Source organism: Callospermophilus lateralis, chromosome X, assembly GCF_048772815.1.
Source record: "Callospermophilus lateralis isolate mCalLat2 chromosome X, mCalLat2.hap1, whole genome shotgun sequence".
Taxonomy (NCBI): Eukaryota; Metazoa; Chordata; class Mammalia; order Rodentia; family Sciuridae; genus Callospermophilus; species Callospermophilus lateralis.
Window position 1 is genome coordinate 102795360 of NC_135325.1, and position 72089 is coordinate 102867448.

Below are 72089 nucleotides of genomic sequence, written 5' to 3' on the forward strand. Positions count from 1 at the left end.
TCTGTAGTCCTAGTTAAGAGAAGAAGGAAAAACCTTTTCCATGATCCTTCTTTGACAAACTCAGAATGCCAGGATTTGTCAGAATTGGTTTTTTGAGTTGTGACTTTTGTGAATTTGGTCTTAGTATTCATTGGTAATTGATTCACAGCTTCCTGGGAATACTTCTTGTTTTCTTTGTCTCTCTTTGTGTGGTTTGTTCTAAGAAGAAAAATCATAATAAGATTCTCCCTTGCCTTGTTTTCAGCTCTTGGCTTTGTGTCCAGCTCTTGGCTCTGTGTTCAGTGAAGATATTAATTCTACTCTATACTAACCTGGAGTCACAATTTGTTGGGCTTAAATCAAGCAGCTAGCCAGCTGACTAGGATTCCAAAATAGAAAGTTTCTCTTTGTCTAATTATGGCTTCTCTCAGGGGAGTATATCTTAATTGTTTCAACTTTAGTCACTTTGTTAACAGCCTTTTTTTTTCTTGGCTATGCCTGTAAGAAACTTTGGATCTTGAGAGGGGACTACAACTTGGGCAGCCTCCTTAGAATGCACTTCTTGTGTCTAGGGTTTAGGCACAAAAAGATTATTGGTTTAAGCCATAAAAAGTTAATTTTGAGTCATAATTGAAATAGTGGACATAGATATGGATATGATATGAACATCTGTATCTACAAGAATTTTTTTTTTCTTTTTAAAGCACTCTCATGATAAAAATTGTCCTGTTGGTACTTATGAGAGCAATAGGTTTAAGGAAATAACATAAGGGCTTAGACTGGGGCTGTAGCTCAATGGTAGAGCACTTGCTTTACAGGTACGAGGCCCTGGGTTCAATCCTCAGCACCACATAAAAATAAATAAACAAATATTGTGTCCATCTACAACTAACAAAATATGTAAAAAAAAGAAAGAAGGGTTTATACAACATGCTTATTTTCTCTGAGAAAGTTATACTAACTTAAAGTGTTTTTCAAGTTCATGTGATTCAGAATAATCTTTAATAAAGAAAAGCATATTCAAGTCTGTTGATTAATTAAAGCAGGTATACCTTTAGAATCACCAGTATTAACTATAATATAGACATGATTCTTTTATTTGATAACTAAAAGACTTACATATGTTTCAAATTGTAAAAGTATAAATTCAACCAAAGAATAAACTGTGTAACAACAACAAAAAATACATTGCTTGATTTTTATTAAACATGACAATGAAAATGATGAGGGTTATTTGTACACAGTCTACACAATATTCTTTCAGTTTCAACTTTACATTCTAGAGGACAAAGAAATTATTTCACAGAGGATGTGTGTGACTTACACATGGGTATTTTACCTCTGCTTTTAGAAAGCAGCATGAAGATTAAAGTGATCTTTGTTCACCTGCTGTTTTTCAAGTGTCTTTAAATTATATAGTTAATACACCAGAATGGTATATTTCTAATTTATTGGTTATATGTTTTTTTATATAAGTACTCTATCAGGCATGTTTTTTAAATATATTATTGCTATCCTCATAGACTGAATTAGAAAATATCCCCTGTTTCTATTTTCTGTAATATATTGGGAAATTTTGATTATATTTCTTCCACAATGTTTGATAAAATTTCCAAGTAAAACCATTTAACTGGAGTATTATTTTTCAGAAATTTATTAAAAATATGTTCAACTTTTTAAAAAATGCTTATGCCTGTTAGAATATCTATTTCCTCTTTGAAAGAATAAGTTAGATTGGTCAAATTATAAAATTTTTAAACATATGGTTATTCAAAGCACTTTTGGTCATTATTTTAAAAAATGATACTAGTGCTTTCTGATATTAGTGCTTTTGACTCTCCCTTTTTCTTGGTTAGATAGGCTATTATATTGATTGTTTTAAAAGATCAGCATTTGGTTTAATGGATTTCTTATACCATTTTTCTGTTTTCAATTTCACATTTTTCTGCTCTAGTTTTATTATGTCTTCTGATTTATCTTAAATTAATCTTATTTCTCCTGTTTGCTCAGGAGGAAGCTGAGATTATTGATGTTTCTTCTGTTCTAATGCATGTATTCAATGCTATAAATTTATAAATAAAAACTGCTTTCACTATATCCCACAAGCTTTAAGAAGTGTTTTCATTTAATTCAAATATTTTTATTTGTCCTTCAGATTTTTTGACTTGTCATATAATCAATTAATATGATTAAAATATTTAACTAATATATGTAATTTATAAATATTTGTTAAGGGCTGGGGTTGTGGCTCAGTGGTAGAATTTTGTGTGAGTCCCTGAGTTCAATCCTCAGCACCACATAAAAATAAATAAATAAAATAAAGCTATTGTGTCTCTCTACAACTAAAAAATAAACATTAAAAAAGATAAAATATTTTATAATAAATAAATAGAGAAATAAGTAAATAAATATTTGTTGATAGCCCTTTTAGTTTTCTAGTATTGATTTCTAGTTTAATCATATTGTGTACTTTATGTTATTTATTTTCCTTTAGATTTGTTAAAATGACTCTAGTTAATATGGCAGAATAGAGGTCACTTTCCTCACTGCTTCATGGCATGAAACAAAGAGTACAGCTAGGCTGCTTCTCAGTAAGCGGGAGTGGGGGGTGTTAAAAAAAGGAAGAAACTTTACTGGAAATTAATACTGAACATTCAAAGTGGATTGAGGTTTCAGGAGGTTGGATTCAATAAAATAAAGAAGAAATCCTCAGTGCTGCGAGTACCACCAGTGCCAGCCAGAGTGGTTCTGCATACGGGCTGGGGGTGGGGAGAGTGTGTGTGCAGCAGGGTGTAAAGGGATAAGGAAATTAAAGGAATCCACATTTTTAGGAGGACTGTGGTGTGTCTGGGTACACAGATATCTGAGATCAAAGACACTGCCGGACTAAACTGTAAGAAGTGCTGCCCGATATCCTGGATGCCTGAGGAGGACAGAGGGAGAAGCCATTCTGTAACTTCCATGTGGACCATCAGATGTGGGAGCCAATTCCTTGCAAACCTAAGCTGGGCCAGAAATAGAGGTCTGGCAAACACACAACACACAACATAGAGTGCCGAAGTGATCAGGAGAAAATTAGATACAAAGTGCGATTTAGGCAGGACAATATGGGTCATAGAAACCCACCTGGCTCTCCCCATCCCCCTTGAGTCTGCCAACTCACAGGACTGAATGGGAGAGAGGTGCCCAACTGGGAATTTAAAAACGTGGGAGAGGGAGTGACTGAACCTGAAACAGGAAATAAATGTGGGGTCCATATGTGATGGAGGAAACAAAGGATTGACTCCTCCATGACAAAAGTAGAACCCAGGACAGATTCCTGGGGTTTAGTCTCCCAGCATAGACCAGCATCTACTGGGCCCTGGAAGTGCACTGATTTAAAATCTTCAGAACAATTGACATTCCACAAAGACCCTAGAGCCTACCTAAACCTAATCCCAGCCTCCAGGAGTTCTGCCTATGGAATCTCCTCTTACACAACACTTCAGTGACCCCACCCTGAAGGTGGAGCAGGCATCACACTCTATCCCATCCAACCTAACACTCCTGAGTAGGGAAGTTGAGAACATTTGGAATTCCAGAGGAAACAATTCTTTGACTTTTCATCAAAACCTTTTTTTTTACTATGTTTAATTGTGAGGCAAAAGGTTCATGAATGCTTATACATATACAGATTTGTCTCTTTTTTCTCATTTCTAGCATCTTTTAACTTTTTTTTTTTTTTTTTTTTTTTTGCTCAGAGGGATTGAACTGAAGGGTGCTTAACAACCAAGCCACATCCCCAGCACTTTTATATTTTATTTAGAGACAGGGTCTCACTGAGTTGCTTAGAACCTCCCTAAATTGCTAAAGCTGACCTTGAACTTTCAATCCTCCTGCCTCAACCTCCCAAGCTGTTGGGATTACAGGCATGTGCCACCATGCCTAGCCTTTTCTGGCATTTTTGAAGGGAGTTATTTTTCATGGCTCAGTCTTTTAAGGATTAGGATGTTTACTTAGGATATTTCAGTTTTGTTTTGGATTTTTTATTTTTTAGTTTCTTAGTGTTTTAATTTTAATTTTCTATATTTTTCTCTCACTTTTCTGTTTCCCTTGATTCTCTTTCTCTTCAGCTAACAGGCAAACTCTACTATTCTATCTTTCCTCTTTCTTTAATTTTTAACTCATTTTCTCTCCTCCTTCCTCATAATCATAAAATCCTACATCTCATCTCTCCCTGTCCACCATTAAAAATTCTAAACCTTTTTGTAAACTAACTGTTTTTAATGTGGGCAAATACTGATCACATCATTCCTGTTTATTGTGACAACTAACATTGTAGATGTTTGCTCTAATACTGTATTTTGTTTGCATTGATTGTTGTTATTATTTGTCTCCCCCTAAACTGTGATGTATCAGAAACGTTCAGGGACAATATAAGTCCTCAGGATAGAAAATTTACTGCCTGCATCCATACTGTTAGATGGGTACACACACAAACAACATAAAAAAGCAAGGGAATAAACCACCCCAAACAAATAAAAATGCTTCAATAAAAAGAATCCATTTATACCACAATGGAAGAAATGTCAGAGAAGGAGTTTAGAATGTTTGTAGTTAAATTGAGGATGTGAGGTAAAGGATGATGTAAGAGTAAAAATCAGAAAATACAGAAGTGAAAGTCATTTCAATAACCAGATAGATATTCTGAAAAAAATGTCAAGCAGACATCCTTGAAAAGATGGAATCAATAAACCAAATTAAAACATCAAAAGAAAATATCACCAGCAGACAAGACCACTGAGAAGATAGAGTTTCACAATATCAGAAAATTTCCCAAGCTTAAGAATGATATGAAACACCAAACAGAGGAGGCTTAAAGGACTCCAAATATACAAAATTACAACAGACCTACAAAAAGGCACAATATTATGAAAATGCCAAACACAGAATAATGATAGAATTTTAAAGGCTGCTAGAGAAAAGCAACTGTCACATTTGGAGGGAAACAACTCTAGATCTCAGCTGATTTTTCAACCCAGACATGGGAAGATAAAAGGTCTTGGAAAAATATATAGCAAGCTCTGAAAGAAAAATGATGCCAGTCAAGAACATTATGCCCAGCAAAATTAAACTTCAGAATTGAGGAGGAAATAAAAAATTTCCATAGTAAACAAAAGTTAAAAGAATTCACAAATAGAAAGCTGGCATTAGAAAATATAATCAATAGAATATTCATGAAGGAAGAAATGAAAATTAAAATTGAAAGCAAACAAAGGGAGAAACTACAGCAGAAGAGTAGTCAATCAAAAGAGAAACTAGTTCAAATTAAAAAAAAACAGAAATAAATCAAATGACAGAGAATAAAAATCATTTCTCAGATTGGGGTTGTGGCTCAGTGGTAGCATGCTTGCCTAGCATGTGTGAGGCACTGGATTTGATTCTCAGAACTGCACGTAAATAAATAAAATAAAGGTCCATTGACAAATAAAAAATATTTTAAAAAATCATTTCTCAATTATAACGTCGAATGTAAATGATCTCATATCAGTCATTGAAAGAGATAGCCTGAAAGGTTGATTTAAAAAAAAAAAAAGATACAAGGGGCTGGGGTTATAGCTCAGTAGTAGAAGCACTTGCTTAGCACATGTGAGGCATGGGGTTCTTCAATCAATTGTAAATGTTTATGCCCCCCAAAATAGAGCATCTATATATATATCAGACAGACTCTTCTCAATTTCAAGAATCAAATAGATCACAGTACAATAATACTGGGTGCCTTTATTATGCCTTTCTCATCACTGGATTGATCTTCCAAACAAAAACTAAATAAAGAAGCTATAGAACTAAGAATTACAATTAGTAATTTAGAATATATATGGAATATTCCATCCATCAATTACTGAATACACTTTATTCTCAGCAGCACATGGAACAGTTTGTAAAACAGAACATATCATGGGCCACAGAACAACTCTTAGCAAATATAAGACAATAGAGATAATACCTTTCATTCTATCAGATCACAATGGACTGAAATTAGAAATGCACAATAAATAGAAGCTACTCTAACACCTGGAGACTAATAATATGCTGTTGAATAACCAAAAGATAGCAGAAAAAATCAGAGGTGAAATAAAATATGCTTAGATGTAAATGAGAATAGTGACAGAGCATATGAAGATCTCTGGTACATTATGAAGATGGTTATAAGAGGAAAGTTCAGGGGCTGGGGATGTGGCTCAAGCGGTAGTGCACTTGCCTGGCATGTGTGCGGCCCGGGTTCGATCCTTAGCACCACATACAAAACAAAGATGTTGTGTCTGCCGATAACTAAAAAATAAATATTAAAACTCTCTCTCTCTCTCTCTCTCTCTCTCTCTCTCTCTCTCTCTCTCTCTCTCTCCCTCCCTCTCTCTCTCTCCCCCCTAGTCTCTCACTCTCTCTTTAAAAAAAATAAGAGGAAAGTTCATTGTATTGAGCTCCTTCATTAAAAGAATAAAGTCACCGAATAGATAACCTAACATAACATCTCAAACCCCTGGATAAAGAAAAACAAATCAACACCAAAACAGTGGAAAACAGGAAAGAATTAAAATCAGAGTCAAAATCAATGAAATGGAAACAAACAAAAAACAATTAAAAAATAAGTGAAACAAAAATTTGGTTTTTGAAAAAATAAATTAAATTAATAAACTTTGAGAAAAAGAGAAAACTCAAATTACTAAAATCTATGATAAAAAAGGAATATCACTATGGAACTACCAAAATACACATGATGATCAGAAACTATTTTGAAAACTTTTACTTCAATAAAATAGAAAATCTTGAAGACACTGACAAATTTTTAGAGAAATATGACCTACCAAAATTTAATTAGGAGGACACATAAAATTTAAACCCATCAATTTCAAGCAGTGAAATAGAAGATGCCATCAAAACCCTACCATCAATGAAAACCCCAGGACTGGATGTATTCTCAGCCAAGTTCTATAAGATCTTCAAAGAAGAACTAACATCTAATCCTCAAATTTTTCCATGAAGTAGAAAATGACGAAACCCTTCCAAACTCATTCTATAAGGCTGCTATCACCCTAAACCAAAGCCAGACAAAGACACATCAAGTAAAGAAAACCTCAGAACAATATCCCAGATGAACATGTACAACCACAAGAATGGGATCCTAATTTGAATAAGATATAGTCCATGTATGTATAATATGTTAAAATAAATTCCACTATAATGTATATCCTAAAGAAAAAATTTAAAAATTATGGAAAAAATAAATAAAAATTTTAAAGTGAGTACTATGGCTTAAAATGTGATTTATTTCAGCCAAATATTCAATATGAGCTTCAAAAAAAAAATATATATATATATATATATACATATATGTGTGTGTGTGTGTGTGTGTGTGTGTGTAGTTTGATGAAGTATTTTATGAATATTAGTAAAAGTAACGTGATCAGATTAAGCTATTCAAGGCAACTATAGGTTTACTGAAGTTCTGCCTGCTTGATTTATCAATTATTGAGTCAATGTAGTTGGTAGTTGATGTACCCAACTACAATAAATGGACTTGTCTATATTTTTTGAAATTGTATCAGTATTTTCTTTACACATTTTGGCACTCATTTATTAAGTGCCGACACATTACAATGGTTGCGGCAAAGTGACATTTCACTATTTTGTAATTTCTACATTTATTCTTGATCATTCTCCTTTTTATGATGTCTTCTTTGTCTGAAGTCAATAAAGATAGGCCTACATACTTTGATTATGTTTAGTATTGTGCATGATATGAGTTAAATTTTTTTCTCATCAAGCATCAGAGTCAAGACTATTAAAGTAAATGAATACAAATATACACATTCATTGAGTTGGTACAACAAATTTAAGATAAATTTTTATTAGTAATAGTCTTAATCCAAAAACATCTCTAGGGTCTATTATCAGAAGAATAGATAAACAGTGCTACTTTCATAAAATCAACTGTTATTCAGTAATAACAATGGATAAATTACTGATATGAGCATCAGCATAAGTCTCAAAAGAATATAGTTAAGCCAGGCCTAACCAAGTGTATAGCTAATGTGTAAGTAATATTTTAGAATTGGTCAAAATATTCTATACTGATAAATTGAGAAAGGAGTTCCTTCTGAGTGGTTAGAAGAGAGAATTGTGTGAAAAGAAACATAACAAAAAAATCTGTGTTTATAGAGCATTCTTCTGCATTTTATTTTAAGTGGTAATTACATGGTGTAAAAACACCAAATGGAAAACCAAAGATATATTTTATTCCATGTAAATTTTGTCTCAAAATATCATTTATACACTGAATAAAAGAGAACTAAGGTAAGTAGAGATGGCAGTTTTATTTAACCCTTTCAAAACCATTAGATGATTTCTCAAGTATCCATTTCAGTCATTCATATTCACAGTTGTATAAAAATACTTGTTCTGTAAACACATGAACATATCTCAAATGTGAAAGGTCAAAGGTGAATTAAAATTGTCTTAATATATAAGGAAGAAGAAAAGAAAGGAAGAAAGGAAGGAATGGAGGGAGAAAGGAATGAAGGAAATAAAGAGAGGGAGGGAGGGAAAACAAAAGGAAGGAAGAAAGAAAGGAATGGAGGGAGAAGAAAGAGAAAAAAGAGAAAAGGGAAGGAGAGAGAAAGATTATTATGTAGCATATTAGTCAAAGTAATATGCATGAAATATGTAGAGGAGCAGACAGACATTTTCAGTTAGATGTCTAAATATTAACTCTTCAATTTTGGAGGACTAAAGGATTATCAATTTATGATAAAAATATGAATCTATTATTTAAATCTATTCAGAGAGGACTACATGCATGGAGGTAGAAAGAGTTAACATATTGGCTTAAATAAAGTCCTACCCATAAGAGTGACATATTAACAGTTTTGTTGGCAAGAGATTATTTACCAGGTACTGTATTTAACTTAAGCTTATTCATCGAAAATGTCATATGAGAAGATTATTGGGAAGATTGAATACTATGCTTATACATGTAAGACTGTGATATTAATCAGTTGTTTTTTTTCCTTTTAATATAGTGATACATTTTGTACCTTTGCTGTTTTAGAGGTAGAACTAATGTCCCTAATAGTAGAATATATTAAATAAGATTTCAACTGAATAGTCATCAGGCCTAGAACAACCATGATTTGACCAGCAGTATAGATAAATCCATCTAACAATGAGCCTTATTAATTCATGGTTCTACTTCTGAAATCGTAAAACCAGAGAGACCATTTTGTTAAATTTCCTCATTTTAGAAATGAAGAAATTAAAGCTTGGAGAGATCAAATGCCTTGTCTGAATTTGCACAAATGAATTATTGGTATACTTAGAACTAGAACACATCTTATCACAAGTCCATATTTTCTAATTAATTCTTGTCATAACTCAAATTGATATACTACATTTTTCACATACCACATGATACACCATTGACCAAAAGATGAATGAAAGTTCATAAATGCTCGGTGGTTGATTAGAGAGAAAGAAGAGTAGCTTAATCTGACTGAGGGGGAAAAAAAGAGTTTAGGAGAAGCCGGGCACTGTGGCACATGCCTATAATCCCAGTGGCTGGGGAGGCTGAGACAGGAGGACTGTGAGTTCAAAGCCAGCCTCAGAAATGGCAAGGAACTAAACAACTCAGTGAGATGCTGTCTCTAAATAAAATACAAAAAAGGCTAGGGATGTGGCTTAGGGGTCAAGCAACAGAAAGTTATGCAGGGTAAAATCCATTCAAATACATAAATTTAGGTTTATTCTCCTTGTTATCATTATATGTAAATTATCATCATTTTTCAGCCTATAAAGTGATTTCTATCTCCAATTAAAACCAACCAGAAATGGAAAAAATACCATTTTAAAAGCAAAACAAATTATTTTTATTAATATTTTGGTACCGGGGATTGAACTCAGGGGCACTCTACCACTGAGCCACATCCCCAGCCCTATTTCATATCTTATTTACAGACAGGGTCTCACTGAGTTGCTTTGTTATTTTTCTGCCTCAATCTCCAGAGCTGCTGGGATTATATGGGTGTGCCACCACACCCTGTGCAAAACAAATTCTTAAACTCCACTTCTTAATTTTGTACTTTTCCAAATATCCCTTTTTTGGAAGATATTTTTGTCTGAACTTTTGCATTCACATTTATCAATTTCATAGAATTCATTTCTTTAGGAATCGGTATATATAGATTTGGTAGATTTGGTGCATGCATAGTTTTTACATGTGCTCTAATACTCTAAGATATTCTCAAAATATCCATAGAGTTTGATAGAGCAATGGCTCTTAAATCTTCAAAAATGAAGACTACTTCTTAATTTCTACAAATTATGCGGGACCTCACATAATAGTTACATCTTAGTAGTTATTGATTGGTTTAAATAAGTAAACTCCAATGTATGCTTGTTAATACTTTCAAAAAGTTTTATTGTCAACCATATAATTTGCAAGTGTTCAAAAAAGCTGTTTGCATATTTGTAAAACATGGAGTTTGTTCAGTGTTCACTATAGTTAGGGAACATGCAGCTTCCCAGGTTTTATCACATGCCTACCTTCTCAATCTAACAATAATCCAAGGTTTGAAGCTCATAGGTTTAGAACTGTTTGGAACTATTACAGTGGAGGATGCAATGTAACAACCTGGTTCTCTCTGTTAGCAATAATCAATTAATGGGAAATAACCTACACTGGTCCTGGTTACTACTCATAATCATACCCATATTCATGAATTATCGGATTCATGAGGACAGGAACTTTGTTAGATTTGCCTTCCACCTTAGAGCCAGGAAAATGACCAATTTATATAATGTCTTCAGTAAATATTAGATAAATAAATCTGCAAAGGTACTATGTTAAGCATGTTTCCAAAAAAGAAATTCTCTTGAGCTAAGTTTCACAAAACTGACAACTATGGAAAGACTTACATAATATCAAAAAATGTTCTCCCTCTGACAACATAGCATATCTTTGACAACTAGAAAACATATATTACCTAAGTAATGCAATATTCAAATTTAGGTGTACCTAGCTATCCAAATATGTTTGTTTCATAAGTTTGAATAGAGATAAAATAAAGACAGATATCTATATTTAGAAGTATAGAGCAACATTACAGGAAGAATTTGTTCATGAACAAAATTTAGAAAAGAATAGAAAATAATAATGGAGGGCTATTATTATTAATATAAAACAAATAGTTTCATAGAACTTTATTAGAAATCTGCCCAAATGGTATAATATGTATATAGAATAATTACTGTTTACCAAGCATAGTGCTAAGTGTTTCACATGCCGTATTTTATTTATTTTTTATAATGACTCAGAAGTTGGACAATAGTATTATCGTTATTTTCCTAAAGAATAAAATAAATTTCAAGGAAGGTTAATTACCTCTACAAGTTCATACAGGTAATTCCTAAGCTATTACTCTTAATCACTATGTTCAAAGACACAGTAAGTATAAATTCCAGTGGCTTTTTATCTAAATAAGTTAGACTACTTCTCTTTATCCTCCTCAGTTGTAATTACAGCTGTCATTTCTCATAATTCTAGTTATTTTGCTGTGTGTGTTCTTGCTCACTACTTGCCATTTTTTAAGGTGAAAGAATTGATAAGTAGCATTAAAGTGCCTTTATAACACTGAATTTTATCTAAAGTCACATCTACAATTTAAAAACCAAACTTCACAGTACTATCAGAAATTGGAAAAATCAAGTGGTTGTGAATTAGTCTCACTATTGAATATGTCATCAATTTTGACCTTCAAGCAGTTGTCAATTCTCCCTTTTGATTCAGTTTCTTTTTCAGAGTTGTTTTAAGTTCTAGAAGAAAATGAAACATGTAAACAACAGAATAAAATAAAGCTGGGCCGCTAACCTTTGGCTGGACATTTATTTTCCTGTCCACTTTAAAATCTTTAAAGAAAAGAGACATTTTGACATTCTTTTTCTTTTTAGTAAGTACTTTTTTTTTCTCTGTGCTTCTTACATTCTTTTTTTCCTATCTTCTAGGTCCTGATATCACACCTACCAAAGAAGAGAAGATGGGTGCATATTTACAACACAAGGTTTGGAACAAGGCAGAAGCGTTTGCATTGAAAATTGCTTTCCATCTCAACAGCTCATTTCCTTCTCTTGCTCTTGTACTTAAAGTAATGTGAAGTATTTAAGAGGTCAGTGTCATGGTTTTCAAAACAATTTTCAGTAGATTGTGGGGAGAAGTGGAGGAGTAATTTCAAAGGTGTTGGCTAAAAGTAAGTTTTCTGTTACATTTCTGTTACATTTCTGTTCCTGGACTTGTAAGCATGAAAGGTCTTTATCAGCACACTTTATGATTCTCTTTACAATTCATATTCCCCGAAGTGAAAAAAAAGTTAGGATTTTTATTGTTTGGTGAAATCATACTCTTGGAACAGGTCTTCTCAGTATATTTGTCTTTCTTGGCACTAGATATGTGTATGTTTTTGCTTCAATCACTGCTTCTAGGTTCTAAAATTTAGATAAATTATGTGAATAAAATGTTTTTGCAGACCTACCAACAAACCAACCAATGGGGTGAGGTAATGAACATAATATTTAGAAGTTTGGTAGATACATGGAGTATTAATGCACATATAAAAGCACATTTGCTTAGTAAGTTCTCATTGTTTCTGTAGGCTTTAAAGACTCCATAGCATCAATTTTCCTTTTATTGCCATTTCCTGACTCTTATAGTGGTATATTCCAGTATGTTGTCAGGTAATTGCCATGGAATAAATTTATAGTTAACCTACATTACATTCCCAAGAATACTGGAGTAAAATTGGTTTTATATATATATAAAAGGTTAGCAGCACTTATAAATTCACCTTGGCCATAAGAAAAAATTGTGACTTACTTAGTGTATCACATCTTAGTTTAGGTTTGGAAAGTAGTGAAACCTAAAATGTATCCTCTTGTCACAAATAACTGTGTGATATAATGAATACTGAGCACTTTATAATGTCAGTTCCAAACCTCTTTCTTGCAACTTATCCAAAGCACAAGGCTAAACAAATATAATTAGGTTTTGCTGCATAAAGTTATTATTTGTTTAAATGTTGTAATCCTCTTACTAAGTATAAGCTGAAATTTAATTTAGTGTCAAGCAGTAAATATTGAAAAGCAATCTGAGCTTTCATGGAATCTACCTTGGTATGCACCCCCTTTGATGATTTTCATATTTACATAATTAAAACTTCATTCCCCTGCTGTTTTCTGAAGCTCAGTGAAAATTTCTTGGAAATACAAAGTAGAGAGTGAAATAAATCAAAATTGTTATTGTTATAATCTGATGAAACCAAACAATTGTGCAACACGATGCAGAATAAACACATAGAAACAGTATTTTCTCAACTGGATAACCATAGATCCTTAAGAAAATCATCTTTCAGAACCCATTTTATTGTCATAAATGTTAGCACTTATTGATTGTGCAAATTAATAGGATTCACTGTGATATCTATACATATACATACATATAGCATGCATTGATAGTGTCCATCCTCTCGAATACTGCCTTTTCTCCTCTTCCCCACTTTCCCCTCTCCTCCTATTTCCTTTCTTAGTCCCTTGTAGTTTTCAGGACCCTTGGTTTTTTTAAATAAATTAATTAATTTATTTTAATTAGGCGTATATGACATCAGAATGTATTTTGATTCATTGTGCACAATTACAGCACAATTTTTCATTTCTTTGGTTGTACACAATGTAGAGTCGTACCATATGTGCAGTTATACACGTACCTAGGGTAATGATGTACATCTCATTCCATCAACTTTCCTGACCCCATAGCCCCTCCCCTCTCCTCCCTACGCTTTGCCAAACAAAGTTCCTCCATTTTTCCCATGTAGCCCCATTGGATCAGCATCCACTTATCAGAGAAACCATCTGGCCTTTGGTTTTTTGGGATTGACTTACATCGTTTAGCATGATATTCTCCAACTCCATTCATTTACCTACAAATGCCATGATTTTATTCTCTTTTAATGCTGAGTAATATTCCATAGTTTCTTTATCCATTCACCTATTGAAGGGTACTGAAGTCCCCACTAACCGGCAGACCCACCCAGATTTCAGGAACATTCTTAACAGAGCTGGATGGATCCAAACGTAATAATTGAGGTGATTTCATCCCATAACAAAAATACAGTCTGATAACTTTACCCAAGCAAGAACTCCAATTTTAACTCACCATTGATACAATACAAAGAGTCATCACAAGGAGAACTTAAAGCAATGGTAAATAATTGATATCAATAAATAGGAAAATACATTGTTTTCTGCTCTAGAGTAGTTGGAAATGTTTCCAGTAGTTCAGAGCTGAGCTCCAGCAGTCCAGCCACTGGACATTCCATTTGAAATGTTACCTGCAGCTCCATAGACAGTGCCTGAATCTTAACATGTCTGTTATTCTGAAATGACATAAAAAATAACATAAAACAGAGTCAAACAACAAAACCCCAAACAAACAAAAAATCCCTATAAGTGTGTAAAATGAAGTGGCTGCACAGAGTTAAAAGCAAAGGGAAAATCTGATTTTGAAGCCAAGCTTTGTTAACAATTCTGTATATACCTCTAGTCGAAGACTAGAGGTTAACCCAAAAATCTGTGACAATTCTACTGGAAAACTCATTCCTAATTAATTTCTAAGACTGTGAAGCAAGTTTTTCTGCTTGTTTTAGGCTGGAATCTTATGGATCTTTCTTTAGGTCTCTAAGGTAATTTTGTGTGTTTTTAGTGATGTCATTGTTTTAAAAAATGATATATGTTCTTTATTGTGTGTGTGTGTGTGTGTGTGTGTATATATATATATATGAAAATATAAATATAAATAAATATATATATATAAGATTATAACTCTATTTGCAGTACCTTTTTGTCCTAGATTTATTTGAGTAGCAGTTTTTTCCTATTTGAACCTTACTCATCCTGTAAAGTATAAATGCTGTTCTGTTTCTAAGAAATCTTTGATGATTAGATTGCTCACCTCTCAACTGTCTTTCCTTTCAGTTAATTTGTAAGGAAAATAAAGTCAACATTCAATAATTAGGCATTTATTTGGTGTAACTTAATTTTATTTTTTCCAAATGAACATAAGCTCCCCAAGTCACAATATATTTTTACATTTCATTTATATAACTTGCATAGTATCAATTATAGAGGAAACATATGATGAGTACTTGTTGACTTGCCTTGGTATACTCTTTTGTGTTTTCTGGATTTAGGAAGAGGAAACTAAAAGCAGGAATTGAATATGAATCAGGTATGAGATTTCCCTGAGATCTGAGGGTGATCTTTTCAATTTACATTAGCTGTTACATATTTGAAACTGTGTTTTACTAAAATGACATACTTCTAAAATGTTTTGACCTAGAATTACTTTATATACTTAAAAATTATTGAGGACTCCAAAGCTTTTTCATTTGAGTGAACTGTAACTATAAATATTTAACACATTAGAAATTAAAACAAAATTTTCAAACAAACTAATATGCACACACATGTTCCATGGGACATCACAGCTATGACATGACATATCATGTCGTCTTTGGAAATCTCCAGTGTACTCTCAGGAGGAAATGACAGGGAAAAGGCAAAGAAAGTTTTTTATATAATAACAAAAAAATATTTTGAAATTGAAGCCCCTCTTAAAGAATGTGGTAACCAGATAATTAATTTAGGTCACTAAAATAAATTTTGTGTTTTAAAATAATATGTTTGTTTTCTAAAATGATGCATATTCTTTGTATAACAGAAACAAAAACAAAAATATGAAAGATATAAGACTGAGAAAAAGACCATACAGACTGTATGAATTATAGTCAGTCTATAAAAGTATTAGACTTTATCCAGCAAGCTATTTATTTGACCATTTGAAAGGGATTGGTGAGGGGCACTAAAGTGGGAAAATCTTTGTTTGTATTTATTTATTTATCTATTTATTTATTTATTTTGTTTAAAGAATAAATCATTGAGAGAATCATCAGATGCAGATGAACTTAAAACAACTATTCAAAACATCATGATATTTGGGAGTTTATTGAACAAAAAGTAATTGGAGTGAAAGGATATAGTCTAAAGCTTTTTATGCTAAAGTGCTTTATTCGGTCAGTGTTTTAGATGATGAGAAGACTGGTCACAAAATGTCTGGTACCATCTCCATAAGGCAAGGCTACAAGCTTATATCATGTAATTAGTATAGATGGTCCCCAATTTAGGATAGTTTGACTTATAATTTTTCAACTTTCCAATGGTGCCAAAGCAATACAAATTCAATAGAAACTATACTTCAATTTTTAAGTTGGGATCTTTTCCTTGGCTAGCAATATGTGTTAAGATCTTCTCTCTTGATACTGGGCAATGGCAGAGAGCCTTAGCTATCAGTTATGTGGTCATGATACTCTTCAGTGTACTGTGTTACTAAGCTAAGCTGTTTGGAAGGTTAGGTGTATTAAATGCATTTAATCTTATGATATTTTCAATTTACAATGGATTTATTGGGAGATAACCCCATCAAAAGTAGAGGAGAATTTTTCTTTTTCTTTTGTGATTTGGAGACCATCCTATTAGAAACAATAAGTATTTACAAATAACTAGACCCCAGAAGAGATCAACTGAAGAGCAATCTTGAAGATGGAGCCCAGAAATCTGCTAGGATATCCAGGGGAATCTCTTACTGATTATAGCTAAGATACTAAAGATAGTACTGAGTGACTAGGTCACCATGAATTAGTACAATATCCCATACATCAATTTGCTCTGGTTTAATCATATACATAATAACTCAGTGCCTCTAGAAGGGTTTGTTGCTTTTGTTCAAATATTATGGGACTCTTGAGATTTTGCTTCGTTAGTAGGATTCTTCCACTATACTTCAGTAATTTTTTAAAAGGCCCTTTCCCATTGCTTGAATCTCCACAGTATAATATTTTCTTATGGTGAACTCTTGCCTACATTAAACACATATATCAATTTGATACCATAAAAACTAAAAGTGGAAGATATAAAATAGTTCAAAACTAAAGGCAGATAGATGACTCCAGATTTTTTGAGTATTCAGGACTTTTAAACAAATACTTAAGTCAGCAACATATGTATATAGAATAATTCAGACAAGAATTAAAAATGGTTTCTCTGGATGGGCTTTATTATTATTTTAATTTTGAGTTTCATCAGCATATTTTCCTGTACACTGAATTATAGTCAGTCTATAAAAGTGTTAGATTTCCTCCAGCAAGGTATTTATTTGACCATTTAAGAGAGATTGACAGGGGGCACTAGGGTAGGAAAATCTTTTTTTTTTTTTTTCCTAAAGAACAAATCATTGAGAGAATCAATCAATCAAATCTTCACTATCAGGAAACCAAGCAACCTTCTTTTTTCCCCTCAGGCTTTTCTCTCTAATCATCACAGGAGCTTTCAGTGATTCCTGCTGTGAAACACAAGATTCTGAAGCCCAATTAAATATGCAGTCAAATACAAAAATGCAGACTCTTTATTCTAACACAGCTACTGCATTAAATACAACAATGGGTGAGATTTACGTAGTAGCAATTGAAAAGTTTAAAGCACTTTACACCATGGGGTTTTTTTAGTGTGGTTAATCCTCCCCACCTGAGTGACTTAGGAATTGAAAAATGGTCTTATATGTAGGTGAAGTAGGTGCCTACATCCACAGTGCTATTTAAAATATGCCCAAAAATTCTTCTTGCCCCAGAAATATCACCCCTTGTTATATTATCCTAACAAGTGTGAAGTGATTTACAAGGTTGCAAAGCAATTTCAAATAATTGTCATATTTAATTCTCTCAACATCCTGAAAGAGTTTGAGGGGTAGTTTCATCCCTATTTGCCATATAAGAAAATTGACACCAAAATGTACTAGGAAAATTATTATATTTTAATCACATACTACATGAAAATCATTAATTAAAAATGACTTAAAATCACTCTCTCTTTAATATTGCTTTATAGATGGGGGAAATAAGTTTCACAGAAGTTCAGAAACCCAACCAAAGTTACAGAGTTGGTAATTGGCAAAACTGAAATTTGAATTCAGATCTGTATTACTCTGATTTCATAGCCAAAGCTCTTCACAATTTGACTATATGATTCATTTTTAATAAATTGACAAAGTATTTTCTACATGCATTTCTAGTGTCTTCATTATAAGCAAGATAAAATTATCCCAAATAGTCTTTGCTTTTCAAACTAAGTGCTCAAGAAATAAGTATACCTTCAACTCCTTGGACTAGCAATTAATTATGATATGACTTATGTCCATATCTAGATATATGATGCCATTATAAATGTATGTCCTAATGAGCAATTATAAACTGTAGCTTTTCAAATTAATTTCATTTTGCTCTTTAGGATGTGCTTACACCATTATTCATAAGATATATCACATATAAACATAAAGAACATTACTTATAAAAAATTTTATTTTAGTTGTAGATGGACACAATACCTTTTTTTTTACTTATTTATTTTTATGTGGTGCTGAGGATCAAACCCAGTGCCTCACACATGCTAGGCAAGTGCTCTACCACTGAGCTAAAACTCCAGCCCAACATTACTTTTTATTTTATTTTTAATTATCATATATTTTTTAATTCAGAAAGATACTCAGCAGTACCCATTAATGCCTCACTTAAATGACTAAAACCCTTGTCCAATTTCACCAGAAACATGTATTCACATTCACACCCCACAACACACACACATATACACAACCCTGTTTTCTCCAAATTGCTCTTATTACTGAAGCTAGATGATCTAACCATGACTATAAACTCAGTTCTACCCCAGTCCGATTCTGTATATTTGTACCTCAAGAATCCAATGGCAATTTAATCTTAATGTTAGTAATACTGAGCTTATATTACTATTATTTCCTCAGGAATAGTCACTTGGTGCTTCCATAAAGCCTAGTCTTCTCTGTCACCAAGCCAGTTGCTCCACTGCAGGGTTTTCAGTCATTACCATCTTGCTGAATTACAACTTAATACCTAATGCTTTAATTACTTTCCACATCCGTGTGTAGAGAGGCTTCCTGGAATATAAGCATTAAAACTTGGATGATTTCTTCCAGCAACAATTCTATGAATTAAATACACTAAACTAGGTTCTGTTACACAAGTTTTGATCTGAGTCACCTATGTAATTGACCTAGAATTATAATTAGGAGATCCCATGGGAAAATGGAAGGGACATGGGCCCTTATCCATAGGCTATCTCTGAATATTGCCTGCCATTTACTAGCAGTAAGATCATGGAAAACCACTACTTCATTTCTTCAACTCTCTTTTTCTTCATCTATAAAATGGGTATAATAGTAAAAACTGCCTTAATGGATTTCTGTGACTACTAAATGATAGTATTATAGTTTGGATATGAAGTGATTCCCAAAACTCATATGGAAGACAATGGAAGAATATATACAGGCAAAATTATTAGGTTATGAGAGCCTTAACCCAATCAGTGAATTAATCTCCTGACAGAGATTAACTGGGTGGTAATTGTTGTCATGTAGGGTGTGGCTGGAGCAGGTGAATCCCTGGGGGCTTGCATGCCTTTGGTGTTTATATTTTATCCTTGGTGAGCAAGACTCTCTCTACTTCCTGATTGTCATGTCCTGAGCTGCTTTCCTCTGTGATGCCCTTCTGCCATGATGTTCACCCTTATCTTGGACCCAAAGCAAAGGAGCCAGCTGTCTGTATACTGAGACTTCTGAAACCATGACCTTCAAATAAACTTGTCCTTATCTAAATTGCTCTTGTTGAGTCTTGGTCACAGTGGCAAAACAGCTCACTACATAGAGTATGCATCCAAAGTGTGAGTTTTTTTTTCTACAGTGAGTAGAAAAAATCTGTTTCTTTTTCCATATTCCTTTTTTTTCTCATCTGGATTACCCCACTGCTACTTATTTTCCATTTCTGACTCTCAGGAGAGCAAGAAAAATTAGAATGTAGTTTGAAAGAAAGGTATCTGACAGCTTGTAATTTGTGTTTTGGAGTAATTGCTATAAGTTATCCAATGTAAAACATATACATGTATAATTGTATACACACACATTTAAATTTGAAGCAAACACTTTATAAAAGCAATAATAGTCTATTGAACTTCATGCAAATATATCCAGCTGCTTTTGCCAGTACTGGTGATGAAAAAATAGCTACACTTTCACCTGTTCATTCTCATCATTTACCACACAGAGTTTGTGGGACAGCTGGCAGCACAGAGGACAGGAATTCTGCCTATATTTGTACAACAGAATAATGTAGCCTGGCCCATTCCGGGATAATGCCATGTTTTCATGAATCCCATTCTTTAATACACTGAATTAGATAGCCTGACCCCTAAAAATACCTGGTCTACTTTAATAGAACTACTTTTTAGATATTCTAAACTTAAAAAGTGTTCTAAAGGCATGGCTACATTTTAAGGGTGAATTAATGGATAGGATTTTTTGACAACACTTTCCCCAGAGATTAATATGACAATCTCCTCATCGACTGCTTATTAGCTTGATGGAAACAAACAAACAAAAACAAGAACAACAACAGAAAAACTTCCTTATGGCTCTATCTCCTGAATTCTTCTACAGAGTAAAAGAGAAAATACATTTTAAATGACATTTTGCCTGTACTTAACACGTCCTCAAAATTTCTTTGGAAAAATAATAACCTGACTCTGGCAAAAACAGCCACATTTTAAATGACCTCATAATTGATGTGGAAAAGTAAACATATCCTTGTATGGCCCTCACTTAATATTTCAATATAACTCTCAAAATCTTTGGACAGATGAGTAATATCTGGTGTTTTGACATGAAATAAGAGGCCAGGCCACTGGTAGTAAAAGGCCTTTATAGCTTGGCTGCTTTTACATCTGTGCTACTTTGTGGCAAATCCTCAACCTCCATTACCCATTTTCCCCTCCCCATTCAAATAAACAAAAGAAAAGGTATAAACTTTATTACTTCATTTTGAAAGCTCAGGGGTTAATTGAAGTTTCCCCATTCAAATAAACAAAAGAAAAAGGTATAAACTTTATTACTTCATTTTGAAAGCTCAAGGGTTAATTGAAGTAACTTGACAGCCTTTTGTCAAAAGGTATGTTTTGAAGTGATTCTAGTTTCATCTTTAAGTTTAAAATTTTAGTGCCTTCAAATATTCCCTAATGGGTAAAACTTTACTAATTAACTGGTTGATCTCTATCTCTAGAGGTATCTACTGGCTTGTTATAATTCTATTTCTGACAAATATGTGCCCTAGTTTGGAATAAAAATCTGAAATACAAAATTCCAAAAATCTCCCTTCTTTCCTGTCTTCCTATCTGTTTTTGACATATAATATTATCTCTTCCTCTATTCATGTATATCCTATCCATCCTTGAAATCACAAAGGTAACTTTTTAAACACATGAAATGGGTTGCAGCTATTTTAACCCACAATTTTAATTCCATCTTCCCAATTTCTGTTGTTTTTTTTATCTTATACCATGCAACTGATGGTCTGTGTTTATTCCTTTTTATGACATTATTTTGTTATTTTTCTGATGGCACTTTGTATCCTTAGAGAATTAATTATCCTTGAAGTCACTATGGATTATATAAAATATTTTGTTTGATTTGATTCACACTTAACATACTAGCCAATATATGTAACAGGCATTCAATAAATATGCAAAAGGAAAAGTTACATAATAAGATGAGATAATATCCATAAATTACCAATACCTACTATGGCTTTGGAAACTTCTTGGGTGTCATGGGCTTTGTTACTATTCTCAAACATATGGTCCTTATATTGTGTTGACCTTATGTAACCCAATTAAGATGACATATTTATACAGAGACATTTCTAGGTTAAAAACAAATCATTATTTCAATTGTTTGATAGGCATAAAATGGTTTCCTGGGGCTTCATTGTCATTACTCAGGCAAAACAATGCAACCTCTCATACATAATCTATTTATATAAATATGACTTACCAACTATTAGCAAGCATTAACTGGAATTGCATTTTTCCTTCTGATGTGGCAAGTTCTAAAAGGGTTTTAAAACTCTAAAGCAATTATATTCCTAATAATAAGTTTGCTTTCACGTGAGGCCAGGAACATAATAAACTGAAGCAAGAATAGAAACAAAATCCGGGGAATCAGGGATTTCTTAAAAGTGAACCATGCCAGGCAAGTGAACAGATTCCACTGGGAAACATGTTGGAAACATGCCACTTTCATCTTTCAATGAGATAAAAGCATTCAATAGTGTATATAGAGAGACAAGGCACCCTGGAAAGAAGATGTGGTCTTAGAGACCCAAAAGGTCATTTCCATCATGAGTTGTGTTGCTTCACAGCAGTGACCATTCCTCTGCACTAGTACCTTATACTTATGCATTATCCTCCCCACTTCCCTCTCTCAAACATCATATACCTATAAACTGAAACACATGGTATTTCAGTCTGTTATTTTTCCTTAAGAGAAAAAGAAGTGTACATCACTGTTGAACTATAGTGGTATATATTGTTTTTAAGAAAAAAGAAAGATAGTCTTCAAGAGAAATGTGCACGGCACAGATCTTAGATAAATTTAAGGAAATGGGGTAAGTTTATGGCTTCGTTCCACAATAACATTAGCAGTCTTCGATGAAGGAATGGCCATTGTAATTTCATAGCAATTAATCTGTAGATCAATGGCGGAAAATGAAAGCTGGAAAAGTATATTTGCTTCAAGTGGAAAAGGTGGAGTACATTTAGGCTGAACAAACAGAACGTACCTTATGTAAAAAAGTTATAAGGCACAATATGAGCCAATATACACAAATCTATGATATGTATTATGCCTTTGGTTCTTCTTCCTCCCCCAGAAGACATTTCCAGAACTATGATACAGGAAATACACATATTTATGTACACACAGACACATATATAGATACACCCACAGCTGATAAACTAGAAGGCAAGATGAAGGAAAGACTGCAAATATACTGAACAAAAAATAAATGTTAGAAAATTCTTAGAGGGGATTTTTATAGTTTTTTAAAAATTTTTATCTTCATATATTACAAAAGAGTTTGACCTCCAGAACCTCTATTCCCTACTGCATTAATATTATTCAAACCCCAAACTGGAAGTTTAAATTACAAGATTAGGCATAGTATGCCGCTCAAAGATTGTGTTGCCAAATTTGTTGAGGAGGCTTGATAATTACCCTTTATAACTAAATCCTCAGAAATAACTTTTAACAAATTGTACCACCATGACTTTTGTAAATTATTGAAATGCTTTGTCTTTTAAACTGGTCTATATGAGAGTTGGTATCTTTCAACTCTTGAAAATGTGTTTCCTGTCCATTTACTACTATGCAAAAAGCAGTCCCACATTTAGCTTTAAAGGACTGTCTCAGATTTATTCCCTCCCTCCTCCCTGCTCATTTTGTCCCTCCCTTGCCTAGCAACTGGTTACCCCAGTAATAGAATTATAAGTCTTCTAAGCAGTTGGTTCCTGGCTTCATTTGAGTTGCCAAGCCTCTCTAAGTCAGAAGGACGGTTTCTTTCTCCAGACACACTTGGCCTGTGTGGGTGTTCAGCTGGTTTTCTATATTGCCTCATGAGTAAATACTGACCATATTTCTCCATGGCTTGTACTGAAAATGTGTAAGTACAAAACAAAGTACAACTCTTTTTATTTTGGATGTAAAAGGAAATTTGATTTGGTTTATTGTTGTAACTAGGGAAAGGACTTGAGGGTTGAAAGGGAGGTGGGATGGGATCACAGGAAAAAGCTTAAAGGATATAAATTTAGGTACTAAGAGTACTGAATTTAAGAGTAGAGATTTTATACATTTTTCTAAATGTAATTTTGCAACAGGAGTAACATATTCTTGATCTAAATAGTGGAACTCGAACATGAGGAAATTCTTGCTCTAGGATGTGGTGTGGGTTAAATTAGGGATAATTTAACCAAAATTGTAATGAATATTTGATGCTTCATAAGGACAAGTTGGAGTGTTTGTGGGCATACCTAAGCTTCTTTGATTTCTGTGGAGAAAATAAAAAAGTGTTTTCCCTAAGAAGATTTTCCAGGGCACTCTTGCCAGAATCTGAATCCATTCACATTGTGTCATAGATCCTGTAAAGAATCAAAAGAGCTGGTATTTTCTGTCATATGCTCGCTAAGAAGCAATCTGAGTCATCTGTCTGCCTTGAGGAAGTGGAGGATTGCAGCACAGCCACAAGGCATCCACAAAGGCCAATAATATAGCCCAGTGCTAAAGGGGTGTCCTTGGAAAAGGTCAATGGGCTAAAAAAGTATTTGACTCACTATATATTGTAGGTTATAGGGTACTCCCTTTTCACTGGTGTATTCCAGCAGTTGAGCCAATAGCATAGTTCAGATATTCTATGGTCACTGCATGAGCATTTATATTAACTTTTTAAAAAATAACTTTATTTATTTTTATGTGGTTCTGAGGATTGAACCCAGTGCCTCACATGTGCTAGGCAACTGCTTTACCAATGAGCCATAACCCCAGCCCCTTAGATTAACTTTCTTTTTTTTTCTTTTAATTTTTGTTTTTGCAAGCTTTGGAGGGTATGGCCCTTCTGTTGCAGTGGTAGCTGTCAACAAAAATGGGAACAAGGATCTGAGTCCTGATGACCCCCTCCAGTGTCTGAATTCCATGCAGAAGAATGATGAGGATGGTGCTGAGAACTGGGGCCGCCCTCGCATCCCACTACGACCACCCTTGAATATGCTGACAGATCTGGCCGGAGACCAGCTGAAGGGCCCTGATGAGAGAACAGGATCCAGCATTCCTGATCTTTCAAGAGCTGTCAGACAACCCTGTGGGTTACCACCTGCTGTTGTAGAAGAGTCCCTAGCAACAGAGGGAGTAAATAGCTCTGAGGGCCTGTCATGCTGGAGGCTGAAGGGACATGATTCTATTAATGTATCCCAGAAAGTCTCTGGCAGCTCTCCAGCACTGATGGTAGGGGGCACAAGGGTCAGCAGTGTGACTAGTGAGAGAGGTGGCAATACTGCAAAATCAGTCCCAACTTTGCCACGCAGCCAAGGGTTCTTTCCACTTAGGGGACCACAAGTAAGAAGTCCTTCATTTGTTCCCACACTTAGATCAGGGATAATGATGGAAGTACCATTGGGTAATACTAGAATGGCCTGCAATAATGGAAGGTTGGCTCATGTTTCTTTCCCATCTGCGAGCCCAAGACACCCAAGGCCTATGCCTATGTCTTCAAGTGTTCCAGGTTTACCTTGCTCTACTGCTCATTGCTTCATACCCGCCCCACCTCCAAGTTTCAATCCATTTTTCATTAAGCCTATTGCTTTTGCGCCTCCCCCAGTATTTGGTCCTCCTCTGTCACCATATTTTGCTCATTTGCATTCTGGAAGAATGCCTTTTCCTGCATCTTTAAACAAAGAGCTCAAGTGATAATAAAAATGGAAAGAAGAAAGTCAGAGGTTTGGGAAATAGCTTTAATTCACTTGATTACATGTTAATATTTGAAAATCTTTACCCTCCAAAATCTGTTTCACACTAGTGTGCCTTACAAAACTGGATGCTTAATAAAGATTTTAAAGTTTAAAACATTGTAAATTTTTTAAAATGTCTGTCTGGGAGCCTAAACCTTGGATTTTTTTCCTATTTTTAAAGCAATTGAAACAGAAGTATGCCAGTGTTTTCTAAATGACTTAGATAAATCCATGTCACTGTTTACTACCAACTGTTGCTGCAGGGTGGCTGTGGAGAGAGCACCTGGGCCTTGCTAGCCCATGTCTAGGGTGGGGAATATTTATACACCTAAGATTAGGAGTATTATTTGAAGCTTGATGAATACATTAAGATCCATAAAGGCAGCTAAGTGTCCAGATAATAAAGAAAAATGTACAAAATAATAAGAGAAGATGAGACTAAGGTCAGAGTACCATAGCCAATATTTTACTGTTAGAGGCAGAAGCAAGCTGAACTAGCAAGGATTAAGAAAGGAAGGAAAGATGAGTGTGTTAGTTTTTCATTGGTGTGATCAAAATTCCTGACAGGAACAACTTATAAGTGGAAAAGTTTATTTTGGGCTCGTGGTTTCAGAGGTTCAGTTCTTGTTGGCTGATTCTATTGCTGTGAGTCTGAGATGAGAGAAAGCATCATGGTGGAAGGATATGGTGAACTGAAGCTGCTCAGTTCATGGTAGTCTGGAAGGAGATAGAGAGAGCAAGGAGCCAGGAACAAAAGAATCCTGAAGGGCACACCCTCAGTGACATACTTCCTCCATCCATGCCCCACTTGCCTATACTTTTAGCCCAGTAATTTATTTAAATTATCAGATGAATTAATCCACTGATGTGGTTATAGCTCTTAAAATATAAATATTTCATCACCAAACATTTCTGCATTGTCTATCACATATATAAACTATAACATTCCACCCATGGCCCCCTAAAACTCATGCCCACTTCATAATGAAAAGATACATTTAGTCCATCTCCAAGAATCACCTTGGTCTCCACAATTCCAACACTGCCCAAAAATTCAAGTTCAGTGTTGCCTCTGAGACTCAAAGTAAAATCTTAGCTATAAGCCCCTGTAAAAAATCAAACCAAATTACAAGTATCCAATATACAGATACATAGAGTAATCATTTGCATCACAAAAAGTGAGGCAAACAGAGATATAAAGTAGGGATGGGACCAAAACAAGACCAAATCCCAGCTTGGCAAACAAGTCCTGTAGCTCCATGTGCAGAATCTCCGGCACGTGAGGTTGAGATGTGACCTCCAAAGGGCTTGGGCTTACAGACAATGTGGCCTCCCTCAGTCTGGATCTGCTCACTTCCTACAGGTTTCCCAGGTATATTTTCTAAGTTACTGTCATCTCTTAATCCTGGAGGTCTTGTTCATACATTGCCCTTTCCAGGCTGTCCATAGGGATTCTGATAATGTCATACTTTGCTGGCCTCCCAGGCCTTCCTTAGAAATCTTGTTGGGAGCCTTTGTGATGTCTAACTCCAAATTCTGAATTCCTGTAGAACCAGCACCAGTGCCATGCCAAAGTCTATTGCGAACTTAAGCAGTAGCTGGACCTCCTTGGACCAGGTAGTGCCCATTGACTATCTGGTCACACATTGAAACAAATCATAAGGAAACAACTTCCTAGGTACCCCTGTGGGGGGAAGGTATCACCATTATCTCTTTTCAAGTGACTTTTTCATTTTAACACCATCAAACCTGCCATGAGTATAGTTATACTGATTTCTGAGATGCATTCAAAGAACGTTTCAAATTTTTTTTTCTGTGAAAAACATTTAGCTTCCTTAGTGGGGGTAATCACCTCAGCAAACATAAATTTCTGGCCCTGATTTTACAGTGGTTCTTCTCTGGTGAAACTGCAACCTTTTTATATGTTTTTGCTAAGCTCTCTGCTCCTCATTCTCATAATAAGCCTGGTTAAAAGCAGCCAGCGATGCTCATCCCACTGCCTAAATGTACCACCTGAATGCCTTGAAGTTTTCACTGCAAAATTAGCTAGTCCATCATTTTTAAATTCAGCCCTTAATTAAGTCTCAGGACATGGACAAAATGTAGACAAATTATTTGCTGTAATGTAACATGTGTGACCTCTAGTTCAATTCCCAATGGATTTCTCCTTCCCCTCTGATACTTCATGAGCACAAACTTTATTGTCCTCAGCCTTATTTTCATTCTGGCCTTCTGAACAAACACCAGAATAACCCATTAAGTTCTTCTCAAAACATTCTAAGGCTTCTCCATGCTGTGTTTCAAAACATTTCCAAAAATCCTCCTGGAAACTAGTTCCAAAAGTGTTTGAACAACATGGACAAATTTGTCCCAGCAATGACCCCACTTCTAAGTACCAATTCCATTATTAGTCAGGTTAACATGGCTGTGATCAAAATACCTGAAAAGAACAAGTTTAGGGAGAAAAAGTTTATTTGGGGCTCAATACCAGAGATTCAACCCATGGATGGCCAACTCCGTAGCTCTTGGATCTAAGTGAGGCAGAACATCATGGTGGAAGGGCATGGTGGAGGAAAGTTGCTCACCCTATTCTAACCAGAATACACACAGAGAGAGAGGAGACAGGAGGACAAGGCACAATCTAGAAGGGCATGCCCCCAGGGACCCACCCCCCAGCCATACCCCTCCTGCTTATAGTTTTCATCCAGTTATTCATTCAAATTATTAATCTATCACATGGATTAATTCACTGATCAGATTACATCTCTCATAATCAAATCCTTTTACCTCTGAACATTCCTGCATTGCGTAACATGAGGTTCTCAGGGAACACTTTATATCCAAATTAGAACAATGGGAAAGTCTTAGACCACTATTTCAATATGAAATAGTGTTTGCAATCTCAAATTTTCACTTTTACCAAGTTAATAGAATATATAGGGTCAGCTTAATTACAGCCTAGAGAGAAAGTGGGAAATGTTAGATAGATCCTTTCAACAATTTTGTGAACAATGGTCTATTATTTTATGCTGAAAACTTTTAATTGCAAACTAAAATATTTTGTTAATGTGGAATTACTTTCCCAGCTACTGCTGTTTGTAATACTCATAATTTGCTATAGAATGCCATTACAATGACAGATCTGAGAGATTATTAAAAGACCCAAATGGTAACATTCAAGTGACAAAAATATAGGCACAACATGCAGAATGGAAAGTTGTCTCTTTTGACTACTGTATAATTTAATTCAGAATATAAATGTGCCTGAAACATACCACAACTGTAATGAATATCCAGCAAATCAGAAATATCTCCAGAAGAAGTTTCTTTTTTAAAAAAATATTGGGTTTTTTTTTTAGTTGTAGGTGAACACAACCCTTTTATTTATTTATTTACATGTGGTGCTGAGAATTGAACCCAGTGCCTCACACATCCTAGGCAAGTGCTCTACCACTAAGCCACAAACCCAGCCCCCCAGAAGATGGTTCTTAAATGAACATTTTTCGTGTCTAGTGTTGATGGTGTAGGCAATGTAATAGCTAGAATCTGACAAAAGATGCAGATCCAAAAGACACCTACCTTATTAAGAAAATCATTAATGGATATTTAGTGCCTATAACGGGTTCTTTGCTAGTATGAAAAGAAGGATACATGGATTTCTAAAGTTTTTTTTTTCCATTTGTGTCATAATTGGTCATTCTAGATGCACAGGTGGTGGTGTAAGACTTAGCAGGAATATCTGAATAGAGCTTGATAGAGTTTCTCTCACTCTGTGTATATCCTGAAGCTGGCAGGATTCCATCAATTCACTGCGGTGAGTTGAGAAGGAGTATTCAGTAAATCATTTGACAGCAGCTCACTATGAGGTAGCTTAGTCCCAGTGTACCAAATACTTACTGAATTTTCAGCCTTAATGAACAGAGGAGTTGGGCATCCTTATAGTCATCAAAACTATCGTTTGAGCCAGATGTTAAAAGATATTTTGACAAGAAATCAAAATGTTCTGTCAATGGCAGTGCTGCATCTCCAAAGAGTTGCCAAAAGGTGTGGTGACAGCAGGACACAATCCTTTCCTTCTTAAAGGAAGTAGCTCAGATAAACTCTCAAGAAGACCACTTACAATTACAGCAATCCATGGCAAATTCACTATAAAAGAAAGTGCCACAAACACAATCTCCTTTTCAACCTTCTGTTTTCCTTCCTAACACCCTGTGTATGTTAATTATTTTCTATGTCATTGCTAAGCAGTGAACACCTATAGTAAGCAAAAAAGATATCTATTAGTAAATTGAGTCATTGAAGTTTTATTTTTAACTCTGTTAGAGGGTATATATATTGTTTTCTTTAGTTTATTTAGATCTTCAAGTCTATGTAATAGGTTTCAATGAATTCAAGCATTAAATAAGCTTAGGGTTCTGTGGTCTAATGCAAGTGAAATGCAATTTTTTTTCATTCATGGTTTCTATATGTAAAACTGTATTACTTTGCTATCACACATGCCAGTGTCCTCAATGACAAGAATTCACCTATTTTAAGCAAATGATTCACCTTAAATTACTATTTTTAAATTATTCTAGTGCAACTCGAACCAATATTAATCCTATACCAGGACATCTATTTTAGAAAGTTCTCATTTATTCAAACCTTCTGAATATATATGCTTTATTTTTATTCTCTGTGGTTTAAATAGCTCCTTTATGCAAAAGGAAAGATAAACACCAACAAAGTATCTATTTCTTCTAATAATAATGTGTATGTCTTAACTATGTCATGTTCTAAGTTATAATCATCATCACAAGAAAATTTATGTCATACTGTTTTTTATTTATTGTTCTCATATTCTTTGTCACAAGGCTAGGATATCAAATTTCAACATCCTGTATATTCTATAGAAAATAATAATAAATGGTACAACTTAGACTTTTTTGTTGTTGTTCTCAGGTATAATTCATTAGCCATTTCTATTTCCATTGTTTACAACTTCTGTATCTTGGGAAGAAAAGAGATATATGCATTCAATCATAAAGTGAAAAACTGAAAATATTAAAATTTAAAGTTATTAAATGTTCAAAGATTATTTTCTTTCATAAACTAGAATGACATTAAAAGCACACCTTGTTCTTCTGATGCACTTACAACAAAAATATGAAACGGAATCAAATAATTTATTTTCCCTGGATATTAGGGTTGTGATCATAGTACTACTTTTATCTACCAGAGGACAAGAGATTTATTGTGTGGCTGTTATTAAATTAATTATGTAACACATATATAAAGGAGGGGAAAGATACAATTCTATATCTTACATATAGAATTGTGCTATAACAATGGTTTTGCAATATCAATTGTTACTAGGAGTTGTTGATTCTTAAACTCTACTTACAAATCTATGTAGAATGATCCTATTTCAGATCAATGGGCTAAAGCCCAAAACAAAAGACATCTTAAATAGGTAAAAAAACAAAAAACTATACTATGTCATAGGCTAATCCCATAGCTCTCATAACATTTTATGTGTCTTCATTATAATGAGGCAGATTGAGTAAGAGTCCCACAGAAAGAGAAATTGATAAGACTAAATTAAAGAACCTATATATCTTCTGTGGTGATATATTTTTTCTCCTTATAACAACCCTAATATACAGCCTTTATGAAATTAAGTCTAGATCTGAGACATCGGATAAATTGTAATTTAGCATATAATCATTTTTATTGATTCATCTGATATATAAAAGCATAATATTATGTATGTAAATTAGGTGCCATGTGATGTTTTGGTACTTGTATACATTGTACAATATTTAAATATGTTAAAACAAACCTACTTCATCTTTCATTTATTGATGGAATACATTCAAAATCCTTCCTTGCAGCTTTTTTGAGACTTAAAGTACATAATTATTATCTATGGTCACCCAATTGTGCAATATCACATCAAAACTTCTTTTCCTTTTTGTCCCTCAGTACACATAGATCAACCTTCCCTCATTCTTTCACCCATTCTAGACTCCCCAGTCTCTAGTAGCCATCTTTCCACTTTTTTTTCTTTTTTTAATTTGTTTTAATTAGTTACACATGACAGTACAATGATCTTGACATATCATACATTTGAATCAGATGGGATATAATTTCTCATTTTTCTGAGTGTACAGGTTGCAGAATCACATTGGTCATGCAGTCATGTATATACCCACAGCAATACTAGTGTCTATTTTATTCTGCTGCCCTTCCTATCCCCCCTTCCCTTCCCCTCCCCTCCCATCACTTCTCTCTACCCAATCCAATGTGACCCACTTCTTCTTTTTTTTATTTTCCCCTCACATCATCATACCTGTATTCTGTAACACAATTCACAATAGCTAGACTATGGAGCCAACCTAGATGCCCTTCAATGGATGAATGGATAAAAAAAAAAATGTGGCATATATACACAATGGAATATTACTCAGCACTAAAACATAGCAAGATCATGGCATTTGCAGGGAAATGGATGGCATTAGAGCAGATTATGCTAAGTGAAATAAGCCAATCCCTAAAAAACAAATGCCGAATGTTTATAAGGGAGGTGACTCAAGATGGGGTAGGGAGGAAGAGCATGAGAAGAAAATTACCTCTATATAGGGAAGAGGTGGGAGGGAAAGAGAGGGAGAATGGGAATTGCATGGAAGAGGGAAGGAGACCATTTTTCCACTTTTAACTTCTATGAGATCAACTTGTTTACATTTCACATATAAATACAATCATGCTATATTTTTCTTTCATTGCCTGGATTAATTCAGGCCATAATGATCTCCGTTTCTGTCCATGTTATCACAAAGACAAGATTTCCTTCTTTGTATGGCAGAATAGTATTCCACTGTTACAGGTATCAAATTTTCTTTTTTTTTAAGAGAGAGAGAGAGAGAGAGAGAGAGAGAGAGAGAGAGAGAGAGAGAGAGAGAATTTTAATATTTATTTTTTAGTTTTCAGCGGACACAACATCTTTGTTTGTATGTGGTGCTGAGGATCGAACCCTGGCCGCACGCATGCCAGGCGAGCGTGTTACCGCTGAAGCCACATCCCCATCCCTCAAATTTTCTTTATTCACTTATTAGCTAAGAGATATTCAAGCTGTTTCCATTTCTTTTCTTTTTTTTTTTTTTTTTTTTTTTTACCTCTTGTGATTATTATTGCAATGAACACGGGAGTACAGATGTCTTCTCAATGTGCTATAGCCAGTACAGGGATTGCTAGATTATATACTAGTTCTTATTTTTTAATTTATTGAAAAACCTTCATACTGTTTTCTATAATGGATGTACTAATTTTTATTTCCACCAACAGCGTGTAAGGATTCCCTTTTCTCTATATACTTTCTAGCACTTGTTTTTGTTTTCTTGAGACTTTTTGATAATAGTTATGCTTCCTACTGAGGTGAGGTGATATCTCAGTATGGTTTTATTTTCATTTCCCTGATGATTAGTGAGACTCAACATTTTTTTTCATATATCTATTGGTCAGTTGTATTTCCTTTTTTTGGGGGGGTGATGGTGGCAGGGATTAAATCCAGGGGTGTTTAATCACTGAGCCACATTCACAGCCCCCTTTTTATGTTTTATTTTGAAACAGGTTCTCACTAAGTTGCTTAAAGACTCACCAAGTTGCTGAGGCTGCTTTGAACTTCTGATTCTCCTGTCTCAGCCTCCCAAGCTGCTGAGATTATAGACATGTGACACAGTGCCTGACTATATATCCTCTTTTGAGAAATGTCTATTTAGATCTACTACCCATTTTTAATTGGTTTATTTTTCTTTTTGATATTGAGTTTTTGGGGTTCTTATATATTCAGAATATTATTCCCTTGTCAGTTTTATATTTTGTATATATTTTCTCTTACTCTGAGGTTGTTCTTGATTTTTTATTTGCTGTGGAAAAAAGTAGTTAGTTTACATAACCCTATTTGTCTATTTTTATGTTTATTCTTCATGCTTTTAGAGCCTTCTCCAAAAAGTTCTTGCCAACTCCAAAATTCTCAAGTGTTTCTTCTATGTTTTTCTCTTGTACATCATTGTTTCATTTAAACTTTCTTTAAAAAATATTTTTTAGTTGCTGATAGATCTTTATTTTCTTAATACATGGTGCTGAGAATTGAACCCAGTGCCTCACACAAACCAGGCATGTGCGCTACCACTGAGCCACAGCCCCAGCCCCTCATTTAAACTTTTTAATGTTACTGGGGATACCAAGGGCATCTTTACACTGAGCTATAGTCCCAGCCCTTTATTATTATTATTTTTTGAGACAGGTTCTTGTTAAATTGCTTAAGACCCCACTAAATTGCTGAGGCTAGCCTCGAACTTGTGATCCTCCTGCCTAATCCTTCTGATTTGATGGGATTACAGGTGTGTGCCACTGCACCAAGCTCTAATTCATTTTTTCTTAAATATTGAGAGGGTGCTAGTATTGCTAAACGTTGATTAGATACATATACTTTTTCTCCTGGCTTTGTGGACTCAACTGATGCTCAGGAAATCTTTCTCAGTATCTCCATGTCTCAAAGAAACTCACTGAAGAACTTATTTTCATAAAAATGAATTCACTATTGCTTAATATTCTATGGAGGTAAACTGACTATTTCTCAAATCCCAAATGTTTTCCCCAAGTAAAACAACGTAGAGGCAACATATTCATTCATCCCACCATAAAGGACTTTGTACATATAATGGTATTCAATCATATAATATGCTGGAAATATACCTATATAACTGATTTCATCCAACATTCTGATTTTAAAGGCTATAACTCAGAGGCAAGGCAACATCAGGAATATGGGGGTTGATGGATGGTGTTTGTGCATGTGCAAAAGAGAAAAACAGATGGAGAAAGACAGAAGATTAAAAATAGAAAGAGGCAGGGACACTGTCAGTTGAGAAGAGATGAAATGCTTCAGAACAGGAAACAGCTGCAAATTGGAAGTACTGTGAGAAAAATAATAAATTTTGATATGTGAGAATATAATCCAGAAAAGATAGAGTGGGGCAGTTTGAAAAAATGGACATGGATTAAGTGTTTCATGACAGAAAAGGCTATGTATAGGAGCCACAAATTTGAGGGACTGAAGATGAGGTGATAAGAGAAACATTACCCAGCCTTCCTAAAAATGAATCTATCTCTGCTACTTCATTCCTTCCTATAAATATCATCTCTCCTGAGATAGCATCCTATCTCATATTTCCTATGTGAAATGGGAAGCACTTTCGGGTTTAGGTTTCATTAATCCCCTAAATTGGCCTTGAGGAGCAAACACATCATCGTCAAAGTTAACTTCATTAGTGAGATGAGTATACAATGAATTACACTCAAATAAAAACATTTTATCTTCAAATTTTCAAAACATAAGACATTCAAATATTTTTATAATCTTAACTTTCATCTCCCCCCCAGTGAAGTACATTGATCATTTTAACATTTTATCTTTTACCCCTCCCACTAAATCATAACTTTCTGAGGCAGAATTGCTGCTTGTATTTGAGTGCAATTCATCCAGAAACTAAGTGCTATACTCTTTTGTTTTGGTTGAACATTTACATTTCTTTTATGTACAAAAATCCCATATATTGCATAACCTTTTGGTACTCAATAGATAATTAACAATGTACTCTAAAAATTAGGTAGAAGATGTTTAATGCACTAAATAAAAGAACATTTTTTTAAAAAATTCTTTTATTAGTTAACAGTCACATTTGAAGAAAAATAGCCAAGCACAAATTAAAGTTTCATAGGTAGGGCTGGGGATACAGTGCAGTTGGTAAAGTGCTTGCCTCACCTGCACAGGGCCCTGGGTTCAATCCTCAGCACCACAATAAATAAATAAATAAATAAATAAATAAATAAATAAATAAATAAATAAATAAAAACAAAGTTTCATAGTTAAAAAATATTCCTATGAAATATTCTAAAGATTACCAGTAAAATCATGGATAAATCCATACATACAGAATAAAACTGTTTAAATTTATTACTCAGTTATAAAAAAATGATGACTTTTTGACTTTTGCAAATAAGTGTATGGATCTGGAGACTATTATACTAAGCAAAATAAGCCAATTCTAAAAACCCAAAAATTGAATGTTATTTCTGATTAGTGGATGCTAATCCACAAGAAGTGGGGAGAGAAAAATAGTTCAGTGGATTACACAAAGAGAATGACGGAAAGGGAGGGGGGATAGAAATAGGAAAGACAGTAGAATGAATCAGAAATAACTTTCTTATGTTTGTACATGACCAGTGTAACTCCACATCATGTCCAACCACAAGACTGGATTCTAATTAGAGTTGGGTACATTCTGTGGGGTACAAAGCACAGAGAAACAGTTTTATAAGAAGACAGCTTTCATTTCTGTTTCTCAGAAATGGGTCATGCAACAGTTTTTTTTTTTGTTGTTGTTGTTGTTTGTTTTTCTAGTAGGCAGCAAAATGGAGTCTTCGGCCTGTCTACGACAGTTCTTGCTTTATAATTGTCTTATCTCACTTATCAAAATCTTATATCTGTACTCAATATTTTTTACTAATCTATAACCTATAACTCATACTCTTGCTGATTTTATTGATTAGTTTACACCACAACATCATCTATCAAAATGGCAAAGATTTTCTATGAAATTATATTAATTGTCAGAGAGTATTTGGGGGTATAACAAAATAGAACACTTATTGAGAGTAAGTTGCATTTTAAACAAAGGCCTTAAAATAATGGTGATATTGGACATACCAATTGTTGGAGTTTAGCCTTGGGAAACCATCATGAATTTGATGAAATGTTTAACTACAACATGCCAATCTTAGCTTACAATATGCTCATTATAAGAGCAAAAACTGAGAACTAAACTAAATGCTTCAAAACAGACAATTGTCTAGTTAAAATTGTGGCACAAGAGAATGATAGAATACACAATGCCACCATCAGAATAATAGCAAACACCTACAATCTTAAAAATGAAAACATTTTTTAAAATATTTTTTTTAGTTATAGTTGGGCACAATGCCTTTATTTTTACTTGTTCATTTTTATATGTTGCCGAGGACCAAACCCAGAACCTCCTACATGCTAGGTGAGCGCTCTACCACTGAACCACAACCCCATCCCCCAACATGAAAACATTTTTACATACATTAAATTAAGAAAAATGTTTTAAAAGAGTATGGCAATATAAGCCAGGTTTTTTTGGCTTATTTATTTTTAAAAATTTATAGTAACTATTTTTACTTTCATAATTAAAACTAAGAGTTATAATAAAAAGGATATTTTATATGATTTCTGTTTTAATGAGTTTTTTTGCTTATATGACCAAAAGACCAGATAAGAATAATTAAGAGCTTATTCCATGGCTCATAGTTTCAGAGATCTTTGTCCATAGATGGCTAACTGCATTCCTCAGGGTCTGAGGCAAGGCAGAACATCATGGAGGAAGGCTGTGGCAGAGGAAAGCAGCAGGGGGATGGCTACTGAACAAGAACAAAATATATACCTCAAAGTCAAGCCCCCAGGGACCCACTTCCTCTAGTCATATCCTACCTGCCCTCAGTTAACATCAAGTTAATCCTATGAGGGGATTAATTTACTGATTAGGTTAAAACTTTCATAACCCAATCATTTCACCTCTAAACTTTCTTGCATTTTCTCACACATGAGCTTTGGGGAATACCTCATATCTAAACTGTGCAATTTCTAAGGTTTTATTCAGGTATACAATTCAATGATGTGAAATAGAAGCTATTACGTGACATAACAGGAAAACAATGCTATAGATATTTTATCTCATAGTTATAAATAAATTAATACCTAGAGAGTGAAAATGAATGAAAAAAATCAAGTATGTTTGGAGTAGTTAGGAGAAGTTTACTATAAGGAGCTTAAGCAAGATAAACTCAGGAGCAACATGCCACTGAAGCATTTTGTTTCTTGATTTTGACAAAATGAGGACCTATGTTAGTGATGGTAATTAAGACTTGATGTTTGGATATGCACTTCTTTTCACACCACAAAGTATCAGTGGTTTAGGACTGGCCAGGACAGGTCAAATTCAAATGGGTCAGTTGAAATAGCATGATACAATTTCCTTTGAAAATCTTTCCCTGTACCATTGCTTTTTATCTTCAAAGTTCTCACTTTCCATTGAAGTATAATGATGCTATTTTTAATACTTGCAGCCTAGAACATTACATGTTAACTGTAGTCAGAAAAATGTCAGAAGCATGTAGATGAATCATGTTTCTGATCTAGTTAGGAACAGAGATGCTACAATTATCACAATATGTGACTCAATATCTTTCCCCCTTTACACCATTTCTTGTTGAATGTAACCAATTTAAAAATAACAGGTTGAGACAAAGATAACTTAAGTAGTTTAAAACTACATATAACCTAACCTGAACAGCATAACTGTGAGAATCAATTATTTTCTATAACTCATTATGATATCTACACTACTCTTAAGGGCAGACCCATAAACCACGGGGTTTGTACAGTAAGTGCTGTATGCAGGGGTACCTCACCAAAGATGTACAAATTACGATTAAAATTCTGTGTATAATATGCTTACCCCACAAGTATATCTGAGAAAATGCAACTTTTTCTAATTTGTCCACAGAAGCAGCAAATACTGGTTTTGGCCCAGGTTAATAACCAATGAGTCCAAACACCTCCATATCCGATAAGACTGGATAATCATTAAAAAGTATGGTCCTAAAGAAACTACACTTTCAATGTTGTCTGAATTAGAAAATAATTGCCATTCAATATATTCAGCAAATGATCAAAGACCAGCCTGTTGTCAACAGTAAATTACCTGCTAGAAAGCTGCCATTAGACTGGAAAACAGATTCATATGAAAAAGTAAATTAAAAATTAGATTGACAAGAGGCAGTTGCTTTAATAGTATTTCTACAAAGAAAAAAAGTCCCAAGAAACATCTCTCCTGCACCTGTAAAATGATCATTTTTAATGAGAAAAATATAGAAATATAGTTAGACCCCCCAAACCTAAGCACCAGGGTAGCATTTCAAATATTTTTTAGAATGTTGTTACTATGACTTATACTATTAAAATATTAAAAGTAACAACACTGAAATTCACAATAAACATTTAATATAATAAGCCCACAGATATAAACTAATTATGGAGCTGTATGAAATCCACCCTTTAAAGTAAGTTGAATATCAAGCATAAATATATTAATGAGGCACTTTACATGAGCAAAATAATTTTGCTTCCTGAATACATTTAATATGTTGTAGATTTTTTTCTGTATTTATTTTCTCTCCTTTTTTAAGCACCAGAGTCCTTTAATGGAAATTCATCATACAAGTCAGCTGTATTCACATTTCTAGTGAAGAAGCTTATTTAACAATTTCTTAGAAGATGTCTCTTGGGTTTAGCTGTAGTCAGGAAATGATGTATAATTAGCACTTTTATGTGACATTAACAAACAATCTTGTTAGTTCATTACTTTTTAATATTTGCAACAGTCTTCAAAAGCAGATTAAGAGCAACTGCAATTTCCATATGCAAGATTTGGTAACTATAAAGCTCAGAAAATGTTCATTTTAATCAAAACCATGCTATAATACTGCATTTTCATTTTATTTTCTCCCCACATTGCTTTGTAATATACTCAGAAACTTAATAGAGATTTTTGTCAAATTTTGATTGGAATAAATGAAGCCACATTTTAGTTTGGCCTATTTGGTTCACTAATTAAATGGACCAAAAATTAATGAATATCGCTTTGTCATGGATCTACCTGGTAAATAAATATTCACAATTTCTTCTATTTTTGAAGATAATGGAAGAGTTGTAGATTTAAAAAAATCTGTGAAAGTTAACATCAATTCAGGATTCCTGACTTTGAGAAAACTATAGTGAAAGATGATGGTTAGAATTCTAGGAAAGAACTGCATAAACAATAGTTATTAAATTCACACAATATCTAGATGTTTTCCTAGTCAAAGCTACTCAGATGCTACTTGAGTTGTATTTTCTACAGATACTTGCTCCATATTTCAGGAATTTTCAGTTTGTTTTAGGCATATTGTATAAATTTGGTTGCACACATGTGTGAATTTGTAAATACAAGTGGGGATAGTCTTGTGAAAAGAAAAAGAGTAACACAAAGTAAGGTAGGAAAGGTACAGAGGAACAGAGTATAAACTACCTGTGACAATTCAGAGTTTGGATTTCATCCTGATTGCAATTTCAAAAGCACAGTTGGAGAAACAACCCTGACATATTTGATTATTTAGGCCCAGGCATGGGTGATGTCTCTATACATATATGATGATGTCATATAATGGTATCAGCTCCAATAAACATAAACAGCCCACAATAACTTTACCACACAATGCTGTCCTAAAGGCTATTTCCTGTACCTAGATATTCTCTACCATTAAACAGAAACTAATTGTATTTGATACACAAAATCAAATACTTATATCCTTAAAATTAGATACACTTGTACATTCTTTACACCTCTACAAATACTAAGAACAAATGCTCATTTGATACATTTAATTATTTCCTTCTGAAATAAAACACTAAAAACATAAAATAAAAACTATATACTAAAATCCATGGTAACTCTTTAGACTCAGAATTGAGCATCCTTAGTGTTTACACAGTTATATCCATCCATTCCACCTCCACTAGATTGCTTGGCTACCAACTCACTGTCTTGACTTCATTAATAATTTGTAAACTTAAAAAACATTTAATTTCAACATAATAAAATGCTAAGTTTTTTCTTCTTCTACTTCGGGTACTTGATTCTTTGAAATTAGACACAGAGGTGACCTAATAGTTATCTCATTAAAGTTCCCTTTGTTGATTCAAGCCCTTTATTAAAATATCTGCCTCTTGAAAATATTTACTTCAAGACAGTAAAACATACTGTTATCCTGTGTCAAGTTAAGGCATAAAATTTTAAATATTTTTTAAATCATTGATAAAAAGAAATACAGAGTTGGTTCAAAGCAGAGTCCCAAAGCATTCCACTAGAGACTTTTCTCAATTAATCAGTATTGAAAGTATCTGGCCATTTAGTCAGCAATGAATGTAATCCGTTGTATAATAAGCTATTTTCTTCAGAAGTGTGTCATGAAATATTTTGTTCAAAGACATTTAGTATTCATACTATGAATATGACATTTCCCCTTTAAATAGATCACATTTATATTCTCACTGAGAATAATGATTAATAACATCTAGAGGGGAAGCACAAGATTTCATTTTTCTATAATTATCTCCTTAAGCTATGTACTTACCTGCATAATCTAGAGGAAAGGAAAGTGCATATATTGGAAGTGCAAAATTAATTGACAAGTTCTTATCCGAGCAGTGAATAGGCATAAACATAGAATGTTAGGTACTTAGAAACACATTTGTCCAGATAAATTCTGTTGTATTTGAAGAATGGGTTGTTCACACAGATCAAGAATTCAGGCTTTCTAACTCACATTCTTGGACCCCTTTACGTCAGAATGACTACAGACAAAAGAAATGGTAAGGGATCCTATGATAACAACACAGACAACTGTCACCAATTACTGAATTAGATGCTACAGAAGATTGTGGCTTTCAATTTAAATGTTTCTAATCTTTTTATGAGCCACACAATCATTGTTTTCTATGTTTAATTAGGACATATGATTTCCTGAATATATTAAAGATCCATTGTAATTTCCTATAAATGCTACCTACCTCCACATTGTCCAAAGGGTTATGGCAGAGCCCATGATCATTGTCACTCTAGGATTGTGAGTTTCTTATAATCAATCAGTAGCTCATCAATTCATCTCAGAATTTCAGAAACTGTTGATTAAATCGTCCTGAAGGACAAAAGTGGCAATTTCTTATAGATTAACACAAAAGGTTTTTTAAAATATTATATCTTCTGCCATGTGACCAGCACGCTAGCTTCATACTAGAGGTTCTAAGCATAGAAGTTAACTAGTGAGATCAAAATAAACACATATAAACTGAATTTACCTTTTTTAAAAATATTTATTTTTCAGTTTTTGGTGGTCACAACATCTTCATTTTACTTTATGTGGTGCTGAGGATCCAACCCAGCGCCCCACGCATGCCAGGCGAGCAGGGTACCACTTGAGCCACATCCCCAGCCCAATTAATCTTTTTCTTTGACCAGGTCTGAGACGGCTCCCCCTCTGGCTCCTGCCTCAAGCCACCCTGTGGGGTAGCGAGGTTTACACAAGAGACTAGCAGGAGAGAGAGAGGCAGAGCTCGCCAGAGAGTGGCCTTTTATTGGGGAACAAGAAATTCAGGGGAAAATTCCATCCAGTGAAGGTCGAGGGGTACAGCATTCCAAGGTCAGTATCAGTGATTGGTCTCAGGGTCAATGGTCAGTCACACCCCCACACAGATGGGCTCTCACATCTAAAAAGGGTGGGGATTAGTTCTGACACAGCTTGGCCAGAATGCCTCACACCCAGTCAGGGAGGTGCCCAATCACATGCGAGAATGGCTTCCCACAATATCTTTCTTTCTTAAATGAGATATAATAATTCTTATGGCATAACATTTATCTTCTAACCTGTATAAATCAGTTCTTTTTACATCTCACAAAATTGTGCAACTATCACTACTAATTCCATAACATTTGTTTCAAAAATAAACTCATACTTATTTGCATCCTTCAACTGTCATTTCTGAAAGCAAAAATAACTGAAATGGGAAACAGACCATTTGAAACAGACCACTTGCTGACCTCAGCAAGCTTTCTTTATTAAGCAGTGGAATGGCACATTTTTTGAGAGAGAAACTGGTGGTTCATTACAGGAGGGTTTTAAGTTTTATAGGGTTTGTTTGAGATTTGATTTATAGGTTTGATTGAGCTCTGATTCATAACAAGTGAGATTTGAATCATTTGTAAAATATGTTGGTTGGGCAGCTAGAGGGAACAATTGTGCAAGTTCAAAGCCCAAATCAGGAAACAGTTGCAAAAATTCAAAACCCATTGTTGCTGGGCAAAGGTGAATGAATGTCCAGAGCCCAGAGCTCATTGTGACACCCACCTGGGATCACACTGTCTTCCTTTCTTCCTGGGGGTTATTATTCCCTTTTTTTGTGGGGGGAGGTTATTATTTTTCATATCCTTCAGTTTATTTTTGCATTTATTTATGAAGAATTATAGAGTATAACACAGAAGGGAAGAAGCAGAAATAACTAGGATACACATATGGTAAATGGTGTAAGATAATAGAACATAGATATAAAAGAGGATGGCAAGCTAATTCTAATACAGGTAGTCAGAAAATAATTCATGGAAATGACCTATATCTGAACAGAACATTAAAATATTGGTAAAATTACACCAGATGGAGACAAGCACTTACTAATATAAAATTCACATGAAATTGACCATTTAGACAGTTTTGAGTTCAAATTCTAGCTCTTTCATTTACAAATTGTGTGACTTTATACAACATTTTAAATATCTAAGAGTCTGAACATACTACTTTGTAAAAATATTATTGCCTACATTGATGACTTTTGTAAAGGTTATTAAAATATTATATAGATTGTTAGTGCCATTTTTGGCACATATATCTTGAAACCTGAGTTTTGAGATGAGACTAGATTCCCTGCTTCACCAATTTCCTCTGGGTTCTTGTCTCTCAAATTTTGAAGAATAAAATGCGAGGACAATTACAGAAGGGAAGATTAAATGGAACAAGATTTTTTTAAGTGAGAAGACATAGCATGCCCGCCATGCAAGAGGGGGCCTGATAGCAGAAAAACCTATTTTGGTGTGCTAATTTAGGAGTTTATTTATGATTCTGGGCAGAGCATGGAACAAAATTGATGTGAAATAGGTATTGTAAAGGTGTCCTGACTACTATCTGGGTTCACTCCCATCCTCCTTTCAGTAACCCATCTTTCTTCCTGTAATTTCCCTCTGGGTTCACCCCCACCTGTGTTTTCCACAGCTGGGACAAAGGAATTTGCTGGAGGCATTCCCACAGGTGAGCCTCAGGGTCTTTGACATTTAATATAGACCTTTATGCTGCTTATTAATATTTCTACTGGTTAGTCCGCAGGTGTGGTTAAAGGGGTCCATTATCCTGACTGCCTGGTAATTTATTTAATGAGGATAAAATATATTTTATATTTTAATCCTCATTTAATAAAGTGGTAGTTAATAAAAATCCTTGATACTCTTCTAGGAAAAAAAATGACCCAAACTGCTGTACATCAAAATGGTATAAAAACACTACTATCTAATCTTTTTATTGTTTCCTTTAACTAGCCCTGTTCATTTTAGTCTGGTAAATGTTTAACAAGCTGGGGCTGGGGCTGGGGCTTGCAGAGGAGGGAAAACTTTGATAGGTAACTTTTGACAATTCCACTGGGCACAAATACTTTCATTATAGCTTATTTCAAACTATTGTTTAACAACTAGATCCTATGTTTCCCGCAATTAAAAAAAAAATCAACTCTTTAGGGGCTGAGGTTTGGCTTGGTGTTAGAGCACTTGCCTACCGTGTGAGGCACTGGGTTCTCAGCACCACATTAAAAAAATAATAAATCAGCTCTTTTGATTCAAACCATTGTGATCTGCTCCAGCACACTACTACTCATAATGCTTAAAACACCAATGTCTTCACTGTCAACTAATTGTAAAACTAGCTTTTAAATAGTTATTTTATGTCAAAATCCTTAGCAGATTTAATTTAATATATCAAAAAATATTAGTGTTACTGCATGTGCTAAGGAGACATCATTTATATCATTAAAATAACTAAATACAACATTGTGGTTTTTGTAAATTTATTTTCTACTTCATTTTCAGAGGAGATCAGATAGAGTTAACGAGCTTGCCTCAGAACTTGTATGATTAACCTGAGTCATAGTATCATCATCTCTAGATGATTCCAAGAATCATCCAGTATAGAGGTACCAAACTCTTTGGTCTGATTGAATACATGCTGCATAATATATTTCCTACTGTGTGTCTTGAAACAATTTAAAGTAGCACTAATACAAATTAAGCAGGGATATCAACATTTGGAGAGAGGAAGTGATGAGTCCAATGTCTCATAGACAATCCAGTGGCAAAGCTGCTTTAAAACCCAAACTGATTATTCTTTCACAACTCTTTCCCATACATAGTTGTTTGTCAGCTTATGGTTTATATAACCTAAAAAAATATGAAAAAAATAAATAAGTGGTTTCAAGTCAATTAAAATGATGCTTCATTTAAAGAGTTTTTCTTACTCTTCCTTTTTTTCCGGGTGATTTTTATTTTTATAAACACTTGCCTTTATTTTGTTTATTTTACGTGGTGCTGAGGATCCAACCCAGTACCTCATGCATGCTAGGCAAGCGCTCTGCTACTGAGCCACAGCCCCAGACCTAAACTGATTTATTTTTTAGCTTTTAATTTGGTATACATTTCAATTCATTTTTTGCATAGTTACGGTTGTTACGAAAAGCTCAGTCCTTGTCCTTGATGCTAATTCATGCCAATATGAGGATGTGGTTTTGAGAAAAAGGAAAAAGAAGGTTTATTCTTCTGCTGGTAAAGGCGAAACAAACACAGGAGACTCCAGTCCCCACAACCCATCAGGGAAAACAGAGGGCTTTTAAAGAAACACTTCAAGGGTTGCATTTCAGATGTGTTCTGATAGGGCTTCCCAGGCTTGTCAATTTGGGAGATAGTCACTTCCTAGATCCTCTGGCCGACTTATCCTTCTTGTGGTAGGTGTGTTCAAGGACAATTAACTAAGGGAAGAAAAGGTAACACTGTATTCCTAATGTTGTTAGGGAGGGGGAGAGGGGAGAAGGGAGAAGAAAACAAGTCATTAAAAAAAAAAAAAAAACCCAGAGCAATGAGGGCAATATTCAAAAGGAGAAGTGGACCATTGTTTTATGGTGAGGAGACACTTTATTGATTCATTTAGAGATTGGGATATGGTTAGGATAGAATGCATTTTCCAATCAATATGGAGGGATTTATGTGGTTCTTGAGTTTACTGTCTGGTTCTGTGTTACTTGTCTCTAGAACCTGGAACACTGAACTGCTTTCACAACTATAGTTTCTAGGCATTCTATAAAGTTAGTTTCATGAAAGGGATAATTATAGAAATGCTCTTTGAGTCCCAATCTAACTTTTTTTATGGTGGTGGTACTGGGGATTGAACCCAGGGCCTTGTGTATGCAAGGCAAGCACTCTACCAACTGAGCTATATCCCCTTGAGTCCCATTCTAAATGCCAGTTGTTGTTTTTTTAATTAAGGAACAGGTGAACTGAACCACTTCTCTATTTTATGCTGTACAAAATTTGTATCACCTTAAGGAAATCATGTAATAAATATAAAGAAAAAAATTTCACTATAACTCTTTCTTTTCTCTGAGTAAATCTCAGCAGTAAGGTTTTCCAATTTGTTTCAATTTTTCTATTTCTGTGCAGTTTATTTTGAGTCCTTTTCTTTTTGATTTTTAAGCTGCATGTGCACACACACACAATTTTCGTGTATGCAATTTGAGATGAAGACTTTTTTCTAGTTTTTAATTATCAACTTCAACATCTCCTGTAATTTCCTCCCAATGTATGTGAAACTTTGATCTGTTAGAAGTCTATTTCATTCTAGTTTTATATATGTGAAATACTGCAGGAAAACTAAATCATTCTGACACCTTTGCTCAAAATGATTACAACAAACAACTTACAATGACAAAATGAAAGGGGGTAGTTAAGAAAAAAAGAGAAAAATGCCTAAAGTGGTGTTCAAAATATCTACTCTGGTTAAGCACAAATATTTATGAACTTCCCAACCTAGACCATTATTTACTTTGCAAATATTCATAGATTATAAACTCCAGGTGATATTCAACTAGTCTGTCAAAATATTCATATAGAAGCTGTTTATAGGGGGTGTCTATTGTGATTGGCTGAGGGCCCATGTCAAATCTACTATTACACATTTTGATTCACTTCTGATATAGGCCTATTTTTCAAAAGAGATAATATCAATCTTATTCCTAAGTAAAGTTAATAGTATCTTCCTCATGAAAAGGACGTTCAGTAGTATAAAACAACAACAAATATTAGTAACAACAAAGATTATAGCTATCATTCAGGTAGTCCTCACCATCTGCTAGGCAGTGGTCTAGGCACTTTACTTACATTAACTCTTAATCTTTGCAAAATGCTTATGAGAAAGAACCTACCTTATGAATGAGAAAACTGAAAAGGGGGAGGTTAGAAAACTTAACCGATATCACATAAATAGTGAATGTTAGAATTGAAATTTTACATAGTATAGCTCTAGAATCAGTTAATTAAATCCTCATTCTATAGTGAATTCATGATCATTTAATAAAACAGTCATAATATCTAATTTCATGGAAAAATATTTTTATAAACTACCTCAATTTAAGCCAACAACATTTAATCAAAATATACTCAGAAATAATTTACATTTTATACAAGGAAGGCAGTGTCAATAGCATAATGCCTACTTCTGTCCTGATGCTGCTGTCCTTGTTTCCCTGGCAAATGGATATGGCATGAAGGGCCTTTTCATTTTCTGACCTCAAGGACACTATTTACATTGCATTCCATGAGAATCCTCCCTCTTGGAATTGTGTACTATGTATGCAAAAGCAAGGACATGTAGACTATGTGTATCATAAATACTTCTTTGTAATTCTAGAATAGGTAATTTAGGAGTTAATCTTTTGCTACCATTTTAATATTTTATTTTCACATAATTCATGGGTTTATGAATATACCTAATGCAGTTTATGGTGTTTTCTTCTGCCCAAGAAGACTCCTCAATAGATGCATGAATATGGAGAACAATAGGTTTTAGTTACTGCTTTGACTCTATACTGGTTAATAGTTCAGGTTTTAGAGTTAGACTGATCTGGAATCACATCTTTTTTATTATAATTATTATATATTATGCATTGATCATGTCCATCCACCTTTCTTCTACTCTCTCTTTCTCTGACTTCTCTGCCATCTTGGTTTACAATTTAATGGCTATTACATGGGGCAAGTTGGTGACTATTAATTTTCTTCATCTGTAAATCCAAATATCAATGATTATTATTAGAAAGATAATATATTTAGTCCTTAGCATACTTCCAAATATATATAGGTTTTCAGTAAGGACTAGAAAATTATACTCAATGAATTATTTTGGAACTTGTTTTTCTCACTCAATGTTTTGTCAGTTAATCATTCTTCACAGATCCCTAGCTCATTCATTTTCACTATTTTAAATGTCAGAACATTTCAAAGTATGACTGTGTATCATTCGTAGTTTTTGCTACAATATTGTACTCCAATGTAAATTCTTATACATATGTATTTGAGCAGAAAATGACTTATAAATGAGCCTTTAAGCATTAAAGTCATATTTAGTTGTTTAGATTTTTACTACAACATGTCCAGTGAACACTGACCAGATTCATATTGTAATTTTGATATTAATAATCATAGACAGATATTTTCAAAAACACTGACAACTTTGCTCAGATAAAATAATGTTGGGAAATACTTTTCATCTGTCAAAGGCAGTAAAAAAGCAATTTTTCATAATCATATAGAAGAAAGTCTGTTTAATAATAAAAAAGCATTTGATGGAAATCCCCATTTTTAAAATAAAAATTAAGGTGACTATTCATACAAAATTAATATTTTCAATAGAAACGTCCTAAAATCCCCTGTAGCTATTCCCCCACTACATGTGTACAAATGGAGACTGCCCCCCCCAATGGTTTTTGTTTTGTTTTGTCTTCATATAAACACTTTTTGAGTAAAGCAAGTGTTAGCAAAGTGTCAGTGTCTATGACAGCTGCAAAGGGAATCTAATTTCTTACAGCCATTTTTCTCCCTGGGGTGTAATTTACACTATAATATTCACTGCAAGCTCCAGCTCCTGTTCTGGTTGCAGATTTAACACTTCTAGTCCTCCAATCATTGCTGGTCCTTTTCTCTCTTGGCCCAGATCTTCCACTCCTGCCTCATCAGCCCCATCTGTTGGAAAATAGTAGAGTGTGTGATATTAAGTCCACCACCTTCCATGAATCATCCACTTTCTTTCCTTTATGAAGTTCTCCAGTAATTCTGCATGTTTTTCTGTACACAAAAATTGATTTTCTCATAGGAGACACAAATTTCTGTATGTAACAAATTTTATTTACTAGTTTACTAAGCAATTTTTAAGTGAAAGAGAAGTAAAAACCCTGATAGCTCTAAAGCCTTCTCTGTGGCTAATTTTTCTTTCTCCTTCTTCATTCTTTTTTGTTTTTAATACCTCAAAACAATAAAGGCAGAAAATAAAGCTTTCTAGGAAAAATAATCACTTCAGGTACACAATACCATTATCAATGATCTCATCACACCCTTCACCATATACATAAAAAAACCCTGCCACACTTAAAAAGGTTCAGTGACAGGGGCTGGGGTTATGGCTCAGCGGTAGAGCACTTGCATAGCATGTACAAGGCCCTGGGTTTGATCTTCAGCACCACATAAAAATGAAATAAAGATATTGTGTCCAACTAGAACAATATATATATATTTTAAAAAGAACTGAAAAAAAAGTTCAGTGACATTTGGCGAATACTACAAAGATAATTTTGTTAATAATTGTTTGGAATTTGTTCAACATTGATTCCCTTGTAATATATATTTTGACAATAAGTATTGTTGTTTGTACTGTTTTAATTGCAATCCACAATTTGTTATTTAATAATTTGAACATTATTTAGTTCAATTTATTTTCTAATTTCATTATAAGGTTTGAAGCACAAATTATTAATTGTTATATTTTTTTATCTTTCAAATAAGTGGAGAATAGGCAAGGCATATTTTTATTAATGATATCTACCATAATTGACTGTGGTAAGAAAACATAGTTTGCATTATGGCAACCCTTAAAATGAGTTGAGACTTGAAATATATTGAAACTTGCTTCATTGCCCAGCAGATGGCCAGCTTTTATAAATATATATATTTTATATTCTTGAAAGAAGCATGCATTCTCTGCACTTCTTGGTTGCTGTGCCATATCTATTTGAATTGATTGAAAGCTTATTAATCATATTCATTAAATCTTGCTCATTTTTGTCTACATAGTCTCTCAGTACTCTCTTACTCTATTACTTACTTGATCAGTTATATTATTTGCTAAAATTGTACCCTGTGGTTGTACATTTCTCTATTACTTTTGTGCTTCTGTCAATTTTTGGTATAATTTCAAGTTAGATTTTAAATTTATAGAAACATATAATTATCTCTTGATGACCAGAATCATTTAAAATTGTTTTAAAGTGATTTAAGGTTTAGTCTGACTGATATTAAAAAAACACTAGCTTTTTATTCATTTGTGATTTTATGGTCTTTTTCCATTATTTATTTTCAGTTTTTCTTTCTCCTAATATTTTGATATAATAATATATAATTTTAAAATTGGTATGATAATCTTTGACTTTTATATGGATCAGCCATTCTTTTTTAAAATTAATTTCTTGTGGATGTATATAATGGTGAGATTCATTGTGTGGTGTATTCATGTATGTACAATGGAAAGTTATGTTAGATTCATTTCACTGTCTTTCCTATTCCCTTCCCCACCCCCTTCCCTTCATTGCCCTTTGTCTAACCCACTAAAGTATTATTTCCCTCCTTATTGTGGATTACCAACCACATATTAGAGAAAATGTTCAACCTTTGGCTTTTACAGATTGACTTATTTCACTTAGTATGATAGTCTCCAGATTCACCCACTTATCAAATGTCATAAAGTCATTTTTCTTTTTTTATGATACTTTTTTTTAATTGGTTATTCAAAACATTACAAAGATTGCAGAATCACATCAGTTACACATCCACATTTTTACATAATACCATAATAGTAACTGTTGTATTTTTCTTTATGGCTGAGTAATATTCTATTGTGTATATATACTACATACTCTTTATGCATTTATCTGTTGAGAAAAATGTTTTCATATATTTGCTGAATGCTCACATTTCTTTTTTTGAGAAATGTCTGTTTAGTTCCTTTGCCCATTTATTGATTTGATTATTCATAAATGTATACAATATAATTCGATGTGTTTCTTTGTCCAGTACTTCACCTTTCCTACTCTCTTTCCTGGATCCCTTTCCTCTACATTATTGCTCTATTGATCTTTCTTCTTTTTATTTATCATTATTTTAATTTGTGCACTATACTTGAATGTAGAATTAATTGTGATATATTCATATACACATATAGCATAATTTGAACAATTTCATTCTGCTGTCCCTTTCCCATCTCTATGACTTCCTCATCCATCCCCTTCTTCTAATCCACTGTTCCCCACTCAATTTTCATGAGATCCACCTCTTACCCCTTTATTTTTCTCTATCTTCTGCATATGAGAGAAAACATTCAACCCTTGACATTCTGAGTCAGATTTATTTGACTTAGCATGATGTTTTACAGTTCCATCATTTACAGCAAATGTCATAACTTCATTTTCTTTATGACTGAGTAATATTCCATTGTGTGTGTACATGTATACATATATATACACACATATGTGTATATGTATATCATATATATAATATATATATAAATATATACATATATCTCATATATATACACATATATATCATATTTTCTTTATCCCATTCATATGTTGATGGGCACCTGGACTGATTTCATAATTTGGCTATTGTGAATTGTGTTGCTACAAACATGATATGCATGTATTGCTATATTATGATTATTTTAATTCTTTAGGAAAGCTGAGTTCCATGGTGGTTCCATGCCTAGTCTTTTGAGGAAACACCATACTGATTTCCATAGTAGTTGTACAAATTTTCAGTCCCACCAACAGTGCAAAAGTGATTTTTTTCTCCACATCCTTTCCAGTATTTATTATTGTTTGTATTTGTAATGGCTGCCATTCTAACTGGAGTGAGATGAAATTTCTGTGTAGTTTTGATTTGTATTTCCAATAGCTAAAGCTGTTGAACATATTTGTTGGCCTTTTGTATTTCTTTTTTTATAATTGCCTATTAAATTCATTAGTCCATTTGTTAATTGGGTTATGTTTTTCTTGTTACATTTTATTGAGATCTTTATGTATTCTGAATATGAATCCTCTGTCAGATGAATAGCTATCAAAAATTTCTCCCATTCTGTAGGTTTTGGCTTCATATTAATCACTTCCTTTTCTTTTTTTTTATTGGTTGTTCAAAACATTACAAAGCTCATGACATATCATCTTCCATACATTTGATTCGAATGGGTCATGAACTCCCATTTTTACCCCAAATACAAGATTGCAGAATCACATCGGTTACACATCCACATTTTTACAACACTTCCTTTTCCCTACAAGAACTTTTTAATTTGATGCCATCATATTTCTTAAATCTTGGTATTATTTCCTGAGCTTTAGGGGGGTCCTACTGAGAAGGCTAGCACCTGCGTTTATATGTTGGAGTGTTAACCCTACATTTTCTTCTTGGAATTGCATAGATTCTGGTCTAATTCTTAGGCCTTTGATCCATTTTGAGTTGACTTTTGTACAGGGTGAGAGCTAAGGGTCTAGTCTCATTCCCATACATATAGATAACTAATTGTCCTAGCACCATTTGTTAAAAAGAATATATTTTTTTCCACTACGTATTTTTGTAACCATTGTCAAGGATCAGATGACTGTATCTGTGTGGGTTTATCTCTGTGTATTATAATGTTCTTCTTTGTTATTTGTGTCTATTTTTATGCCAGTTCTATGAAATTTTTGTTAGTAGAGCTCTGTGGTTTTATTTGAAGTCAGCACTGTGATGCCAGCAGCATTAATTTTTTTGACTTAGAATTGCTTTGACTATTCTGGGTCTTTTATTCTTCCAATTGAATTCTAGAACTGTTTTTCCTATTTCTGTGAAGAATATCGTTGGTGTTTTGATGAAGAATACAGGGAATTTTATTTGTATATTACTTTGATAGTATAGCCATTATGATAATATATGATAATAATAATAATATTAACTCTGCCTATCCATTAACATGGGAGGTCTTTTCATCTTCTTGTGTCTTTTTCTTGCGTCCTCTTCAAGTATCTTCTCAAATTTCTTTCTTCGGTGTTCTATAGTTGTCACTGTAGATACCTTTCACCTTCTTGGAAAGATTTATTTCTAAATAATTTTTTTAGAGAGGGAGAGAATTTTTAATAGTTACTTTTCAGTTTTCGGTGGACACAACATCTTTATTTTTTTAATTTTTATTTGGTGCTAAGGATCGAAGCCAGTGCCCCACGTGTGCCAGGCAAGCGTGTTACCGCTTGAACCACATCCCCAGTCCTATTTCTAAGTAATTTTTTGAGATTATATGTGAATAAGATTTTTTTCCTAAATTATTTATTTTTCCATAGACTTTCATAGACATAGATTCATTATTCATATACAGGAAACTTATTGATTTTTTTTATGTTACTTCTGTAACCTGCTACTTTACTGAATTCATTTACTAGCTTTAGCAATCGTCCAGTGGATGTTTGAGGATATTTTAAGTATAGGATTATATCATCTGCAAACTGGTCATTTGACTTTTTATATTTTATCCATTTTAATTCCTTCTCGTGATAATTTCTCTAACTCAAGTTTCTAGTATTAAATTGAATAGTGGTGGTGATAGTAGACATCCTTATCTTGTTCCAGAACTTAAAGGAAATGCTTTCAGCTTTTCCTGATTCACTATGATGTTGAATTTTAGTTTTCATATACAGCCTTCATGGTGTTAAGGTAAGTTATTACTATCCAAGCAGGGATACTTAAAACTATATATTATTTTCAGGCTTTCAATCAGTATACCATTTCATATTTTATAGTTCAAGAAGGGAACAAACTATAGAATAGTTCCACATGTAGTCACATTTTATATAAAAAGAGGCTCTGTGCTGAAGAAAATCTTAAGAATGAATGAACCTTGTATTTTAAAAAAGAATAATGCATGAGCAGATGTTATTTATATGTGTAAATATTTTTGAGACATTCTGTGAGGAGGTATTATTAGATATTATTACACATCCTTTCAAGTTTATTAGCAGACATAATCACTGCTTCCAAAAATGTTCTGTTTTTTTTATAGAAAGAATATAACATACAACATTAGGCACACAACTGAAATTCATGTTAAGAATTTTTCCTTTTGTGCTGTCACATAGAAGTTAGCACAAGTAGCAGTTTTACTTTATCTTAAATAGACAATATCTTACACAATTGGCTGTGATAAAAAATCACACATGCATGGTTTGTCTTATTCTTCACTGTATGCCTACTATTGAGCACAGTTCTTTGCACACAGCAATAAATTAACATCAATTTACTGGTTAAAAATATAACTTCTTTATATTTCTTACTGAATTCTATGTCACATGATGAAAAGTGGCTATTAATTTTGACACTGCCTTGCAGCAATAAAGGTACTGTACTGGTTGGTAGTGGAGTCTAAGAGCAATTAAATATTTAAATAAGCAGTTATGCTATACAATAAAATAATACTTAATGGTTTAATTTTTATACAATATTTAGATTCAAGTTAACTGGGAACTAACCCTAGACTGGGATTTGTCATATCTAAGTTATTATTCACAGAAAAATCTTGTTTTTGTCATTGGTCCACAGAACAGGATTGAGGCATGAAGGGAAAATAAAACATGTATAATGATTCTAAATATGACATTGGCTACTGGGAAACACAAACATTTGTAATAAACACAAATAACTCTGAAATTTTGGTGTGTGGTAGAAATGTTTTGTAGATATCTCATTTTTCAGAAAGGTTGTAGACTAATCTTACCAACATATATTAACATAAAATTTGTACTTGACTAGAGACAATGACTACTTCTGTAAATAAATTTGAAACCGAGAAAACATATGACACCATCAGCAAAAATACCCCAACACTACCACAAGTCGCTGCACCAACAGATAGTTCACAATGCATACAAGTGAGTTCACAATGCATACAAGTGATACATAGTCCAGGCAAGTTCTGCAAGCAGTTCAGTGATGGCTATTGCAGAAGCTGTAGATTGGTTTTATCTTTGTCTTCACCTGCACTGGGATGAAGATAGGAATTCTGGCAATAATGGCTAAAGAAAAAATCATATAACATTCCAGAAGGCACTAAAAGAAAACAATTTTTTTTTTAGAAAACAATTTTCTTAACAATGTACCTTATCTTCAACAGAATTATTAAATATAATGAAAAGGAAAGGTGAAAGTAAACAAACAGATCTGTTAACCTCCATTTTTGTTCACATATTAAAACAATCCTCAACAGCTGTTTACCCAATTTAAATTAAACCATTTAAATCACGTGAAAAAAATAAAAAAGGCTTGTGGGAAGCCAGTGGTGGCAGTTGGGCTCTGAAGGTTTTTCCTGAGGAGCTGTGTGGTTTGGTGTGTGGTTCTAAAAATAAATTTCATTTCTTTTGACAGGTGGCTCCTGAATTGTGCCCAGCCAGACTGCAGCAGTTGGTGGGCCCCACGGGGAACGACTGAGGGTAAGTGATAAGGTAAACTGCTTGCCCCTGAGGGCAGGACGAGAGGATGGGTAGCCATTTTTAGATTCTTCTTTTGTTTTGCTTCACTTTTGTTTTAAGTTGCCTGTCCCTGGAGATGAGTGAGACGGAAGAAAAACTGCTCACATCTGAGGAACAGGGACAAAGGATGGATGGACATTTCAGGAGGATAGAAAGGCTATAATAATTTTCTGTTGTTCCAATTTTGTTTCACTCTGTTTCAGTTTTGTTTGGCGTTATCTTCTTGGGTTGTATTATAGTAGAAACATTCAAGTAAAAGAGAAGGCCTCTTGAGCTAGTCAGACAGAGGAAAAAATTCAATTAAAAGAGAAGGTCTCTCAAACTAGTCAGACAGAGGAAAAAATTCAAGTAAAAGAGAAGGCCTCTCAAACTAGTCAGACAGAGAAAGAAAGTGTAAAGCAGAAAAAGCCTTCAGGGGGAAAGTTATAACAGGAGACTGCTACTAACACCTTTCTATCACCAGAGGGCTTAAGTGTCCAACCAACAGCGCCACCTCTACAGGAGACTGCTACTAACACCTTTTTATCACCAGAGGACGTAAGTGTCCAACCAACAAGGCCACCTCCATATGCTGGGAGGCTCCCAACCCCCGCAGTTGATAGTTGGGATCCTGAGACAGGATCTCAAGTATTAACATGCCCTGTATTTGAGCAGGCAGGAGGGCAGCGAATTCACCATGCTTTAAATTTCAAAACAGTGAAGCAGCTAAAAGAGGCTGTAACAACCTATGGTCCTCAAGCACCCTTCACTGTAAGCTTGGTCGAATCCATTACCAACTTGAACATGACGCCAGCAGATTGGGCTAATATGTGTAAAGCTGTGCTAAATGGAGGACAATACCTGTTATGGAAGGTTGCCAATGAGGAATTTTGCAAGGAGACGCCTAGGCAAAATGCAGCAGCTGGTTATCCTCAGAGAAATCTAGATATGTTGTTAGGAAAGGGACCTTAGGAGGATCAGCAGCAACAAATTACATATGATCCTGGCGTATATGCACAAATTGCTGCAGATGCAGTTAAGGCATGGAAGACTTTACAAGGACATGGAGGTTTACAAGGTCAGTTATCTAAGGTAATACAAGGAGCTAATGAACCTTATGCTGAATTTGTATATAGGCTTATTCAAACAGCTACCAGAGTTTTGGGGAATACAGAACAAGCAATGCCATTACTAAAACAACTGGCTTATGAGCAAGCGAATTGTTGGTGCAGAGAAGTCATTAGACCATGGAAACATGAAGATTTAAACACATATATTAAATTACGTAGAGACATTAATGAATAAGAGCAAGTCGTGGCAGCTGCGGTAAAACAGGCTTTAGATGCCAGAGACATTAATGAACAAGGGCAAATTGTGGCAGCTGCAGTAAAACAGGCTTTAGATGCCAGGCCAAGAACATGCTACAATTGTGAACAAACAGGACATTTTAAAAGGAATTGCCCCATAGGAGGAGGGTTTAACAAAACTAGGTATCAAAGGAGTAGAATACCGGGTATTTGCCCACGATGCCATAGAGGGAGACATTGGGCTAATGAATGCCGTTCTCAACCCACCATAGAGGGTACTCCATTATCAAAAACCGAACAAGGACCAGGGGTTTATCCACGATATCATGGAGAAAGGCATCGGGCTCCATTGCCAAAAAATGATCAGGGGGGCCAGTGCTCCAGGGCCCAAAACCACAAATATACGGAGCACTGGAGGAACCCAGCAACCCCATCAGGGTAGTGCCCAGGACACATTGTCCATCAGATCCCTCATCAGACAAACCAGAGGGAGCACAGGGTTGGACATCTGCGCCTCCGCCAGATCAGTACTAACTCCAGAGATGGGAATTCAAATCATTCCCACAGGGGTAAAAGGATCTCTTCCCAAAGGAAAAGTAGGCTTATTATTGGGACGCAGCTCTTCTACTCTAAAAGGACTTATGATAAGTCCTGGGGTAATTGATCCCTAGGTGAAATAAAAGTGAAGGTAAAATAAAAATTATAGCCAGTTCTCCAAAGGGTATATCAGTAATTTCACCAGGAGATAGAATAGCACAGTTACTAATAATACCCAGCCTACATGATAAATTTTCCAGTCATACTGTAGAAAGAGGTTCCAAGGGATTAGGCTCCACAGGTATAGATTGGGCTATGCTTTCTTTAAATTTAGATTCTCGCCCCATGATAAAACTAAATATTCAAGGACATGAATTTAATGGGCTCCTGGATACAGGTGCAGACCTTAGCATCATCTCTCGTCAAGAATGGCCAAAACATTGGCCATTACAACAAGCCACACAAATGCTTTGAGGCCTAGGAGTGGCGACTAATCCCCGTACGGGCCACCAAATGCCGCAGTCTGGCCGGGCACAATTCAGGAGCCACATGTCAAAAGAAACCTCCCACTCCTCCTGCTCTTGAGGCTGATTGGCTGGGTCGGGTGGGCAGAGCCAAAAAAAGTCCCCCAATGAGCAGCTCCGTGGTCTGAAAGGGCGGGGAAACAGCCCAGTGAGCATCACCGCAGAGGAGCCAATCAGTCAGAAGCTAGAAGTTTTCTGGGGCCACTGTGAGCCAATCATCAACTGGCATCTGGAAGTTTGCTGGCAGCTGGAAGTTTGCTGGGGCCCCTTCGGCTGTGGCTCTCAACACTACCTGATCTCTTGCAACAATAATTAATTTGAATTGGGGCTAGAGAATATCACTTAATGAGATGAGAGCAGAGGATAGATTATATTTAATTGCTGTGTACACTACAACTGTTCTATGTAAATAATGAAATAAAATCCAACATCATATAAAAGCCACTCCAATCCCTTCAGATTAAGTAATAAATTAAAAAATACTTAAGGAAAGTAATGCTGAAATTTTACATTATCCTTGCAGTGCCAAACTAGACAGCCATGTTAGCCAAGTTTGTGTATAATAGAAGTCATCTTAAAAGTGTCATTATAAAAGGATAGATCACATTTTTAATATCACCTCTAATTAGTTTTGTGGTTGTTCAGAGACAATTGAATCTCCTTGATCCTCCTTAGGCAACAGGTAAACAGACTGATTTCAAAGTAGATTAGAATTTGAATCCTTTTCTCACTTAGTATAATATTTCACAAAATTGCATTTGGAATTTCCCCCAATGATGGAATATATTGTGTAAATTATTAGCAGGATTAACAATAAAAAAAGCAACTAAATTTAAATCACAGCGATTTGAACATAGAAGAGAGAAAGGAAATATTGCAAGCATCACTTTACAACTGAACTCATTCTTTTATCATGGTTTATAAAATAATACTGTACTATGATAAAGATGCTGGAAAGTACTGCTAAACATGGCAGTTAAAGTGGTTGTCCTCACAGAGCTTGCATATGTTTTACAACTAAATATATAAGTAAACCAATAAAACAACTAAAGGTAGTGGTGAGGTATAATGAAGTAACTAAAACAGTGAAAAAAATAATGACTGTCAGTCATTTTTTTGGGATATGGCTGTGCCTAATTTACATTGAGTTTGTTAAGAACTCTCGGAGATTTTAATACTTGAACTATGATATTAATCACAAGGAGCAAAACTGAGGGAAGATAATTCTGTTCCTTTTTTATTATTTTTTTTCCTTTAATATTTTTTTAGTTGTCAATAGACCTTTATTTTATTTATTTATATGTGGTGCTGGGAATCAAACCTAGGGCTTCACACATGCTAGGCAAGTGCTCTACCACTGAGCCATAACCCCGGCCCAAGATAATTCTTAAAAGAGAAACTAGTAATATATTATTACTGAGGTGGCAGGGATTTTACAGTTCAATGTTTGAAGAAAATAAAGATTGTGGTTGTATTTTTTGGCCCAAGGAAGACAGTAGTGTTAGATGTGTTAAAGAAGTAGGCAGAACCCAATTATTTAGTGTCTGCAGACCATTTTAAACATTCCATTTTATTCTCTTTGTAATGTGAAACCAAGCTGGTGTGGAGATGGTCAAGGGAGTAACATGGTCTAAATACAGTTCCATGAATACAGTGTGGAAAATGTAAGTAGGAGGGACACCAAACTTGATGGACATAAACCAACTATGGAACATTTTAGAAATCCCAGGGAAAGTTGACAGTTTCTTAAACTATGGTAACTGCCATGAAAGGCACTAATATGGAATCTAAATTGTGTTGTGTTATATATAATGTGTTATAACAAATCAATTAAGTGAATTACTATGTTTTTGATAATGATGTAAAATATATGATTTCACAATAAATTTACAAAGTCTATTACATACGGGTAGAATCACATTTTACTTCATTTTTATTAAATTTCAAGAGGAGAAATAATATAAGATGAAAATGATTTTATTATGAGGATCAAAGTCAGTAAATTCCAGAAAAAAATTCCCCATTTCTTCAAACTTTTTGATGATCTAACACAATGGTTCTCAAGGGTTGATTTTCCCACAGAGAATATGTGGCCAGCTTTGGTTGGCGCAGTGGGTTGTTGCTACAGTTATCTCCTAGGTAGAGGCCAGGGATATTGCTAAATAGCATACAATTCACAGGGCAGTCTTCTCCAAAACAAAACAAAAAAGGTATCTAGTCAAAAGAAAAAAATTCAGTAGTGCTGACACTGAGAAGCTTTGACCTACAATTACCTTTTTGCTTTGATTTAAAACTGATTGTCCTCTGAAGGCATAATGTCCCTCACAACCCTCTAAAGTGATAACTTATCTCCTCTGCCCTGTCAAAATTACTCACTTTTTGGACCCATAGAGTGGGTTATGTGCATACTTACTTTTTATTGCTACTTCCAGACCATTCTTCTCTTCTCCTTATATTCTAAAATATTCCAGTTATGAAACCAGACATGGTGACTCTCACTTGTAATCCCAGCAATTCAGGAGCCTGAGACTGGAGAATCTCAAATTTGTGGCCAACCTTAGACACTTACTAAAAATCTGTCTAAATAAATAAATAAAGCACTGGAAATGTAGTTCAGAGGTATAGAGCCCTTGTTTAAAATCCTAGTACCAAAGAAAAATGAATCAATAAATAACATAAAATATTCCAGTTATAAATGTCATGTTGTTACTTATAGATGATGAATCACTTTCCATTGCCCAAGTTCTAATGAATTTTTTTGAAGAGTATGGTTTGGCTCATTGAGATACTTTCTAATACCACTCCACAGGATATTGTTTCCAGTCTCCCATGCACATAACAAAATCCACAGATGCTCAATTTTGTTATACAAAATGGCACAGTATTTGCAGAAAACATGCACTTATTCTCCCACATATGTTAAATCATCTCTAGATTACTTATAATAGCCAATACAATGTAAATCCTATGTAAATAGCTGTAATCATACATACTTTAGAAAATAATGGCAAGAAAAAAATGTGTGTAATATTCAGTGTGGATGCAATTTTCTTTTTGATTATTTTCAATCTGCAGTTTCTTGAATTTGCAGATACAGAACCCACAGATACAAATGGCCAATTGTATCAGGAACAACTTTGTGCACAGAAACTTCACACCCTAGATGAAATATATCAATTTCTTAAAAGACAAAAATCTATCAAAACTCAAAAAAGGTTAAGAAAATGAATAGTCCTAAATATATTAAATATCTTTAGTCAATAACTAATAACACACCGAAAGATAAAGCATCAAGCAGATATGTTCATTGGTCAATTTACCATATTAGTTACAACTTTCTGTTGCTGTGACCAAAACACCTGACAAGAACAATTTAGATGTTTAAAAGTTTATGTTGGCCTTACATTTTCACATCTCAGGTCATGGCCAGCTGATTCCATTGCTGTAGATTTCATGGTAGAAGGGTGTGACACAGGAAACCTGCTCATCTCTTGGACCCCAGAAAGCACAGAGTGAGGAAGGAGTCAAGAACAGTTATAATCCAAGACCATCCCTCAATGACCTACTTTCTCCAGTTATGGTCAACCTGCCTACAAATTACCAACTAAAATTTCATTCAGATATCAATGGATTAATCAACTGATAAGGTCAGATTCTAATAATTGCGTAAAACCCCCACATCCAAAACTCCTTACATTAGGGTTCATGTTTTCAAATTTTGAGGACAAAACTTTAATATCTCCTAAGCACTGAAAGTAGAAATTATGTGTTGCAGAAAATAGAAGCAGACAGCATATTTCTATAAGGCCAGAATTACCCTAATACCAAGATTAGATAAAAACATTACAAGATAGGAAAAAATAAATACCAATGCCTCTCGTGAATATAAATGTAAAAATTCCAAACAAATTATTAACAAATGAAATATAGTATATACAAATAATTATATATGACAAGGAATGGTATTTATTTTCAGTATGCAGGTGGTAGGGGGGCTAGGAATATAGCAAACTAATAGAAAGTATGCTTATCATACTTAGGTAAATCTCCAACACTACATACACACATACACACACAAACACACACGCACAATGTATACAGACCAACTACAAAATCTCAAGTGCTGGCATCATAATTAATGGCAAGAAACTCAATGCTTTCCTCTTAAAAGAAGAAACAAATTAAAAATGTTCACCCTCTCCACAGCTATTCAAAATGCAATGAAAGTCTTAGTTAATATAATAAGATAGAAAATCAAATAAGAGATATATAGACTCAGAAAGAATAAATAATTCTATTTTTCTTTTCACAGATGACATGATTTCTATGGGTAAAATACCAATCAACAAAACAACTCTTGGTACTAGTAAGCAATAACAGCATGATGTCAGGATAAAAGGTTATATAATTTCAATTGCTTTTTCTTGTAAACAGAAATTGGAATTTTAAATTAAAAGCACAACGTCCTTTCTATTAGCATGGAAAAAATGACAACATTATGAATCTTACAAAATATTTACACTATATGAGGAAAATTACAAAACTTTGATGAAAGATATATTAATGGATACATATTATATGTATTTGATTCAGATGTCTGAATATTATCCAGATGTTAGTTTTCCCATCTTGGTCTATAGATTCAATGCAATCCCAATCAAAATTCCCAGTAGGTTATCATAAAACTTATTCTGAATTGTATGTTGAGCAACAAAAGACCAAGAAATATCAACACAGTAATGAAGGGAAGGAACAAAGTGAGAAGACTGACACTGTTTGCCTTCAAGATATATAAAGCTACAGTAATCTAGACAATGCAGTATTAAGGAAAAAAACAGACCAGTAAATTAACAGAATGGAATAAAAAGCCCAGAAATATATCCATACATATATCCACACTTTTCTCTGACAAAAGGAACAAAGACAATTAAATACTCTGTTTTTTCACTTTTTAAAAATATATTTAATTATTTATATATGTGCATTATAATTATGAATAATTGTGGGAAACCTTATGCCATATTTGTACATGCACATAACATAATTTGATCAATCTCATCCCCTCATACTTTCCCTTTCCTTTACCTCCTTCATCCCCCTGATCTACTTGCTCTACTTTACTGATCTCACTTATAGTTATTTTTATTAGTGATTATAGAGCAGTAACTAAAATAATGTGCATATATGATTATTGTGGTCTATTTGTACATGGACATTGCATAATTTGGTAGATTTCATTGTTTTAGTACTTCCTCATGCACCCCACTTCTCTTTTTCTCTTAATTCCTTGATTTTACTCCTTTTGTTTTCCTTCTACTTTTCTGAGATTTCTCCATTTTTATCCTTTTTTTGTGTTTTTCGTTCTCTCTAGATTTGCATATGAGAACATTTGACCCTAGAGTTTCTGAGTCTGACTTATTTCACTTATCATGATGATCTCCAGTACCATCTGCCTACCTGAAAATGACATAATTAAATTCTTCATTTTTTAACATTTGTATTGCTTCTTTTTGGTTATACATAACAATAGGATTCATTTTAACATAATAATACAAGCATGGAATATAATTAGCTCAAATTCAGTCTCCAATATTTCCCATTTCCCTTCTCTCCTTCCTCTCCCTGTTCTCTTCCTTGTACTGGTAGTGAAATTTCTTCTACTTACTTTTACATATTTTTTTTAGTGCCTTGTGGATATACATGATCGTGAGATTCCCTGTGATATATTCATATAATTACATAGGAAAGTTGGGTTAGATCCATTCCTCTGTTCTTCCCTTATCCTGTCTCTTCTCCTTCTTTCTCAGTTCCTTTCATCTAGTACACAGGTCTTCCTTCTTTTAAATTTCATTATTCTTTATGGACGATTCTTTTGTCAAGCAGTGCTGGTACAGCTGGATATCCACATGCCAATAAATGAATGAATAAATGAATGAATGAATGAATAAATAAATAAATCTCAACACAGATCAATGATTTTTCTTAAATAGTAAGTTAAAATGGACCATAGACTTAAATGTAAAATACAAAACTATGAAAATCCTAGAATATAGTACAGGAGAAAAAAATCTTGGTAACTTAGACTTTGGGATGACTTCTTACATTTAAAGCCAAAAAAATATGCAAATAAAAGTAAATTGTATTTAATTAAAATTAAAAATGTTTTCTTTACAAAAGTCAATGTTAAGAGAATAGAAAACATGCTACACACTGGGATAAATATCTCTGCAAAACACATATTTAATAAAGGACTAATATCTAAAATAGCCAAAGAATACTTATAACTCTGTAATAAGAAAACAAATTATACAATCAAAAAAATGAACAAAATGCCTGAAGAGAAACTTCTTCAAAGAAGATATGTAGATTTAAACAACCATATGAAAAGATGCCCAACATGATGTAAATAAGGAATTGTAAAATAAAATAACAATACAATATGACTAAACACTGAAGAGAATAACCGAAGTCCAGAACACTGAGATGAAAATCTGGCTGAGGATGTCGATCAACAGAAACTCTCATCAATTTCTGTTGGGAAAGCAAATCGTCTACACCAAAAATATGCATGCTATTTTTATAGTTGCTTTATGAATAATTGCCTAAACTTGGAAGCAATCAAGATGTCTTTCAATATAAAATAGGTGAATGGGTAAATAATTGGTGACATTTTCATTCAATGTAATATTTTCCCCAATAAAAATAAATAAGCTTTCAAGCTGCAAAAAGACGGGGAAAACTTAAATTCATATTGATAACTGAAAGAAGCTAAGACAATAAAGCAACATAATGTATTATTCCAATTATAGAGCATTCTGGAGAAGGTAAAACTATAGAGAATTGTTGCAATGATACTGTGGGATGCAGTGAAATATATGTGGTGGCACTTAGGCATTTTTTAGGGTAGGGAATCTATTTATTAAAATACTATAATGTTCACTACATGTCATACATTGGTTAAAACTCACAGATTGCACAAGAGTGAACCTTGATGTGATTTATAGAATTTATCTAATAATAATATATGAATATTGTATAAATTATAACAAGTATAACATATTAGTGTAAGATGTTAATAATAAGAGAAATTGTCAGGGGTGGGGAAATAGTGAAATGGAGAGTTAAGTGGTATATGGTAACTCTGTATACTTTTTATTCAGTTTTTATGTTAACCATAATTCAAAAAGATTATTAATTTTTTTAAAGAGGATTCTGTATCTTAGCACGGGAAGTACTGACAGGTGCATATTTAGAGAAATTAATTCAAAGATGAGAGTATACAGAACACAATAAATTTTAAAAAACAAGTCATCATTTACAAGTAGTTTTTAAATCATTTTTATTCATCACAAACTCCTTATTCTCCTCCATTGATTAACTCCTAATTTTGAGGTGAAAAAACGTAAGAAAAATTCAAATGACAGCATTTAATTGTATGTTTTGCGTCCATATTCTACAAACTTGAAAAATTATGTGATCTTTTTGGTATGTTTTTGAGCAAATATTCTCAAATGCTTAGACTGTGGAATATGGTTGAGTTTGTTTATATTATATTTGCTATAATATTCTGGGCAATATATGAAGTTTGAAAAACTACTCTTACTTTTAAATTATTTTAAATTAAACTAAGAAAAAATGATAAAATTTATCTAATAAGTCTCATGTTCAGAGTTCTTGGATAATGAAAGTTTTTGACAGTCTTTCATATTGCATCCCATCTAATTCATGTTCATCCTTTATAGTCGAGAATTCAGTTCACTAGACGGCATGATTTGTTGATTTTACAAAACAAATACTGTGGGTTGGGGATGTGGCTCAGTGGTATAGAACTTACCTAGTATGCGTGAAGCACTGGGTTTGAACCCCAGCACCACATAAACCAAACTAAATAAACAAAATAATACTATTTTTAAAAAATACTAGGTGAATGTTTATAAATGTAGGTTTCTCACCCTTTTTTTATCAACTAAACATAGAACCTGTTTTTGGAGGTGGGCAAGAGCAAAAACAGACGATAATTCTCAATCATTCTTCATGCAAGTTTTTTTTAAATTTTTTTTTGGTTGTTGGGGGGCACAATATCTTTATTTTATTTATTTATTTTTATGTGGTGCTGAGGATCAAACCCAGTGCCTCACTTGTGAGGGCCAAGCACTCTACCACTGAGCCCCAGCCTCAGCCCATTCATGTAAGTTTTTATTTTTTCAGCTTTGAAATCTTTACTTTCAAAATAGTAAGGCCATAATTTGCTCTATTACCTTCAGAGAATGAACAGATCGAACATTATCATTGGCTGCTTGATTACTTCTTAAAATATGTTTCTCATGCCATGCAGGCCTCAATGAATTCATTGGGTCAAGGAAACACAATTCCTTTCACTGGTGATTATCATTTTTGCTGGCTCTTTTCTGTTTATCTCTAGTTCATCTTGGTAGCTACAAGAATGCACACTTTCATCTAAGAACATTGGCTTTACAAACATTTTCTTTATCCTATCACACTTCTCACAAAACACTTGGATTTGCTGCTACTGCTGTAGTAGCCATTTAGCATACTATTGGAGTTTGGGTTTTTGTTTGTTTTGTTGTTTGTTTTTTCGTACTGGGATTGAACTCTCAGCCACTGAGCCACATTCCCAGCCCTTTTTTATATTTTACTTAGAGACAGATTCCTACTTAGTTGCTTAGGGCCACTAAGTTGCTGAGGCTGGCTTTGAACTTGCAATCCTCCTGCTTCAAACTCCCCAGCTGCTGGGATTAGAGACATGCACAACTATGCCCAGCTTGAAGTTTGGGGTTGTATTTGAGAAGTCCAAGTTGAGAATTTTGGAGACTTTAGAGATTCATTCACATCTGAAGTCCTACTGTTCTGTAATTTGAAAACAGAAGATTTTAAACACTAAGAAACCAGGATAAAGAGATAAGGCACTTAACCCTCTTCACTCCTACTAAGTAGCTGAAGTATATCCTGCAGAATTCTAGGTATTCTGCTACATTGAGGCAGAAGGATTCAGATTAATGTTTTACTGTAAATAAATATTGAAATAACCAGAGTTCCTCAACAAAGCAATGAATTAAGGAAGAAGGTCCTGGGATTGCTTTTGCTAAAAATCACTAAAATTACAATACTCATCTGTCTAAACTATTTTAGAGATAGTCTCACCTGAAGGCAAGAGGATCGACCAGAATATCTCCCAAGACTGCCTACAGCCCCAAATACATAAACTCTCAATAAAATAACATTGATCTGAATTTTTGATCCTTGTGACTTAGAGAAAAGAAAGAAACAACAATACTCTGTCAATTTAGAGAAGAAAAATATGTTTTGATAGGTCTATTCTCTTTACATTTGTCTTTTCTCCAGACATTTTTTTGATTCCCTTTATTGAGATTTTTGCATAGAAAACACATGGTATTGAACTCCTTCCTCCTGAATGTTCTCTAAGGGATATTGTGATTTCTTAGAAGTTCAATTAGGTTTAAATTAATTTTTTGCAAGTTGCTTGTGCATATCAGATTTCCCCAAACACTTCCTTTTAAAATTAATTGTTTCATTATTTAGGCCAGAAAAGAGAATGAATATCAAAAACAACATGTAATTCAAAAAAGGAAATCAAACTTCATAATATTCTAAATGATTATTAGTATCAATTCTTTAAGGAACAAATTTATTATAAAACTCATACTGTACTTCTTAGCCTATGGCAGAAATAACAGAAACCTTATATGTTTATATATATTAAGAATCACATTGACTCTGCTTATAATCTATCATATGATTTTAATGCTTTTAGAATAACATGATATATTTTTATATACAAAAGAATGTATTATATGTAAATTGTAGTTCCCACTAGTATCTGGAATTGTTTAAAAAAAAGTGTTTTTATTTGTTTGATTAGCCTCAGTTTTTATATTACTCTTTATTTAGCACTAATTCCTTCTAGACAGAAAAAAAAATACATATAATCTTCTAAATTTAAATCTGAAAGTTGAGTACATGTTGCATGCAACTGATTTCTCTTTTAGGTTTGATACTGGTCTTTCTTTCTTGTACATTTTTCTACCTAGATACATCAGTTTTTTGTTGTCTGGTATTTGTTTAATCCATAGAATGCCACATATGGAATTCCTATTTCAAAAGGACTATGGGAATTTTATTTGCTTTCAGAGTTCAAAACAAAAATCTTTCTTTTAGACCACTGACACACAATACTAATATGCTTTTATTAAAAGATATGGATTATTTCTCAACCTTTCCTAAAAGCAATGATAAAAAGTACTGTAGGAAAACTCAAATATATGTACACAACAAATTTTTGTGTGCTTTGTGCTACTGTGTTTCCTTTGAGTATATTTACAATCCTTTTGTCAATAAACTCAGTCATAGAGGAAAAGTTCAAAAATAAAAGGAAAAACTGGAGAACTGATACAGCTTCTTATTTCGTACATTGAAATAAATATAAAAACAGAAATATGTAGGGGGGGCTGATCACAAAATGTAAAAAAATTGAAGAATGTAGCACTTAATTTCAAAATAAACAAATTAGAAAGTGGACTAATGATTAAGAAACAGAATTGCAGCAGAATTATATATTTGTGTTTCTGTATATAGGCCAGTGGCACCGTTTTATAAGAAAAAATTACTTACAATCTCTTTGGCCATACTTTCTTGTGCAATATTCTCTATTCAATTCAGCAAATGTTTATGAGAATATACTGTGTTGCAAATTCTGTGCTAGATAACAAAACCACAAAGATAAATTAAGAGGGTAAATATTAATAGGAGGCAGAATTTGCACATTATCAGCACCTCATGATAATTTTAACATATATTGAGGGTTTACTATGTACACTTTTCACTCATTCTCACCTGTTTATATAGCAGTTATATTTATTATTTTTGTTTTATAAATAAATATATATTAAGATTTAGGGAAATTAAAATTTTCAGATTAAGAAACAGATTAAAACTAGGTCTAGGGCTGGTGTTAAGGCCCTAGGTTTGATCCTCAGTACCACATAAAAAAAATAAAATAAAATAAATGTATTGTGTCCAACTACAACTAAAAAATAAATATTTTTTTAAAAAGCTAGGTCTGTCTGAATCCATGCTGTTTGACTTAGTATAGTGACTGGTACATAAAGAACATTTGAGTATTAATAATTTTATCAGCATTAAGAATTTATATGATTGTTTTATTGTATACAAATTAAATTATCTAAAATGCATTTTAAATTTTTTTAAAAAACAGCTTTATTGAAATATTATTCATACCAAATACAATATTTTAATTTAAATTATGCAAGTCAATGTTTTTTAATATGTTCATAGCATCGTGCAACTGTCATCACCAAAATCAATTTTGGAACATTTGCATCACTCAAAAAGAAACAGTAGGAGCTGGGGTTGTGACTCAGTGGTGGAATGCTTGCCTAGCATATGTGAGGCACTGGGTTCTATTTTCAGCACCACATAAATAAATAAATAAATAAATAAAATAAAGGTCCATCAACAACTAAAACAAAATTTAAAAAAAGAAATAGTATAATCATTAGTAGTCATTCTCCAGAGTTCTTGCCCACTCCATATCTTTTCCATGGAGTCCCATTTTGCTGCCCTAGGCAAGAACTTGTTTACTTTCTGCCTCTATATATTTACCCATTCTGGACTTTGAAAAACCTTTAAAGCAATAAATAATGTATATACAGATTTCTGCAAAATATTCCTTGTTATATCATTGAATTCTAATCTTTCCTACTAACATATAAATTATTAAAGATAACTACTGAGTAAAAATTAAAATAAAACTGGAAATATGTGATAGTTTCAGGTCCAAAAACTGATTGAAAGGAAACAAATGTATTATATCACTATCCTGCTTGGCACATTTTAAAAACTATTATCAGAACCTGGTGCAACGGTATAGTTCTGTTATCCCAGTAACTTGAGGAGGCAGAAACAGGAAGATTGGAAGTTCAAGGCCAGCCTCAGCAACTTAGCAAGACACTAAGCAACTTGGCAGAGACCCTGTCACAAAATAAAATATAGAAAGGGGTGGGAATGTGGCTCAGTGGTAAAGCATCCCTGGGTTCAATCTCTAGTATCAAACAAAAAAATAAAAATTATTATCAATATTGCCAATATTATTTTCTAATTTAAAATGACAAGATAATTACTTTGCTTGTGGCTATCCTTTACACCTGGCAATGTGTAAATACTGCTACAGTCAATATGACAATTTATGAAATTCTGAAGATTCTTTTCACATTTATTGTTAATAAAAACAAAGACATTAAATCTACAACACAAAGTAAGGGCAATTGCTCTTTGTTAAAATGTTGGAACATTCCATATTGTTTCAGTAGCATTACAGTCATAGTTATAAAAATCTGTAAGTAAAAGAAAGAATTATTAATATAAGAAAAATATTAGTGTATCTACAGGGAAAAGATACTGAAAAATCAATACTAAGAATATATTTTACATTAAAAGTTTCACTATTCTTATTTTATATAGAAGAACTTAAAATCCATACTACTTGTTAATTGTTGCTGTATAATTCTTCATTGCTAACGTATTTTCTGAGTTTCATGCCACCTCTTTAAAGGGAATTTAGAAATTTGGGCAGGAAATTTAAGTCTTTTAGTCTTTATAAGAGAGATCCTAACCACATTTTGGAGGCCATCCGTTCATTAATGATAAACTCTCCTCCATCAAGGTACAGCATAAGAAATCATTGGCATTGACAACACTCTATTGAGTAATTTGAAACTGTTGCCTTCTGGTTGGATTGATTTGATTAATTAACCCATCAGCAAGCTCAGCTGTCTGATGAAGAACAGTAGCTGTGTAGTACTGAATCTCAAGGAGAACTTGAACTTTTTGAGAATCCTGAACTGATATTTCTTCTCAGACAATTGGCCTAATTGAATTTCAATGAACAGGAAATCAAAGCTTTCTAGATTTTTTAACTTTTGAATCTATAATTCTCTCCCTTTTAATATTTTTCTTTTTCAGTATTACAAGTATATATTTGATCTTATATTTTGAAATCTTACAACCTCCAAATTCTCCAATATAGAATAAAATTGTTTGCATTATTTCCAATTAATTTTGTTTATGAGGATTACTTACATTCTATTTCACCAATATTTTTAAATACTGTTATCATTAATATACTGCACTAAAATCATACAAATGTTATTTTTAAAATTAAGTTAGTCTGTGTACCTTTTATGAAACAAGAATCCGAAGACTAATACACTGACATATTCTGATTTTAAAATACATAAAACCCATCTGAGAACTTGGGAAAATACAGATATATTAATGTCATCCAAATGTTTTACTTCAGCCAGAATGAGGTCAAAGTTGTTTTGAAAATCATTTCCTGGGATTCTAATGCATAGTCATATGTTTTTATCAGTGCCTTAGGCTTATGCATAACAGTGTGGTTAATTTTGACATAACCATACATGCATGGAATGTAATTTGCTCCATGTCAGTCCCCAGAGTTCTCTCTTTTCTTCCCCTCCTCCCTCCCTCATCTCCCTTCCTTTACTCTGCTGGTATTTCTTCTTGTATTTGTTGTTTCTTTTCAATTGGCGCTTTATAGATATACCTAAAAGTGGAATTAAGTGTGGTATATCCATATATGCACATTGCATAATTTAGTCAATTTCATTCCATAATTCCTCCATTTTCCAATTCACCTCCCTTATTCCTTAATCACTTCTTCTACTCCACTGATCCTCTTTCTATTTTGATGAGATCCTCTCCCCACTTTTTTTCTTTATTTTGCCCTAGATTCCACATAGAAGAGAAAACATTCAACCCTTGACTTTCTGAGTCCGGCTTATTTCACTCAGCAAAATGTTCTATAGTTTCATCCATTTACCAATAAATGTCATAATTTCATTCTTCATTATGGATGAATAAATTTCTGTTATGTATATATACCACATTTCTTTATTCATTCCCTTCATCTGTCAACAGGACTTAGGCTGGTTCCATAATTTGGGGTAGCCATATTTTTAGGTGTAAAAGTTTAGTGATGTGTTAAATTTCTTTGAGCACTGACATATTCTGATTTTAAAAATATTTGCATATTTTCTGTCTTACTTTTTACAAGAACTTATTAAAACTTTATAAATTTTTCTTACTCAAAGGTGCCATCTGATTCTTCAAGTGTAATTTAAATTACACTAACACTGAAACATTTCCAGAGAAGCTGTTTAGTCCAAAACATGATACTTCATCTCTTTATTAAGCAAACTCATATATTTAAAGCATTTCATACTGTGAGTCTGTTGAAACTTTATTTAAATGCAAGAACAAAAGTAAAATGCCACATTACATAGAACAAATATCCTATCAAATACAGTTTCCCTCTTACAGTCAATCCAAGAGTCATTAAAGGGAGAGTATTATAGCTATTATTCACAGCATCAGCCATATTGGAAGAGCAAGTCTAATATAACATAATTTCACTTATAAACATAATATTGTAGGTGTCTATTGAAAAATTTTTTTTCCTCTGAGACAGACACTATTTCACATAAAGTGAAAACCCATTTCTCAAACCCTGATAGTTTACTT

At 33.6% G+C, this 72089-nt stretch overlaps 1 protein-coding gene and 1 non-coding gene across 2 annotated transcripts; one reads left to right on the plus strand and one right to left on the minus strand.

The window, feature by feature from the left end:
* Nucleotides 1–23667: 23667 nt before the first annotated feature.
* Prr32 (proline rich 32) lies at nt 23668–25483 on the plus strand. Its single transcript, XM_077106498.1, has 2 exons — nt 23668–23687; nt 24616–25483. The coding sequence occupies exons 1-2, from the start codon at nt 23668–23670 to the stop codon at nt 25481–25483; spliced, it is 888 nt and encodes a 295-aa protein (XP_076962613.1).
* Nucleotides 25484–45699: 20216 nt separating this feature from the next.
* On the minus strand, nt 45700–45772 carry Trnaa-ugc (transfer RNA alanine (anticodon UGC)). The gene has a single exon. It is a non-coding gene; the product is annotated as a tRNA-Ala (tRNA).
* Between the last annotated feature and the right edge of the window lie 26317 nt (nt 45773–72089).

Coding starts and splice junctions, on each gene's coding strand:
- Prr32 (XM_077106498.1), top strand. CDS start 23,668: ATGGCTTGTACTGAAAATGT. Junction 23,688..24,615: donor ATGGCTTGTACTGAAAATGT/GTAAGTACAAAA, acceptor TGTTTTTGCAAG/CTTTGGAGGGTATGGCCCTT.